This window comes from Esox lucius, chromosome 16 (assembly GCF_011004845.1).
Source record: "Esox lucius isolate fEsoLuc1 chromosome 16, fEsoLuc1.pri, whole genome shotgun sequence".
Classification (NCBI taxonomy): Eukaryota; Metazoa; Chordata; class Actinopteri; order Esociformes; family Esocidae; genus Esox; species Esox lucius.
In genome coordinates, this window is record NC_047584.1 from 19,926,459 (window position 1) to 19,982,071 (window position 55,613).

General features: G+C 39.7%; 1 protein-coding gene across 1 annotated transcript; it reads left to right on the forward strand.

Annotated features, from left to right (window-relative positions):
• The first annotated feature begins 483 nt into the window (after positions 1-483).
• On the forward strand, positions 484-22,204 carry wnt10a (wingless-type MMTV integration site family, member 10a). Its single transcript, XM_010902931.3, has 4 exons — positions 484-946; positions 2,243-2,508; positions 8,014-8,387; positions 18,443-22,204. Exons 1-4 carry the CDS (start codon positions 885-887, stop codon positions 18,911-18,913), a joined length of 1,173 nt encoding a protein of 390 aa, XP_010901233.1. The 5' UTR covers positions 484-884; the 3' UTR covers positions 18,914-22,204.
• The last annotated feature ends 33,409 nt before the right edge of the window (positions 22,205-55,613 follow it).

The following is a 55,613-nucleotide window of genomic DNA, read 5'->3' on the forward strand; positions in this document are numbered from 1 at the left end:
TTTGTGTATGAAGTAGTAATAGGAGAAAGAAAATGCAATAATTGTCGTACATAATAGTGGAATCAACTACAAGCCCCTAAGACACATAACAATTCTAGGAACTAGCCATGGTCTATACAAGACACTGTAAAACATACCATGTTTTAACTTAAACAACCAGATGAAACCAAATGCCTTGACTCCTTTGAATAATGCAACCACTTTTTTTGGTCAGGTCTGGTTGACTTGGAACAAAAAAATTTGTTCCAGCATGACTTCTGTGTCAACAGGCTCTGTGTGTGTTTGTGTCCTGATAACAGCTCCCCAGATGGAACAATATAATATAACTTGTTGGCTGTCATCATCATATGAAAAGAGAAAAAAAGATTTGACACTTGTCTTCTTCTTTACTCTGAGTGACGTAGAAGTGGGCTGGCAAAGTGCTAAGTGGTGTAGTTTAGGATATCAGTGTAAGCAAAACATCACAAGTAAACGAGACTCAAGTAAAGATAGTACGCTGTCCTACACTACTGCTTTCGGATGTATTCCAATGAAATATCTTGGCGGAGCTGTCGTACTATTGCGCAGATGTGAGACTGCATGCAAGAGTGTTCAGGCACCTATCTTCCAACTTATTATGATATGTCAAGTCACAAGACAGTGCAATGCAACTTGACGTTCTTTGAATTACTTTTCCTGCAGCGGTTACAGACATCCAGCACTTTGTCGGTCTTTTATCAAGTCTCAAATCAGATCTATACTTGAACTCAAGACCTGTCATCTTCAAAACGCGTCGCCCTGAACTCCGGAGTGGACAAATCTTTTCATTGAAAAAGCTGTCAGATTTAAGAGGAACTTGTAATAACTTGTCATACGCGTTTATTTTTTCAAAAACAAGCAACACTATGGATTTCTCATTCTGCCGCCTAATATGTCTTCAAATAGGTCTAACTCTGTTACATCAAAGGTGAGTTGAGAAGCGTTTGAATTACGACTGAATATTTAACTCGAACATTAAGTTGAGGTTTAAGAGTAATTGTAAGAATTTTAAGCGATTTTTACTGAAAGTAGTTATTCACTTTCTGAAGTGATTTGAAACATTGATTGTGGCAGTTTTAATCTAAAATATGTATATCGTCTATTCACTAATACAGCTGCTACATTATTCTACTATGTGTTATTAACATAATATAGTTGAACCTAGTCTAGTATGTTGGCACCATCACTAAACCAGCCGGGTTTATTGTAGGCATTTATTATTTTTGCAAATCATAATGTGCAGTTAGTACTATACAATAATTGAAAACAACTTTTATGCATGCAAATTGTATTCGTGCAAATCCGGTTCATCAAACATCATAGTAGTTCAGTTCGTTATTATTGCATAATAAGATATTGATGACTTGATAACTAACTTTACAATCATAAAGATCAGGCTATTTGTATGACAATGCACTGCATATTTCAATTATGTAGGGGATGTAATCAGATAAAACAGTCTTTGTTCCATGTTGGGACAGAATACTGTATTTAGCATATTTTTGGCGTTTGTAATGAGCCAACATCAGGAGCAAAAGCTTATTAAAAGTGGACATTAAGGCTTCTATTCGTCCAAGTACTTTTCTAGTCGGGTTCAAACTCAATTTTTTATTGACTGAGAAATTATTCCAAACTTCTGGATCATGTGTTTTTTAAATTCTTGCTAAAATCGTTTTCCATCTACTGTTGTGACATGCCCTTTCATTCAATATCAGATTATGAGATTTAAAGCTTGATGTCACAGAGTGCTTTGAGAAATAGTAAACGGAGTTGTAAAAATGCTGTTACTTTACCCGTGCCATTTCATAGAACTGTGCAAACAAGTGTGTTTCTTTGATACACAGTCTGATTATAGTAACTCTGAAAATATAAGTGAGTGCAGAAATGGAATTGGATTCATTAAAAGTTTTGACATTGATTAACTTGTTTGTGCACACAAGGCAATATATAAAAAAATGTGCTGGAGGCAATGTATTTAAAAATGCATGCAAAATAATCAGTACATTTTAATTTCCTCAATACAGTACCACTGTTTGACCTTCAAACACTGAATCAACACTGTCAGACTAATTCACAACCATAAACCCTCAAAAGAGTATGGCTTTAAAACACCTGACTTCTGTCATGTGAATGACAGTTGTTACACATGATTTACACACTGCAGAAGTATCAGTCATGTACCACAGTACAGGCCCCCTTTAACATCAAACCTTCTGTGTTCCAGGGTAGATTCCAATGAGATTCTAGGTCTGAAAATCCCCAATATTGATCCCATTCTCAATGCCAACACTGTATGCCTGACTCTGCCGGGTCTGAACCGCAGACAACTGGATGTGTGTATGAGAAACCCAGACGTCACTGCCTCGGCCATCCAAGGCATTCAGATCGCCATCCATGAGTGCCAGCACCAGTTCCGAGGGCATAGGTGGAACTGCTCTAGCCTGGAGACAAGGAACAAGATCCCATACGATAGTGTGGTTTTCAAACGAGGTGAGTCACCTAACAAACAGTATAGACTACAACAGACCCCTCATGAGTAAAGATAAAACCTCTGTGTCCCAAATGGCACCCTATTCCCTTTTTTGGATGCACTACGAGGTCCACCATCACCTTATACACAGACTCATTCAAAGCGTTTCGGCCTTATAATCAGAGGAACTTCTGCCATTTGAATATTGTTGTGTATGTTTTACCTAAAGCACAGAAACTTGACAGCTTTGTTTAAAAAAGGCTGTCAAATTAGGTTATACCTGTGAAGCTGATGTGAGTCATTAGATTTAGGAGTAGGTTTTACACATGAAGCATATTATGCATAGTATGCATGCCCTAGCTAATTGTTTGTTTGGATATCTAAGTTTACTACAGGAAACTGCTGTCCTATCCTTTAATACCTCTAATTTATTTGGACTACTTCATAGAGGTATATTTTTATGTTAAAATGAGGCCTAAAAGCCAGTCTGACACATAGTGAGCCTTCTCTGGGCCGGCTAATGCTTTTACTCTCTATAAGTGCAAGTGCTGTGAATTTGCTCTCAGCACTTTCTCAACTCTCAGTGGCAAAAGCATAAACCTGTTTAGTTGGTTTCTGTAACACAAAGTGACAGTTTTCTTTAATCTTTAATTCATTTTCCCACTTCCTCAGCCATCAGTTCAGTCGGGCGTGCCTCTCACTTTTAAATTATTTGTTAGATTGATTTGTTCCAGGTCTCTCGCCTCAGCCTGCTTGGGAGGAAATCTAAAACAGCATTTTCATGTTGGTTTCTCTGGGCTGAATCTAAAGTGCCATCCTCGGGCCCCTATGGAATCATGGGAGGGGAGGGAAACACTGTGTTTATGTGTGTGGAAGTGCGCATGTACGAATAGGGGTTGATCAATGGAACATCTCAATGTCTTATTTACCTACTGAACCCTTTGTGTTCATGGTAGCATTTCTCCTGAACATAATGTTTGTTTTGTGTAAGTTCTGGAGATTTGCAGACTCATAAATTATTTAACGGTGTACATTTTAAATCATGTGCTTTGTCTTTATCTAAGGTGGTCTTAGAAGAGACACAGGTGAGGTGATTTTAAGACAGAGGCAGATTTTAAAGATATAATGAGACAAGACCTAATCTGCATCAAACTGGAAGTTAGATCCTGGTCAGTTTAGGACTTGTTCAAACATGGGCACTTTCTATGATTCAAAATTGCTTTTTCAAATGTATATATGTAGCTAAACACGTTTTGTCCTAAAAGTTTTGATTGTGAAATTAGTTCACTGTTATTCTTAGAAAGTCATCAAATCTCTGTTGCAAATAACACTAAGCATTATCTCTAGAATATTTACAAATAGAGCACTTTCCCTTGGATAGTAATACCTTGCCTCTGTGAGCTCCATAGTCTTAAACTTAAAACATATTTTTAGAACACTTCAGGATGTGATTCTGAGAAGGGCTGGTTTCTCAGGATTACAGGCTCAGCTCTGAACACTAAGGAGAGAACTTGTGTCCCAAATGGCACTCTATTTTCACTTCTGGTCAGTATTGTCATTATGTTACTCTGTGACTCTCTTTTGGCGGCTCTAAAGTTAAATGACCTATTCCAAAACACCCAACCTGCACCACTGCACCGAATTTAACAATGCTGATTATGACAATTAGACCAAGCACTTGATGTTCCTATTCCACATCTCTTGTCAAGACCTGCTTAACTGCTCTGTTATATCTTTACATAAACCATCAACAAGTCACTCATTACTAGATTTGACACAGTCAGCCACAGATTCCTGCTGGACCGCATGGAGAATCTCAGAGACCTGTCAGACTCTGCCCTGGACTGGTTCAGTTCCTATCATATTGATCACTCCAAATTCATAGCTTTCCTCACAATTATTTCCACTGGAATACCCCAAGGCTTGGTGCTTGAGTCACTACTGTTTTGTACCTACATGCTAGAAACATCTTGACAAAAAACTGACTAGGCTTTCAGTTTGGCTGGTGAACCTAAGCTGTGTGTCTCCACAACCACTGCCAGTGTCACTAAAACATTCCAGTTTAGTTGTTTGCAGGACATCAAGTTGTGGATGCAGATACACTTTTTTCATACAGTGGGGAGAACAAGTATTTGATACACTGCCGATTTTGCAGGTTTTCCTACTTACAAAGCATGTAGAGGTCTGTCATTTTTATCATAGGTACACTTCAACTGTGAGAGACGGAATCTAAAACAAAAATCCAGAAAATCACATTGTATGATTTATAAATAATTAATTTTCATTTTATTCCATGACGTAAGTATTTGATCACCTACCAACCTGTAAGAATTCCGGCTCTCACAGACCTGTTAGTTTTTCTTTAAGAAGCCCTCCTGTTCTCCACTCATTACCTGAATAACTGCACCTGTTTGTACTTGTTACCTGTATAAAAGACACCTGTCCACACACTCAATCAAACAGACTCCAACCTCTCCACAATGGCCAAGACCAGAGAGCTGTGTAAGGACATCAGGGATAAAATTGTAGACCTGCACAAGGCTGGGATGGGCTACAGGACAAAAGGCAAGCAGCTTGGTGAGAAGGCAACAACTGTTGGCGCAATTATTATAAAATGGAAGAAGTTCAAGATGACGGTCAATCTCCCTTGGTCTGGGGCTCCATGCAAGATCTCACCTCGTGGGGCACCAATGATCAAGAGGGATCAGCCCAGAACTACACGGCAGGACCTGGTCAATGACCTGAAGTGAGCTGGGACCACAGTCTCAAAGAAAACCATTAGTAACATACTACACCGTCATGGATTAAAATCCTGCAGCGCACGCAAGGTCCCCCTGCTCAAGCCAACGCATGCCCGGCCCGTCTGAAGTTTGCCAATGACCATCTGGATGATCCAGAGGAGGAATGGGAGAAGGTCATGTGGTCTGATGAGACAAAAATAGAGCTTTTTGTTCAAAACTCCACTCGCCGTGTTTGGAGGAAGAAGAAGGATGAGTACAACCCCAAGAACACCATCCCAACCGTGAAGCATGGAGGTGGAAACATCATTCTTTGGGGATGCTTTTCTGTAAAGGGGACAGGACAACTGCACCGTATTGAGGGGAGGATGGATGGGGCTATGTATCGCGAGATCTTGGCCAACAACCTCCTTCCCTCAGTAAGAGCATTGAAGATGGGGCGTGGCTGGGTCTTCCAGCATGACAACGACCCGAAACACACAGCCAGGGCAACTAAGGAGTGGCTCCGTAAGAAGCATCTCAAGGTCCTGGAGTGGCCTAGCCAGTCTGCAGACCTGAACCCAATAGAAAATCTCTCGAGGGAGCTGAAAGTCTGTATTGCCCAGCCACAGCACCGAAACCTGAAGGATCTGGAGAAAGTCTGTATGGAGGAGTGTGCCAAAATCCCTGCTGCAGTGTGTGCAAACCTGGTCAAGAACTACAGGAAACGTATGATCTCTGTAATTGCAAACAAAGGTTTTTGTACCAAATATTAAGTTCTGCTTTTCTGATGTATCAAATACTTATGTCATGTAATAAAATGCAAATTAATTACTTAAAAGACAATGTGATTTTCTTGATTTATTTTTATTCCGTCACTCACAGTTGAAGAGTACCTATGATAAAAATGACAGACTTCTACATGCTTTGTAAGTGGAAAAACCTGCAAAATCGGCAGTGTATCAAATACTTGTTCTCGCCACTGTATGAACTGGAATAGACAGAAGTCATCCTAATTTGCCTTCATGCCATCATTATGAAAGTTAGCAGCTACAGCCTCCATATTTACAGTTGAACTCCTCTCCAGTGAAGTATCGCCGCCTTGTTGTGATATTTACAAACCTCTCTTGTTTGAGGTCCACATCAAGTATGACTAATGTAAAAGGTGCCTAATATATGGCTCACCTGCAGGTTATGACTTAAACTGTCACAACCTGCAGCTGAGCATCTTTCTCTTATTCCATCCCGTGAGCACATCAATCCAGTGCTATTTATCATTCCCTGGCTCGCCAAATACCCACACATTATTACCATGCACTACTACAGCCTGTTTCAAATATTTTTATTAAACACATAAAACCACTATGCAGTACAATAGTTCCAACCCAACATTATGACAGCCTCCTGGTTCAAACTCACTGAGCTCTAAGCTATCCACAACTTTGGACCCATCTGTCTGATGTCATTGTACCCTCCTACCCCACAAGCACCCTGCTCCACCAGGTCCACCTACCTTCATCAGCCTTACAAGAGAATAAAAAACATAGGTGACTGGGCATTCAGTTGCTCAGCTCTGACGCTGTAGAATGCACTTCCAGGGTGCCTCTTGTTTCATTTAAGGAACATGTCCTCTGAATCTAAGTTTTTTGTCTGGTTTGAATGTTCTGAGAAGTTTTTATGACTATAAATGCATATACAAATTTATTTCCTTTCCAAAAAAGTCGAAAAGGAAGGTTTTGAGTGAGGAAGAGAAGGATTAAAATTAAGAGACCACTGCAAATTGAACGCTTCAGTTCCTTACTCAAAACTTTATTTCTCAACTTTTTTGGAAAGGAAAGAAAAAGGTGTCGTGGTCTCTTAATTTTTTCCGGAGCTGTATATATATATATATATATATATATATATATATATATATATATATATATATACTGTATAATGCTTGTTCCTTGATTGTGAGAAAAAGGCTTTTGACAAATTGAGGAGCAATGAAAAGAGACACTCCAGGCCCATTATCTTGTTGTAACAATTGGGATTCTACTGGAGAAACACAATTTCAATCACCTTAGGCAGGCTTTCATAAAGAGCTATAAAATAAAATACTGGTTTAAAATTCGGAGCACATTAAACTTTCCAAGAATTTCCCAGATTTTTTTTTTTTTTATTATTATTTCTTTAAGCCAAGTACTGTCTACTTTTAGCTTCTGCTTCTTCTGCCTTGCTTGGGTACCCGTGACATGTGTGGCATGACAGAGTGGCCTGTGCTGGGCTGATTACAGCGGAGACGCCGTGCGGCTGCATTTCATTATGCAGGTAGATCAAACGTCTGCCAACAGTAGCCAGGTTAATTGTAAACATGCTGGAGAGCTCAGTGAAGGGAGACCTTGAAAGGGGATTACCGATACGGCGCTCATGTCGGCTGCTGCAGCACCACCAGCCACTTCCAGACCTGCTTATAATCCCTTGTCAGATCCTTGTGTTGAAAGGACAAAGCATGGTGGATGGTGGGGGTCTGTTCACTTTGAGGCCCTGTGCCCGGAGACAGGCGAGTGTTTGGAACTTTAATTGCTGTTTGTCCCAGATGTTGCTCAGCCTTGCCTCTGCTTTGTTGATTTCTGAGGCAGTCCTGGGGGTTTATACTGGTAGTGCAGTTTTTCAATCTCTGCACACATCAGGGCTCATTCGACTTCTCCTCAGCTCCACAGTGATGGATCTACTGAACTACGGGCAATGGGAATCAAAAGGTTTACAGTGGAATGGCATCCACACCTTAAACGTGTCCCCATTCTTTTTTTTTTTATCCCCTTGCAGGTTTCAGAGAGAGTGCCTTTGCGTACGCCATCGCGGCGGCGGGCGTGGTCCACGCCGTGTCCAATGCTTGCTCCATGGGGAAACTGAAAACGTGCGGCTGTGACGAGAAACGTCGAGGAGACGAGGAGGCTTTCCGCATCAAACTGAACCGCTTGCAGTTGGAGGCCATACACCGTGGGAAGGGCATGGTGCACGGAGTCATGGAGCACTTCCCCGCTGACCTGCATGGACCACAGGACTCGTGGGAGTGGGGAGGCTGCAGTCCCGACGTGGACTTTGGGGAGAAGTTCTCCAGAGACTTCCTGGACTCGCGCGAGACATACAAGGACATCCATGCCAGAATGAGGCTACACAACAACAGAGTAGGCAGGCAGGTGAGAGGAGGCTTTTCTGCTACTGATGGGAGCTGTTTTGGGCAGTTGTGGGTGTTGTTGGGGGCAAGGGGTTTACTGGTATAACGGTCTCCTTAGTGTGTGTCAGTGTGTGTGTGTGTGTGTGTGGGGGGGGGGGCAATAGGGCTATGGTTCGTAAAATTGTACTTTAAAGGGAATAGATTTCCATTTCAGAAATTCACAGTTGAGTTTTAATGGATTAGACACAATGCCCATGAAAGTAGATACAGACTGAGAAGATTACTACTCGAGTCCTTGCCTGATCACTGAGTTCAATAAATATTTCAGCCCGAGGCGCCGTCCACTGCAGTTGTTCAGCTGTTATCAAACTGACGGGTGTACAAAACAAAGATATCAGATATCTGTTGCCAATCAGAGTAGTAGTAGTAGTAGCCTAGCCAATGACAAATGTTCAAGATGGCACTATTCCCATGTGTTTTGTCATTGAGCCAACACGTTGGTTTCTGGGACCAGTCGGATAGTTTGGTTGTTTTTGCGATGGTTGGTGAGGTGTTCAGAACTTGACTCCTTGTGGGGAAGAAACTAAGGTCCGGGGAGTGGCATAGCGTTTGGCTGGAGTGAGACGTTTGGGTATCCTGGCAACTCAAGTCCTAACGATAACCTCATTAAAAGACACATGCACTGATTTTATTGGCTCAGAAGTCAGGTAGTGACATATCACTACAAATGACTCACTGAGTTCTCCACAATGCAATAGCCTTGCGTGTGTGGTCTTTGAGTCAGTCTTCCCCCTCCTTTATTCTGAGTAATGTAATCAGCCAGTTGTAGCCTACAATAATAACCATGGAAGCAGCTGTGTACGTTTTTTTTTAATGGGCTTGTAGTCGTAGTATGTTATTTTGAGACATCAACAAAGGAAATTGATAACTGTTTCATTTGAGATAGATGTCATAGCGGACTTTTAATAGTACATTTTGTCTAATTACCATACTGTACCACAACTACCATCACCACCAACACCAATACTACTAACATAACCACAACCACCAACATCAATACTACTCCCATCACTAAAGCCACCAACATCAATACTACTCCCATCACTAAAGCCACCAACATCAATACTACTCCCATCACTAAAGCCACCAACATCAATACTACTGCCATCACTAAAGCCACCAACATCAATACTACTGCCATCACTAAAGCCACCCACACCTAATACTACTCCCATCACCACAGCCACCCACACCAAATACTACTCCAATCACCACAGCCACCAACACCAAATACTGCTACCATCACCACAGCCACCCACACATAATACTACTACCATCACCACAGCCACCCACACCTAATAGTATGATCAGAACCACTGCTCCCACTATTGTTCCATATACCACCAACACTACTAGTGCCAACACCGCTACAACTTATTCTACCACCACTTCTCCTACCACCACCACTAGTACTACTACTACTACCAACAATACTACTTTTACCATCACCATCACTACTACTACTTCGACTGCTAGTACATATTACCACAACCGCCACTTCCACAACTAATACTACTGCGGTAACCATTACCACTAATATCACAAACACCACTATCAATACTACAACTACTGCTACGACTGCTGTTGCTGCTGCAGGTATTACTGGTATAGTAGTTTTCTACTACTGATATGACCACTACAGCTAATACCATTACTACTAACTCTTCTAGTATTACTGATAGTACTGCTGCTGCCATTACTGATACAGCAACTACTTGTACTCCTTCTGCTACTAATGTGCCACTGGCTGACAAGTGGCTGGGAAGGCCCATTGGTGATACAAATTGGCCAGCACAGATTGGGGAGGGGGAGGCATTGCCAGTAGGGCTTTCCTGGTCTCATTGCTCTCTAGCAACCCCCTGAGGCGGCTTGGGCGCCTGTGAAGTTAACTGAGGTCATGAGGCCAGTATGCACGCTCTCACAAATGTTGACCCACCTGTCTTTGAGGTTGGAACAGCAGTGTGACAAAAATTTGAAGAGCTTGGTTCAGGTGTGTATAAGGAAAGCTTACCGCATTCTTCAACTCTCCAGAATCCTTCAGATGTTTTTGCGATGATACTACTACTATAACTTGTACTACTGCTCGTACTAGTACTATTGCTACCAATACTAGTAGTTCTGCTACTATTACTACTATTCCTAATATGGTTGTTAGTAATACTACCGGTATAGTACTATTACCTATTGTTTCTGTGGATGCACTCAAAACTGGTTGTGCCTAAGCAGCGCTGTTAAAGCAGCAGTAAATTGCTCATTGTTTGACACTTCCTCCTGAGTAATTCGGTCTTGTATCTTTTCATCAGTTTACTTCTTGTTTCCTTGATTATTCAGACAAAACATACACGTGGAGTTAGTCAGAGAGGAGAAACAGAGACAGATAAAAACAGCGAGGGAAAAAGAGGGCAAGAGAGAGGAGCGATAGATGGCGAGAAAGAGAGATGATAGTCCTGCTTTTCACGTGCAGAATGTGCCTCGATAAAGCCTTCATTGGTGTCCCATGAGTGCGTCCATAGCATATGTGCAATGAGCCATATAATCATTAGCTTCTTGGGCAATTTACTAAGTTCAGTCACATCCTGAACAATCAGCACATTAAAATGTTTTTGCGGGTGAATCACTTCCAAATCAATACTCAACTGAATCCTTCTCAGTTTTTTGTTTAGTGGTATGAGGTAAATGCTCTTCTCAATTTAATGACAAGACCAGTGACACACTTTGTTTTAGGAAGTTGCAGTGTTATGACTAAAATATATCAACAGGGAAAATAGAGGCATAACAAGATGATCTATTTGACAATCAGGGTGCAAAGTTGGAGGGAAGATACATAGCTTGGGCACATTTAAGCATTGTTTTGCCAAGAAGCCTGTTTGGCAAGAATAGCTGATTGTCAGAGACATACCTGCTGCTACTGTGAAATGCTTTAAAAAAATCAAAACAGAATTTGGAATCAGGAGACTGGAACTATTAACACCATTTGAAACAAAAACATCAGATACAAGTTGATTACCAACAATCTAACAGTTCTACCCAATATTATCTTCATTTCATCTTATTGATGTTGATGTGTTGTATTTATTTGTCCCCAGTGGCTCAGTTTTTAGGAGCATGGCACTTGTACCTCCAGAGTTGTGGGCTTGATTCTGACAAAGTCCCTCATGAAAATGTATGCTCTCATTACAATTGCTCTAGATAACAGCGTCTGCTCTTTTTTTCTTTGTCAATGAGCTGAAAGTACAGTACCTGACCTGTGTTTCAAGACAGACTTTACCAGAGTTGCAGTCTATGTGCATTTGCTAGTGTCTCTCAGATCAGGTTGCATAATGCTCTGGGCGTTTGGAGTGCATATCTCTTAGCATACCTCATGTATAAACGCTTTAATGATTTTTAAGCTCAAAGAAAAAAAAATTAATGGAGGTGGAAATGTAATATAGTGAAGCGGAGTATAGTGACATCCGAGGTAGGCCTATGGAATCACTCAGCTCAGCAAGTGGCATATCATTAGAAAGAGGCAGCATCACGGCAGCCTTGATGACTTCAAACAGAGCAGAAAGCCCCCTCGAAATCAAAAAGGTCTCAAATAATGCCTCGCAACCTCCTCCACCTACCCCAACCCCTCCCCTCAAAAAAAGTTGTATTTTGTAGAGGAATGTGGCGGTTTTAGTGGGGTATACATGTCGCTTCATGCCCACCCTCTGGTTCTCACGACGTTCAGTCTTGTTAAAAGCTCTAATTAGTGGCTGCTGGCTGTTTGGAAACAGATGTTTAAACCCAGCAAAAGATTTTAGACATCAAACACGGCGGAAAGTAGAAAGAGATTCGCCCTTCCTTCCCCCCAAATACAGATTTCAGAGCAGTTTATCAGGGGAGAAAAATCATAGAAACGCTCTTTTTTTTCAGCAACACTCATTCCAACTATTTTCTCCGCATTTATTTTAAACAAATGTTTTGCTAAAGTTACTGTGCAGCGGTGTGTTGTGTATAATTATGTTGTGATTGATTGGGACATGGTTTGGAGGTTCCCGCTGCATGATTAAAGGTTTACAGTGGCTGTCGATAACATGGCAACATTTCAACGGGTAGTCAGTACTTTTCCCTAACATTTTCAGTGGAGCCGCACATATACAACAAATCCTTGCATCATTTAATATTGGAATAGAAAATTCACATCTATGCGTAATATTCTAGGACAGCAGATTGACACCTTTGAATGCAGGCCATTTCATGACAGCACAAACAAAGACTTTCTTCACCCTTTGTGATAGCTTGTAGAGTGCCTGGAGAGGGTGTCAATTAGCTTTCTGTTTTTATGTTCAATATTTACATTAAGGAGGAAGTTGTCATTCTCTCTTTCCCGATCACTCGGTCACTCTCTGTCTTTCACTTGTTCCCTGTTCTTTTCTCTAAGACTTAACAATTCTTATTATACATTTTTCTTATTCTTCTTTAGGCCGTTGTTGATTGTTCCTGGTAGGTTGTTGAACCTACATTAAGGCTTTAATTTGCCCACCATGGCCTTAGGTCTCAGAGGGGTACCAGCACAACAAATGTCGGTACCCCTCAACCTCTTTAAAGCACAGCAGGTGGAAGCTCTTACATGTAATAACATTTTATTAGAGGGCCCAAATTAGATCTGTGAATGTGTGTAATTAACTAAGAGTAACGTGCACATGATTGCAGTGTAGCAGAAAATTCTCATTGTGGTTGTTACTTGGAAATACAGTTATAGTTCAATTTCAGTTATGTCTAAACAGTTCTTTGATGGTTTGTGTTTGGTTTGCTTTACTGACTTAATTGATCCTGCAACTTAAAGAGGTGTAGATTTGTTTATGTTCATAGAAGGCTTGGCTTTTGTCCCTTGATGGTTGTCACATTTCACATCACTTTTACGTAAGTAATCAGACCCCCTTCACTGAGTACTTAGTTGAAATACATTTGGCAGTGATTACAGCCTTGAGTCTTTTTGGGTACGGCGCTACAATCTCGCTGACCTATATTTGGGGAGTTTCTCCCATTCTACTCTGTAGATCCTCTTAAGCTCTGTAATCCAGTTTCAAGTCACTCCAGAGTTGTTTGATTGGGTTCAAGTTTGGGCTCTGGCTGGGCCACTCAAGGTGGAAGGTGAACCTTTGCCCCAGTCTGAGGCCCTAAGAACTCTGGAACCGGTTCCTTCCAGGATCTGTCTGTACCTTGCACCGTTAATCATTGTCTCAATCCTGACTAGTCTCGGTTGTTGAAAAACATCCCCACAACAAAATACTGCCCTACTCTACTTCACCATGGGGATGATATTGCCTCCAGATATGACACATTCAGGCCAATGAGTTCCATCTTACTTTCATTAGACCAGAGAATCTTTGTCATCTGTGGAACCTGAAATAGGCAGGTGTGTGCCTTTCCAAATCATGTATAATCAATTTAATTTACCACAGGTGGACTCCAATCAAGTAGATACATCTCCAGGACAATTCATGGAAACAGGATGCACTGGAGCTACATTTTGAGTGTCGTATGGGATATAGTGTGTTGATTGGTTGATAGACCCAAGCTTCCTAACGAATAAACACCTTCTGCATGCTACGTAGTGTAAATACCATGGAAGACAACTATATGCCGGTAACAATTTACAAGGTACTTAACAGAAATTGAGGTCATAACATTTTAATGGACTGATAAATCCCATTTTATGACACAATAAGGAGAAGAAGAAAGGAATGAAGAATTATGACAATATTAAACGGACAAAACATTTAATAGAAGAAGGGGCATTGGCTACATCCCAAATACAACACTATCACCTATATAGTGCATTATTTTCAATCGGGGCCCAGGTCCAAATAAATGTAGTGCACAATGTCAAGAATAGAGGCCCTTTTGGGATGCAGCCATATGCTGTTTTTTTACTTTAACAGCAGGGCTATACTAATGCAATAAGGCATGAGGGGTTCTGGTATATGGCCAATTAACCATGTATTTGACTTTTTCTTATCCACGACAAGCCATGGAGTGTCTGGATAATGGAGTTAACCATTATTGTACACCCTCATTCACATGTAGCCATTGTTACTGTATGTTAATGCCGGCTTAACCTCGACTCTGTCAGCACAGGTCCATCAGAGACAGGGTCCATCAGAGACAGGGTCCATCAGAGCCAGGGTCCATCAGAGACAGGGTCCATCAGAGCCAGGGTCCATCAGAGACAGGGTCCATCAGAGACAGGATCCATCAGAGACAGGGTCCATCAGAGCCAGGGTCCATCAGAGACAGGGTCCATCAGAGACAGGGTCCATCAGAGACAGGATCCATCAGAGACAGGGTCCATCAGAGACAGGATCCATCAGAGACAGGGTCCATCAGAGACAGGATCCATCAGAGACAGGGTCCATCAGAGCCAGGGTCCATCAGAGACAGGATCCATCAGAGACAGGGTCCATCAGAGACAGGGTCCATCAGAGACAGGATCCATCAGAGACAGGGTCCATCAGAGACAGGATCCATCAGAGACAGGGTCCATCAGAGACAGGATCCATCAGAGACAGGATCCATCAGAGACAGGGTCCATCAGAGACAGGGTCCATCAGAGACAGGATCCATCAGAGACAGGGTCCATCAGAGACAGGATCCATCAGAGACAGGGTCCATCAGAGCCAGGATCCATCAGAGACAGGGTCCATCAGAGACAGGGTCCTGTGTGACACGGGTGCTGGCATTGATGGAAACAGAAACACTATTTAGGTAAAAAAAAAAAAAAAAGAGGTAAACCAACAGTAGAAATTCATTACAGTGAAGCATTGAGTGCTGGTATTGCCTGTGATCCTAATCTGCTACCAATATGCCTTATTTGATCTCTGGCTGGGGCTGGTTTATAGAAGAGTCTGTCTCACTCTTCCCCAATTAAAACAACCCAGATGTGTGGTTCTGAAAGCGGTCTCCCATTGAATTTGGGAGCAATTACTTTCAAGCAGGTTTTTCTTTCTTCCTTTAAATTAATACAGTGTACGTTTGTAAGACCAACATGCAGTACTTATGTAGCACACAGTTTCCAGTTGTTCTGACAGTGAAAGGCCTGAGATGGAGGCTTTTGGAGGATATCGTTTGTAATGCATAGGGACTACTATAAAAGTATTATATTAATATTGTAATTTTTAAGGACAATCCTGGAGCAATTAAAGATGACTGACTTGCTCAAGGCAGATTATTTTCATCTTGTCCAGTCAGGGATTCGATCCAGCAAACTTTCACTGGACCACCCCTCTAAATGCCAGGCTACATGGCATCCTGTACCTTATACAAAAATGTCCCATACTGCTCTGGTCAAATATATATATAAGCAGTAGGGCTCCATTTGGGATGCAGACTAAAAGTCAATGGATTGTTGACAGACATGGAGTAGTTCCTGGTGCCCATCAGCCCTTCTAGCCCCTGGGCCTAGGATCCTAAAACCCTGTCAGTCAGTTCCGCTTACAAAATGGGCATCATAAATCACTGTCATATCAGTGTCTGTCCTCAGTCACTCAGTTCCAGGACAGCTCAGATATTTGTCCTCCCAGTGCACACTCGTCGACAGAGCTCTTGCCCCCAGGTGCACCGTGGGACACAGCATAGAGGAAAGGCAACAATCAGACACTTCTGACTTCCTGATCTGATCATCATCGTCATCATCACCGCGCTCATGTCAGACAGGGACAGTCTTGGCAAGAGCAGGCAGATTCCATTTCCTGCACAGTGACATCTCTGAGGTTGAATACCCGTTTGGCTTTTAGTCGCCTCTAGTTTGAGCCTTTGTTGCTTTTGCCAACCATTCAGCATTCTTACAGTCTTTTTTGCTTATTCCAAGTGTTGTTCTAATTGCAAAAAAGAATCTGGTTTAACAAGGGGTATCAAAATCATTTGGCCATATTGGGGGGCCTGCAATGAAAATATCTCGCCATAAATATGTGTTAAATAATTCTTTGTTTTGGGAATTGTTGATGCTCCCTGATCCGTGTGACTGTGTTATCTGGGTGTTTTATACAAACTGGAGACTGTCGAAAAAATATGAATACACATCCATTATAATTTCTGCAGTTTTTTATTTGTTTTTATTATTGAATCTGCCTTTCCCTCGACCATTGGAACATTTATATTGAGAATTCAACAAAAAAAGAACTACATTAGACATAGGATGGGCCAGTGTTTAGCTAAAGTAACTTGTGTAATTACTGGGTGTATATAAAGCCAGAAGGTTGCTGTTTAGGGAGTTAATTCACCCTGATGTAAAAATAAAGCTTAAAAGACCAGAAATTGTTTCCCCAGGTTTGTGATGGTGGTCCCATTGGGCTTTGATCGATAGTTGTTAGCTTTGGCCCTAGCAAGATCAAGAGGGTTATTTCTCTTTGCTATCATTCCTAATGGATGACTCAAGTGGGTCCATCTATCACTCTCCCACTGCTCATTCACACAGAATAGCACTTTCTTTCTATTCAGTGGGAACACCTATTTGAGGCCCTCAAATGGAAACCCATCGCACGCAAACTTAAGCTTTAAAGAATTAATGCTCCTCCAGAAAGTATATCTGCTTTTGGCAAATGTTCAAAATGACCTTTAGTCTTTGAGTAGCCCATACACAGACGATCACTCCTTTATCATCTATTCACGATATGTAATTGGGCGGGGGAGTTTTCTTAAGACCTCAGGCGATCAGTCAGAACGTTAGCACGCATCACTTGCTGCTAAGTCTATGTCCTCGGCTCAAAGCTTCAGAACGCTCTGTTAAATGGATCAGAACACAGCTGAATAAAGGAGTGGGTTTCGACTCGTTTCTACCGAGGAAAACCCCGTTTCAGCATCGCCTCGTTCCTCATCAGATCTCAAAACAAAGGCAAAGACGACGGCTCTTGAAATTCAGCAGTTTCACCTTGGCTCGTTTCAGAAATGACTGTGACTCACTCAGATGCTGTAGTAGAAACATAATCCTTTGGCTTTTGACAGACTAAACTTGACTTATCTCTCTTAGTTTCAGAACATCTTGATATGTGTGTGTGTCCCAGTGTGGCCAGTGTAGAGGCCTTGGAGAGAGTAGAGTGTGGGAGTGCTAAAGGTGTGTGTTTGTGCTTGTGCTGTTGATAGGGGTGGGTGTAGGAGCATCTGTCAGGGCTGAGGGTGGCCCCTTTTCCTGTTGGTAATTGGATCTAAAAGTTTATAACTCAAGCTGACAGATGAGTGCATTGTTGAGAGAATGGGAGGTCTGGGAGTGTGGGAGGGACCTCCTCAGTCGGGATGTGAACTTGGCACTGTCATGAAAGAGTGCGACTACAGTGCAGCTTCTTTCCGCCACTTATTCCACTCTAAAACATTGAATGGTGGTTTAATACTACTGCACCAAGATATTTGGAATGTCTGTAATGATTGGGATTCTTTATGGGTTACTGACAAATATGAAGCAAACACACGCATGGACCCACAAACACAAGACCCCACTTCTTTGTCAGTATATTTGTGGGGACCAAAACAAATCTCTCTCTTCTCAAATCTCTCTTCTCAAGTCTTATTTCCTCTAACACCTAATCCTAACCTTAACTAATAATCTAACCCAGTACCCAAACCTCTAACTTTGCCCTTAAACCAAATAGTAAAACATAATATGATCCCTAACACGAAACCCTAAACTTAGTATAACCCTAATTTGAAATCTAGGCCCAATCTTTTGTTTTAATTGAACCCCATTAACCCCAAAGCCTAATATTTTCTTTATGGGGTCAAGCAAAATGTTCACAGCAAGTTGAATGTTCCTACTAATATCGTACATGTGGGGACTGGTGCTCAAAAGTATAGTCACACCATTAAAAAACAGGCAAATTTATAGAAATGCGTGCACAAACACACACACACACACACACAACTATAAGGGACAAGAGTTAGTAGCTTGAATGAGAAAGCAGCATAATCACATTGATTTGCCTCGGATTTTGTGAGCCATCATGTCCTACCACAGGATAACACAGAGGAGGATGTTAACATGCCCTGTTCCTCTCTGTGCAGGTGGTGGTGGACCACATGAGACGCAAATGCAAATGCCACGGTACATCGGGGAGCTGCCAGCTGAAGACCTGCTGGCAAGTAACTCCAGAATTCAGGGTGGTGGGCTCGCTGCTCAAGGAGCGTTTCCACATAGCCACCCTCATCAAAGCCCACAACAGGAACACGGGCCAGCTGGAACACCCGCATCACCCTACACACAGAAGGAGAGCCAACCTCAACGAGCTGGTCTACTTCGAGAAGTCGCCGGACTTCTGCGAGAGGGACCTCCGGTCCGACTCGGCCGGAACGCAAGGGAGGATCTGTAACAAGACGAGTCCGGAGATGGATAACTGTGAAAGCCTCTGCTGCGGGCGAGGCCACAACATCTTACAGCAGACGCGCAGCGAACGATGCAACTGCAAGTTCCACTGGTGCTGTTACGTGGTCTGCGAGGAGTGTCGAGTGACAGAGTGGGTCAGCGTCTGCAAATGAAGAAATGCAGAAAGAATAAGAATAGACCTTTTTCTTCTTACAACTGGGAAAGACTGCAATAGAACCCTTCCCTCAGCAATGGACTGCCATTTCCTTTAGTAGAATGGAACGCACAAAACAATACTGGAAAATAACCAGTTCAATGAGGTGCACAATCAGTGTCCACAGCATGTGTCCGGCCACCATAGTTCAGAGTGCCTGGATCTGCACTGCCTCTCATCTCCAAAAATGTTGTTGTTGTTAATAAATTAGATTAAAGACAGTTGAGAACTATGGAATAATAGTGATAACTGAGCACTCATTAATTTAAACTAGGATTTCGAAAAAGTAGAGCTGATTAGGTTATCTCCCGACATAAAACAACTGCATGGGATTCCGGTAATTTAAGAAGATTAAAAAAGCTGCAAATAAGGAAAAAGAATGTTTTAGAATGTTATATCTGCTATTGTTTTATGTTCAGAGCCACAAGTTAAACATGTTAACTCATTTGGATTGTTTTGTAATGTTTCAGGTTACAAAATGTGCCAAATCAGTGCAGGGCAAATTCCGACTTTGAAATGTACACCATTCCTATGCACTTATCAGTAGTTAATATTTACAGACATACCTTTGGCAGACATGTAACACACTCTACAGGTGTGGCTACCTTGCACGCACTGAATATATTTCATTCAAATGCTGAAGACCCTCCCACGTGCTGGCTTTCATTCAATCAGGATTTAAAAACATTTATCTGAAGCCATCTCATTAAATCTGGTGTAACTTTGAAGGGAAAATCTGCCACTAGACACTATTTTTTCATCTCCCTAGATAATTATGAGTGATTGGAGGTGTTTCAGAAATACTTTTGGACCACAGCAGTATTTTCAAATACCAGCAGAGTTCAACCTATGCTATTGGTTGGTTTAGCCTGCTGTCTGATCTAAAGATGAATGGAATCATGTTTTGTAGCAATTATTGTGGCCTTTGTGTTTTGCTGATTGCTCGATCACATTAGTGGCAGGTAGATATGGTTGTCCTTGTACAAGATAGCCATGTTCCTATCAGCCACGAAATTGCAGGATAGCTAGGTTGACTCATTTTCTTCCCTGTCAAATTGTGTTTCCACTCTGGTGTGTTTCCAAAGTGGGGGCAGTGCAAATTTCACAGATTCTCAGGGGCTTGATAGCTAACTAGTCTTTTTGAGATTACGAAAAAATGGCTACTTTTGATGATTTCCAATTGCAATGTAATTGCTATGAAATTCTTATATATAATTATTGTGGTTTGCTTACAACCTGCAAATGTCAACAGCCCGTTTCTATCAGTGAAAGTAGAAATGCTTGTATTTGCCTAATCAGTTGTGGAAATTCACAATTTTCATGGTTCAGTTCAGTTGTGAAATTTTACATGTTCTGTTCTTCAGCTCATGGCTATCTTGGTCTCCACACTGATGACAAGTATTACACCATGTATCAAGTAAGGTTCAGTTGGAACCGTTCCATATGGAAGTATTGTGGAAAGGTTTAAGGACAGTTTCTTCACATTTCTTCTGGCCATCTCACAAGATATCAATAACCTTTTGGACAACACAAGAAATTCATACTTTTTATTATGCTAATTGTTCATTTATATTGTAGTGTTTTTCAGAGCAAGGAAATAATGACACTTCTCATGTGTCTTCAAACTTTTGCACCCCAAAAATAATGCTACAGTATGGTATTTGTAAATATAGTATTTACAGTAAGGGAACTAACATAAAATTGACATTTAAATATGTGGTTGCTAGGCATACAGATTACCCATACTGATAGTAGCTATATTTAACATAGTAGAAATAGGAAATTGAAAGAAAGTCAAAGTATGTCATTAACATTTTGGAATAGCAACCAAAGATTAAATGTAGCGTAACTGTTATTGTGCAATGTTTTGCATCCATTTATCATCCTCCATTTGTCTTGTCTTTGGATGTCATCCCTTATAATTCTTACAAGACCATACAATTTGTAAATATGGCAATATGACACAATTTTTGATAAATATCCCTGATAAATATCAGTGTGGCCAAGATTATCTGTTGATATATTTCAGTTTGATTCAGATGTGTCTAACCTGTTTTACTGATAGTTCAGTTAGTAAATAATAGTGCATGGGGAATGGTGTTAATTCAGTTGGATAAGAAGAAAGTAGATGTTCCACCCGGAACCTTTAGGTTCCCTTATCATTTAATCGGGTATAAGAGGGTGAAATTATGAGGTGTATACAGTAGCCTATCTATATAATATGGTGTATACAGTAGCCTATCTTGCTCTATCACAACTGAGAGAAGTGCAAAAAACCTAAGCAAAGTTGATTTACGTGCATTTATCTCAGTTTGGAATTCCCCCTACTCTATATCCATCTGCCAAATTGTTACCATGTCACTCAAAGCATATTTGTCCATACAAAAAAACGAAAGGACTAGTGTAGACTGTTGCGGGTGTTCTCTTTCAAGGATGGAGTTGTTGTGAAGACATAGGATCAAGGGGTCAATTGAGACCTGACTCCTTCAACAGAATGGACAGAAGACAAAGCCAGAGGGCAATGGTGGATCCGAGAGTCATGTCTGGGAGGCTGAAACAATGAAAAAACTGGGCCAACTGGTCTGTGCTGCTTTTGGTGCAGTTAGTAGTTGCGAACTCTGGTCATCAATAGTCATGCCTTCACACTACTGTTATAGTCAATGAAATAAAGCACTACCATTGCCTCAAAGGTTTTATGCAATTACGTTTAAACGTTATACAATTATTTAAAAAAAACACCACTTGAGTTTGTACTGACAACTGGTTCATGTAAGTACAAACCTAAAACTCAGCGCAAATACTGGTATATGGTTGTTGTCTATATTCTTGTTTGCCAGTAAGTCTATTGTTTGTGTTGTGTCTTATGAAAATGAAATCTCCCCATAGAATATATCCATATACATTTCATCAAAGATCTTGTCAGTCAGTGTAATTTATTATCATGAGCAAAGCTACAGTACATTGTGTCTGTTCAAAAAAACTGAAAATGTGTTACTAGTATATTAGCACAGATTATTTTTTGATGCAGATTAGTAGTTTGCACTTGCATTTTTTCCAGAGAACTTGTATTTAGGGGATGAAACAGCAATATGCATTTTGTTATAAAGTTATTAATTTACTTGTTTGATGGTCATGTTTATTTTCTAAGTTATTTTATTTTTGTGGATAACTTAATATTTGCAAAACAATAAAGAACTAAAGTATAAAAGGGACTTTAATGTGATGAAAAATTTCATTTGTTTTTTAAATAAAGTGTAATAATAAACATTGTCATGACTCAGCAACTTTATGGGTGATGTGCATCATAGCTAATTGCTCACCTTCCAAATGTTCTTTGCGTGCAGCAGCAGAAACCAGCCAGCGTGCATCAGGGCTTTATGCATGTGGAGCATTTTCACTTCCCTAGTATGGGTTGAAGTTACCAAGTCAAGTGTAGCAATCTGAGACACATGCTCTCCAAGTAAATTTATGTAAACCATGAATGTGCAAAAGCTATACAGACCTATTCATATCTGAACAGGCAAACCAGTCTATTAATAGTAGCTTGGAATCAAGTAGAAGTTTCAGTGCATTTTTGGTATCGGCTGTTGGAACTGTGAGAACATGTTGTTCCGCATAAACCTTAGGTTGGCATTTGACATGAAGCTTTTGCAATCTCCACACAGATATCCCCAGGCATTAGTTGACAGTGAGCTTTATCAGCAGCCAAATTGGAGCGAGCTGATCATTACTGCCTTGTATAAACAGATAGCACAGTAAATTAGTTGTACAATGTTTTAACCTTCTGTCTGATAAATCATTTTGTCTCTTGTTCTTAAAAAACCCCATCTGATATTAACATTTCAATCATGAATTTAAAATGACAAAGAAATGGATTGTAGTGGACCTAACTGTTGCAAGCAACCAGGTCTGGACTGCAATTTTATCCCAATGTTATTTTCAACCTTTTCTAACATTAGGTTTGGAATTTTTTAAGCTGTTGCATGAAGTGCATGTATTGTATAGGTCTTACACTGAACAACATTGTGTTACTTCAGTAATACTCTGAGGACACACAACACCAATGCTAGGCTCAGACTGTTGATGGCGCATAATCAGTGTCCAATAATTAGTGCATCCTTTCCAGTCTTGTCATATCAAATAGGGCATCTATTCAATAGCATTTGAAATCCTTTTTGTTTGTATCAGAAAGCTCTGCTCGATATCTGACCTTAGTCTAGGCATGCATTAAAAACTCTGAGTTGTATCACCAGCCATATATTTAGAGTTGGGCACATTTTAGGTGACCAAAAATGTAAGCAACCGAAAAAGCCAGAACTTTACTTTCTACAAACAACCGTGGCTTTTTGTGGTATAAACTGCAAGAAAAGCCAGTAGCCATAAAGAACAGCAGAGCTAGCTGATGGAAAACAGGCAATGCCTTGCCAAGGCCTGATTTGAAGTAAATTCTCTCTGTGTATTTTTCCCCCAGGGTGGATCGCATGAAGTAGATCATAGGAACCAGTCCATACAAGCAAGGTACCAAAATGAGAGAGTAGACTGTACACAGCACTTGAATCTGAATGACAATGTTTTTATTGAGAAAATAAATAACTATTGGGTCTTTCTTTGTTGAACACAAAACATACAGTGAAACCTGCAGGTAATAAATATAGTCCATGTCCATTGAAAGAGTTAAATGATTCATGTATGCTTGTGTAACAATGCACTAATGAGGAATTGTTGTAATAACAGGCCCATTTCAAACTTGTTCTTCTAATTAAATGTCCACAAACAGAGATGAACAGCATGAAGACCACACGTGCTGTTACAGGTGTAGGATAACTGGTATGTTTTACATGCATGAAATAAGCAAGCTCAGCTGAAGGCGGACTATCTAATATAGACTTGCATTATTGGTTTATTGGAATCCTGCAGAAAAGCAAACCACTTCATACTTTTTATTTGTGATGTTTTGTGTACAATTACAAAAGTCTAACACATTTATTTTCTAAAGCTGTTTTTACTAGAGCAGTTGTCAAAAAGTGCTTACACAGACACCCAGTCAAGTGTTTCTGTGAATGCCAGTCTGGTCCACAATGCATGTTCCTGCCATCTTAGCCAATCACCAATGAATCATACTGTAATCGCTACCAATTTATACGATTGTGAGTTAGCATTTAGCAGGTTGGACAGCTTGCAGTGATTATATATGCCCCCAGTCATCTTATCCTGCTGCTGGTGTTGCTGTGTGGCTGTAATGGTACACAAATTCGTACTGTATGTGAAACCAAATGAATACATTTGGAAGATAAGTAGCTACCTACACTGTAGAAGTATTTTGTTACATTTCTCTTGAATAAACCTGAGCTGAGAAGGCTATTTTGTTCAAACAGCAAATCAAACTGAAATTCTAATACCTGGTGCTTTTCCAACTTCAGTTTTGTGAGCCAAACTCGAGAAGGAACAGCTGCAATGGTGATAGGCCATTGATAAACTGACATTGTAGAATCCTCCAGCTTAATTTTTATTAATTTTTATTAATTTTTATTAAGCAGCATTTTGGCATAACAGTAAACTACAACAGTGATGAGTGGGAATGATCATCAGGTCTTTTAGAGTGACCCACTATATCATCTTTATCTTTGGTTGATGTGGCTAACCAAACATGGCAGCTCACCTGTGATATGGTAAGTTTTATACTAGTCACTATAATAATTTGCATGTCTCAGCTATATAATGTTTATTTTAGCCAAATATGACCACATGAACAGTATTGGCTGCAGTCAGAGCATCTAAATCATGAAAGGAGCTGCTCACATCAAGGACATAAAAGTTGTTGAGACTGTTTTTAATCTAAAGGTTTTTGGGTGAATAACAGACAGACCAGTTATTGTTGCATCATTCACACCTACATATTCTAATGGTACCTTTTCATCATAAATAGGTGTAATGAAATCAACTTTTGAAGTCATATTTCATGGACAAATGTGTAGTGCTGATGTTGAGATTAAGGCTGTTGCTGAGACTGAGGAGGTCCTAATATGGATACCATATTCTTGAAGGTTCTTAGGCTACTGTGAAGGCTAAGATCACAAGGCAGTAGTGTTCTCTCTGATTCTTGCTATCAGTCCTGTTCATCTGCAGAAGGGCTTGGTGATTATCATACCCATTGTACTGACTCATGCCTCATATACTTAACAGACCACATAAGGAATGAGATTGATACTGGTAACTTATGTGGAATGGTGCTGCTTGATCTCCAGAATGCTTTTGATACAGTTACTGTAATCACTGCCTTCTAATGTTTTTGCCAAGATAGAGGCTCTGGGATTATGCAGCACCACTCTTGAATGACTTAAGTCTGGCTTGTCAGGGAGGGAACAAGTGGTTGAGGTAAATGGTTTGCAATCCGAAACAAAATTCATAAGGTGTGACGTGGCACAGGGGAGCGTGCTAGGACCTTTCTTTATCTTGCAGTACATTGTTTTCAATGATGCTTGCTCATGTCACCAGTTTCTTTGTCCCGATGACTGCACTCCTGGTGTTTTATAAAAAAACAAACCACACTTGAGAATATACTAAGTAGAGAGCTTGAAAATGAAAAAAACATCAGGAAACACGTCCCCCTTTACGGATCCATTATAATAGCGGCCTTGATTTGCTACATAATCTGGGAATTTTAACAAAAACTTTGTGGTTGGAATTCAGAATTGTTTTAATTTTGGGGTCTCCCTGAAGGACCACTTTTTTTAAATAGAAAATAAGTACAGTTAACAGTAAATCTGCATAGTTCTAAATTCTGGTACAAAAGATTCAGATTGCTGAGGCATTTTTATTAAGCACAAATACTATAAAAATATAAAAATGTATATGTTCAACAGAAGTGGGGAAGAAAAACTTTTAAGATATTTAGTTTCTTAGCAGACAGATATATATATATATATATATATCTGTCTGCTAAGAAACTAAATATCTTTAAAAATATATATATATTTATATATATATATATTATATATATATTTCAACGAAAAGGTAAGTGGCACTAATCAAAAACATCATTTTAAATGGTTGGAGCAAAGCCATTTTACAATAAAAATACTTTCTATAAGCAGTTAAATCAAAAATTAAGAATCTGGTCATGGTTTTGCTCTATGATGCCTACAAGTGGGGCAAAGATAATGGTAATCACAGTACACGAGTGTGTTTCATTAGGGAGGAGAAACCACATTGGATTTTGTTTAACTGTTAAGATTTGTGTTATACTTTGAGTTAACCCTGTTCAGTTTGATTGAAAGGAATTAAGTAACTTCTTGTTTTCAAAACATTTGGTTTTGCATCCCTTTTCTATTCACCCACGCTGCAGAGGACCCCACTAAGAATTACCAGCCTCCTGTAACATCACAACCTTGAAACTCTAAAATTTCACTGCAATCTCAAACCATGTTTATTTATTTCTTTGGGAAAGTTACATGGGTCCTACAACTTCATATCACATTGCTACATGATCTATGAAAAATGTATCTTAAATATCTATGCTAACTTTGCACTAACTAGGAAGTAATGGAGAATGAATGACATAGAATGACATAGACATCAGAGTGTTTTAATTGCACTTCATTAGATTCTAACTTCCTCATTACAGTATGACACTATTGGCACTATTTCATAGAACTGACAAAAGAGAATGTTTTACCTTGTGCCCACTGATCAACGCAGAGACTCCAATTGAAGTCTGCCAACTTTTAACCACTTCACAGGAAATTAATCATTTGTATGGATAGGCCAGATCTCGCCCTATGCAAATGAGTTTCAGATTTCATAAACTCTCTATCAGTTCCTCTCGTAAAAAAACAACAAATGAGGATGTCAGTTCCCTCAGTTTAACAAATCAGTTTATATATCAATAAACTAAATTTTAAAAAAAATACTCCTGGCAAAACTAATTGAAAACTCCTGGCAGTGAGTTTTGAATAATTTCCTTCTGCTTGATGAAGCGCCATGCATTCAGTTTAGCAGCATTTGGTTGTACGAAAACAGACAATGTTTCTCTGCACTTCAGAATTAATCCTGCTGCTCCAATCAGGAGTCACATCATCAATGAAGACCAGTTCCAGTAACAGCCATAATTGCCCCAAATATAATACACCCTCTACAATTTTTCATCATTATGGTTGTATGCCACATTCTTTGCTCTTTTGCCACCATTCTGGTACATGTTTACATTTTTCACATCTGCTTTTTTCGAGAAACCTCTTTTCAAACTAAGATCTTTGCTCCTTAGAATTAATAATCTGTAGTTCAGATGATGAATAGTTCTGTTAAGGGTACCGCAGAACATGCTTACCCCCTGGAAAGTTATTGGTCTGCCAGTAGTTTTTTTTCCTCATTATGTTGAGCATTTTAAAATCATAGAGTAAGATGGGGTAACTTGCCTCCATGTAATTCACAAAAATCCCACGAGGTGTGGCAAACATGTTTGCCCAACACTTTCCATGGCTGCCACTGATCTTGCTTAACTAAAAATGTTCACAACTTTAGGACATATTTCCACAAAACGATTCTGACGTAAGTTTAACTTTTTTTTTTTCCAGATATGTTTAAATTAAGTTAGATACAGCTGTGCTCAAAGCTGTGCGCACACCCTCTCAAAACTGGGGATGTGGCAGTGTTCAGAATTAACCAATCACATTCAAACTCATTACACACCTGCCATCATTTAAAGTGACTCTGATTAATCACAAATAAAGTTCAGCTGTTCTAGTAGGATTTTCCTGACATTTTCTCAGTTGCATCTCAGAGCAAAAGCAATGGTCTGCAGAGAGCTTCCAAAGCATCAGAGGGATCTCATTGTTGAAAGATATCAGTCAGGAAAAGGGTACAAAATAATTTCCAAAGCATTAGATATACCATGGAAGACAGTGAAGACAGTCATCATCAAGTGGAGAAAATATGGCACAACAGAGTCATTACCACAAACTGGACATCCCTCTAAAATGTATGAAAAGACGAAAAGAAAACTGGCCAGGGAGGCTTCCAAGAGGCCTACAGCAACATTAAAGGAACTGCAGGAACTGCAGCAAGTACTGGCTGTGTGCTACATGTGACAACAATCTCCCATATTCTTCACATGAATGGGCTATGGGGTAGGTTGGCAAGACGGAAGCCTTTTTTTACAAAGAAAAACAAACATCAAGTCCCCCAAAAGCAAGTGGGAAAATGTGTTATGGTCTGATGAAACCAAGGATGAACTTTTTGGCTATTATTCCAAAATATATGTTTTGCGCAAAAACAACACTTCACATCACCCCAAAGAACACCATACCCACTGTGAAGCATGGTGGTGGCAGCATCATGCTTTGGGGCTGTTTTTCTTCAGCTGGAATCGGGGTCCTAGTCAGGGTGGAGGGAATTATGAACAGTTCCAAATACCAGGAAATCTTGGCACAAAACCATCAGGTGTCTGTTAGAAGAGGAAGTTCACCTTTCAGCACAACAATGACCCAAAGCACACATCCAAATCCACAAAAGCATGGCTTCACCAGAAGAAGATTAAAGTTTTGGAATGGCCCAGCCAGAGTCTAGACCTGAATCCAATTGAACATCTGTGGATTGATCTGAAGAGGGCTGTGCACAGGAGATTGCCATGTCAAGATGTGCCATGCTAATAGACTTCTACCCAAAAAGACTGAGTGCTGTAATAAAATCAAAAGGTGCTTCAACAAGTATTAGTTTAAGGGTGTGCACACTTATGGAACCAGGTTATTGTGAGTTTTTTTATTTTTTATTATTCCCCCTCAAAGATTTCAGTTTGTTTTTCAATTGAATTGTTCATGTTATAGGTCACATTAAAGGTGGAAAAGGTTCTGACATGATTGTCTCATTCTTTTACATCACAAGAACCTGGCATTTTAACAGGGGTGGCACAATCATAAAACAAAACATGGCAACAAAGAAAAAAAATTACTGACCCCTGTTCAAAAGTCTGTATACCCTTAGTTCTTAATATTGTGTATTGCCCCCTTTAGCATCAATGACAGCGTGCAGTCTTTTGTAATAGTGGTCTATGAGGCCCTGAATACTTGCAGGTGGTATAGCTGCCCATTCGTCTTGGCAAAAGGTATCCAGGTCATGCAAAGTCTTTGGTCGCCTTGCATGAACCGCACATTTGAGATCTCCCCAGAGTGGTTCGATGATATTAAGGTCAGGAGACTGTGATGGCCACTCCAGAACCTTCACATTTTTCTGCTGTAACCACTAGAGGGTCAACTTGGCCTTGTGCTTAGGGTCATTGTTGTGCTGGAAAGTCCAAGTACGTTCCATGCTCAGCTTTCGAGCATGGGATGCAAATTGTCTGCCAGTATTTTCTGATAACATGCTGCATTCATCTTGCCATCAATTTTCACAAGATTGCCCATGCCTTTACAGCTCACACACCCCCAAAACATCAGTGCACCACCACCATGCTTCACTGTGGGGATGGTGTTCTGTTCACTATAGGCCTTGTTGACCCCTCTCCAAACATAGCGCTTATGGTTGTGACTCCAACTTATAGTGTGCCAGAAGCTTTGAGGTGTGTCAAAGTGCTGTTGGACATATTGTAACAGGGCTTTTTTGCAGCATTGGCGCAGTAAAGGCTTCTTTCTGGCAACTCGACCATGGAGCACATTTCTTTTCAATTATCATCATATTGTACTCCTTGAAACAATCTTAATTGTATAATAACAACCGTAAAATATAATACTTGTAAATGTTCTGCCCTCACCTATTTACCTTAATTGCACATTTATTATTGCCATTTGCACTGCATTCACCGTTACTGCACATCTATAGATTCCACTTGTATTATACATATACTTATTACTTGTAAATACTGGTACATTTTCTACCCTCTTCTATTTGCACTTCTGGTTAGATGCTAACTGCATTTCATTGTTCTGTGCTTGTACTGTTCAATGACAAAAAAGTTGAGTCTAATCTTATCTAATAATGGGTAACAGGGCTGGTTGTGTAGGTAAGTGGGTGGTTCAGGAAATGAAACAACAAAAATTTTCCCAATAGACATTTCGACAACATTGCAGTTTAATGTGGAAACTAATCATAAGCTGTTTACTATATTACTTTATATGCTATGTATTGGGCATTTTCTTATAAGGGCAGGTTGCCATTGTCTGAGGTTGGTAAAGATGCCAGAGATGTGAATCATGTCATGTTGGCCTGCTGAGGGCTGTTAGCGTGCATCTGGTTTGGGAGTAGACGCCTAAAATGCAAATCACCATTTAGGCTGCAATCTCCACTCCCGGTTGACGGTAAGACTTTTCAGCTAAAGACGTTTCACCAGAGGGAAATAGCTTATGTTAGAACACCTGTGTATATAGCAATTGCATAACTTTTTTAATGTCAATGCAAATATTTTAAATTAATTGAACGCCACTGAGATATTTGCATGCAATTAACATTTAGCAGAATTTACATCAACCAATATTGTGGACCTACGTGGGACAAAATACACTTTTCTTGAAGTGCTCTCATGGTATGATATACAAATTCTATTACTTAACTGAATTACAGAATGATAGACATCTTTATGGAGGAACAGGCTGGATCGAGAAATTTATAATTTATTCAGAACGAAGACCTTGGTCGGAGTAACCAAGTAAGCAAACAAGGAGGTGTGTGCAGGTTGGCACAAACCTGATAGCTATATCCTTAACTAGCATTGAAAATGTCAATTTGAAACTTAGAAATATTTGTCCATATCTGAATCACATGTAACATTAATGAACTATTGGTTATTCTTTTGAGGGGAGGGTTAGATAGCTAACAAGTTGAGATAGACAGGGGATTTCGTAAGATTACATGCAGTAAAATAACGTTAGAGTCGGAATGGAGAAAAACAACCAGCAATCATGGTTGGAACCAGAGAACGTCCGCATCCTAGACATGCGCGCTACCCACTGCTCCAGTGAGGAAAGTGGAGTTGTCACAACATAAATATGTTTGAAGTAATTTTCTTTGTAATCCTAACCCAAACCATAACCCTAACTTTAACCCCAGTGCTGTGATACCTAACCTTAACCCAAACCCTAACCTGAACCCCAGAGCTGTGAGACATAACCCAAACCTTAACCTAACCTTTTTGGTTTCCTAAACGTAGCCCAAACCTTAACCCTAACCTTAACCCCGGTGCTGTGAGATCTAACCTTAACTCTAACTCCAGTGCTGTGATGCCTAACATTGACGATAAAATGCTTTTATAACATATTCTAGTGACCTTGCTATTGCTGTTACTCATCTTAAATCCTCATGTTTAGTGTGGGGCAGTGGGAAGGCGACTGCCTTCTCATGCAAATGTTTGTTTGCTTGTTCGAAACACTGGTCATAGGTTTAGTAAAAAAATCGTCTTTCATAGCGTTAGTAAATATCATATGTTTGTCTGGCATTCGTATGTCATTTTACGTTTCAATAGCACTCGTAACATTTGATACGTTGTAATAGTGTTCGTAAGATATGTTACGTTTTCATAATTTCGTTATGAATCATACGTTTTGGTGGCGAATTGTAATGTAACGTGACGTCACATATCATACAAAATCGAGTGCACATATTTTCGTAAAATAGTTTACATATGTTCCTGAGACAAGGTTGCAACAGAGGAAGATTTGATTATTTTTATGGACAAACAAATCGAAGTTTGAGGTGTTCGGATTTGAGGTGTCACGATATACCGATATTGACGATAACCGTGATATTAATAAAATTAAATATTGATATAATATTAATAATATACATATGACAATATCGTATTCACTAGGCAAAAATAAGAATGTATTTTTCCAAAAACTCTGGGTTTTTCAATAGCTTTTTCATGTCACCTACAGACAAACGATGCATGTGCATAAACTATGAGTGTGGACCTATACAGTGGTGTTTTAATTTACCCCATCAAAACTCCTGGGACAGACCGACAAAGATGTGCCATTTTTGTTGCCTAGTCATTAGTCGTCAAAAATTGGCAATTTCATTTTCTTTTATTTATCCGTTCATCTTGTTGCCTTTTCACTATCCATTAAATGTAACAGTTCTTTTTCCATGCTTTTAATTTGTACAGTTATGGCTACATACTCTCCACCTCCCTACACTCGTATTTTGAGTGTAATAAATTTGCCAAAAAAGCGACTAAACAGAAAATAAAAATTTTAAATATGAATTTGATGGCCCGCGTTATTATATTTTTTACATTTTCTATAGATATCGCAATACAATCATTACCATTCATTCTTTTGGCCACAATAATCGATTAGTGAAAATCTGATATTGTGACAGCCCTTGTTCGGATCACAAAGAAGAACATTTGTGTTACACAGACCAAATGAAAAGATGCTGGAATAGTGCTTGATGCCATCTGTCAAGCATGGTGCAGGCAATGGGATGGTCTGGGGGTTTAGAATAGTACAAAGGTTTGTTTTTTCATACCCAAAGTGTACAATATCATGTACTACGTCTTTCACCCAATCTGCATTGAGGGAACGAACTACCCAGTTTCTAAAACTTTATATAGTTGTTACACTTGCGCGGGTGATGTTCAAAGACATGAATGGGATGGACAGTTGAGTGAATCCACCTGATGTACTTGTAGGTGATCATGGACTAGAGCCTGCTGTAGCTGACCAGTGGTTTAAGAAGTGCCACAGTCAATAAATCAGCAGAGATGTAACAGCTTAGGTCAGATCAGACGAGAACTCACACATAGACGCTTAATCCCATCAAGGTCCTAGTCCCCCACAGATTATACTTTGATGCACCACTTTGATGCACCGTCATTATTTGATTTGTTCTATGGTTAATGTGATAATACTCTGGACTATCATCCTGCTTTGGTGAAAACATCATAATCCTCAACTCTTTTTGATACTACAGCGCTTTTAAGGTTTTGTTTCCAAGTAATTCAGCTCGAGCATCGAGAAATGTCTCCCCCCAGGTTCTTGACTCTCATTGACAATGATGTTCATTGACTTTTAAAACAGATTTTACATTACAGTTTGATTGTTTAAAACGTATTTGTGCAAAGAACCCAAGTGTTAGTATTAATAACTATTGTTGAGTGTGCCAGGGTACACCTGTCATATCCTGGCAGTCAGACCCAACCTCCTCTCTCCCTCAGAGACACGTGTTAATTGTCATTAAAACCCTCAGCTGTGTTCCTGATTTCCTGCCTTGGGTGTTTGACACTGCTGAGACCTCTGTCATGATCTGCTCCTGAGGCATGACAAAGATTTACTGTCAGGTGCATTGTTTATGTGCTGAAGCAATGAGTCCCATGGCCCACCAATATTAAGTCATTTCTAATATCAGGTCATGAACCTGACTGAGAGAATGCAAAGAGCATGAAAATCTGTCATCAAGGCAAATGGTGGCTTTGAAGAATCTACAATGTGGCATTTATTTTGAACTGTTTAACACTATTTTGGTTGATACATGATTCCATGTGTTATTTCATAGTTTTGTCATAGTTATGTCTTCACTATTATTCTATATTGTGGAAAATAGCAAAAATAAAGAAATACCTTTGAATGAGTAGGTGTCTAAACCTTTGACTGGTACATAACATAGTCTGGTCACTAAACCAGAGCAGGTGATGGTCCCAGCTTTCACTGTCCTCTTAAACTCTATGTTAATTAAAATCACATTCTGCTTTTTGGGTTGTTTGTTTAATTTGGAATATTAGCCAGTTCATGTATAATAATTTATTTATAATCTTCCCTAATTCTTTTATCCAATTGTTCCCCAAATTTCATGCTGTCTAATTGATAATTATGGCCTAGCCGCAATGTTTGTATTACACAGCAGGTGCAGTAGGTTTGAAGATTTTAACATGTTCTCTCCGATGCAGACAGCATATCTTCTGGGGCAGCCCTTTTCAACATCCACCCTATAATGAAGTACCACAGGCACGGAAGCTGGTTTCATGCACAGTGCCTCAGCAGGTTTATTGAAATGACTGTATAACTGGGTATGCTTGAAGACGTGGTCAAAAAGGCAAAACAAGGTCCAAGCACTTGAGATCGCATAGAGAGGCAAAGGTACAAAAGTGAAATCTAGAATCTAGGTCGAAAATGTCAAAAGCGAAAACCCTAGTCGTATGTAATAATATGTACTAAAGAACTGCAAGAAAAGGATTAGTACTGTGCACATAGACACAAAACTACCTCACCGGGTAAAGGGGAATCTGAACTGAATGAAATGGGAGGAAATGGGGTGATGGGGACAGGTGTGCAAAGAAACAGGTGAAACAAATCATGGTGATGATGGATGGTGACGAAACTGTGTAAAGATACACAATCAACTAGAACAGTAAAAACATAGAAATACCCCAAACTAGGTCAGAACAACATCAACATACAGAACTGTAACTTAAGACAACATCCCACTATAAATGGAATGACACAACAGACCCTTACACACCCGCCCACCTCAAACAGTGCTGAGCCAATTTGTACAAACTCCAGATAGGACAATATAGCCATTCGCTGATATGGTTATAATTCTAAATTCACCTGCGCTCAGTAGCCTGGTATTTCCTGGCTACCTGGACCTACAGGGACCACTGGCTATCATGCTTTATTTCTGCTAAGACATCATGAAAGGGTTGTGCTCTGTGCAGTGCACCCTGATACAGAAAACTGTAAGCAGTTTAGCAAGGGAAACTGACAGATCAGAACATGGCTATACAGATTCTGATAAAACTAATTGTGCTGAAAACATGACTGTTGTTGTTGAGTCATTAGTCCGATGGTTTTATCTTCATTTGTTGGTTGAATGACTAATTTGAGAAAGCCAAAAAGAATAGTTTGGAAGCTAAATAGCTAGTTAAGATTTGACTTGTTCTCTCTGGGTGAACTACTGTTGAAGCTAGCTGTGAAAGTTTATTTAGTTCTGTTGAAAAAGGACTAAACAGAGACTATAAAGTCTGTGGTAGCTACTAAAACTAAACAGCAGTTATCTAGCCAGCTAGCCCAGCCAAAGTAAGAGTCGCCAGCTGCTCTAGTTGTAATTGTGCAACACTGGAAAAAGAGTGCAACACTTACTGACAGCAGCTGTCTAAAATCTCCCATTGTTAGAACCTTCCCCAGGCTATTGCGAACAGTGCATGTAAGTTTGGTTCCACATCCATTCCAATTGACCATTTCTTTCTGTGGGAATGACTTTGGTGAGTAAATTATCTGTCATCTATGGATTCTTTTCAAATCATAATATTGCATTGTTAGGTTCCAAACAGAGCAGCATATCTGAGTAAAAAACAGCAACTTGTCATTCTGTCTAGCCTGGGCCAGCCACTTCAGATTACAAAAGTGAACCTAACCAGCTAGTGACATAAGCTCGGGAAAAAAGACCACTGCACCTTTTTCTTTCCTTTCCAAAAAAGTTGAAAAGGAAAGTTTTGAGTGACGAACAGAAGCATTCAATTTGCAGTGGTCTTTTAATTTTAATCCATCTGCTCCTCACTCAAAACCTTCCTTTTCGACTTTTTGGGAAAGGAAAGAAAAAGGTGCAGTGGTCTCTTAATTGTTCCCAGAGCTGTATAACACTAAAAACAATGTTAACCTAACTTTGACTTGGTTCTAATAGGATGTGCACATTACTCTGCAAGCCTGCATAATGTGACTTTCAGATTACTGAAGAAGGGAAGGAATTAACAGGAAATATACACTGCTCAAAAAAATAAGGGAACACGTAATCATCACAGTATAACACCAAGTCAATTAAACTTCAGGGATAATAATCTGCCCACTTAGGAAGCTTAAGCAATTGTGAATCAATGCCACCTGTTTCGAGAGTGACAACAGATGAAAGTGACAACAAACGCACTGGAGACAACCCCCAAAAAGGGAATGGTTTTGCAGGTGGTGGTCACAAACTATTGCTCTCTCCTATTCCTTCCTGACTGATTCCTGACAGATTGTTTTGCTAGTGTCACTATGGGAACAGTAGGATGAGGCGGTACCTGCCGCCCATTCTGGTTGCACGGGTAGTCCAGCTCCTCCAGGATGGCACGTCGCAATATGTGCCGTCGCAAGGTTTGCTGTGTCACCCATTGCAGTATCAAGAGCATGGAAGAGATACCAGAGGAGAGCTGGTATCGGCCGTAGAAGGGCATCAACCCAGCTGCAGGACCAGTATTTCCTCCTTTTTGCGAGGAGGAACAGGAGGAGCACTGCCATAGCCCTACAAAATGACCTCCAGCGGGCTTCTGGTGTACATGTTTCTGACCAAACTCTCAGAAACAGACTCCATGAGGGTGGCATGAGGGCTCCAGGATCATTTGCTTTGAAAATACACTTTATCTCATATGGCATTGTGCTCATTCTGTCAGCTTCTTTACAAATACTTGATCTGGGCGAACACTGCAGTTTGATCCTGATTACTTTTTAATGATCTGGACTGCATGAATACTATGGAGGAGGACAGAAGAATAATATGTGGGTTGTAATCATAAAATATTGAAGGAAGGCCATCAAGTACATGCTTTTAACAACATTCGCAACATGTTCCGGGCGACCTAAGCCGACACCACAAGTGGATTTGATTCCATTTTCTTGAAGGCTTTGCGAAAAGGGAGTTATGAAGCCCGCTCACCCTAGTGACTGTTCCTATTTTACACTAGCTTAGGCTCTATGGCCATGTCTTCAGAAGGCAGGAGATGGGAATGACACAAGGAGCAATCCACTAAAATATTGATCAGCGGGGTTAAATATTTCCTCTCCAAGAGTGCTAAAAATAGATAGGAGCAAGAAGCCCTTCGTCCAGCTAGGTCCCCATGAGGGAGAGCCTTCGACTTACTGTCGACCCACTCCACCTCCAGCAGGTCCCCCATCTGTCATTAGATCAAATCTGTTCTCTATTTAAGTGCGCCCTCTCTATTGTGACTTCCTAAATACTTAATGAGTTCTGTTTAAAAATGCTCCTTAAGTTACTTGTTGCATCTTTCATAGAACATTATGTCCTTAGGCCCCACTGCGTGGGGGCTGAAGATGATCTAATGGACGTCGTGCAAAGTTTTGGGAACACTTTGTTAGTTAAAGAGTTATTTATTTAAAGAGAGCATGTTTGAAACTTACCTAATGTCTTGGAACTCTGGAGTGAATTGGGAAAGTCTAAAGATTTACCCAACTAACTGATAGAGTCAGGAAAAATGAAATAATGTCATAGCTCTTATATATAGTAGCACTCAGGTCCAATCCAACTTAATTTAGCAAAGAATGGGCAAATATTGTTCTGTCCAGATGTACAAAGCTGTTAGAGTCTCTATCTAAATTGACTCATGAGTGTAATTGTTGCCAAAGGTGTTTCTAATATTCACTTAACTGGGTAAATTCTTATGAAATCAATTATTTTCATTTTTGAACTATTTGTAGATTTTATTTTATCAGTTTGACATATATGATCTTTGTGTTAACCAGTGGAAATGAAACATTTTGATTTAATTTTGTAAAAATAAAATGTGGAACTGTCTTAGGAGAGTAAATACTTTTGCAAGCTACTGTGTCAGTGTGATCATTTTATTTATTACTGTATATACACACTGTATCATTGGCATCTAGTTGAGGGCTAATTGTTTTAGGTTCATTTTGGGAGAATTCTATCCATGATAAGCATTGAACATGTACTTGAAATGCCATTTAAAAAAACTAATTCTATCTGTGCGAGGATGCCTCTTTTGGTAATCTCTCTTGCATTCGCCTGAACACACACAACTGTGACCTTTGGTGTATCAGCCCCCTTCACCTCCTAAGAATCCTCCCAGAGAATTTTAGATATGGCATTTGAAAATGTTTACAGTTTGTCATCATGGAAATCAAATGTTCCTCCCTTTGCCCCTGGAATGACCTCCTAAGCCCTGGCACTCTCCCCCCGCTGACCCTGGGCTCTACAGCTTTCATCAAAGTTATCTACCCTAAATGAGTTAAATTGCTGCATCATCAACCAACCCTTCAAAAGTTCTAAAGAGTATAATTAGCAATTTCAGCATTAATAACATAAAACGTACAAGCAAAGTTACCCTTTAATCTTTCGCTCTTCGGCATTTTCTTTCTTCCCTTTTTGAGCTTTTTTTTTTGCAGTTGCTGACCCACACCAACCCACAAGCAACGGTTTATGGTCACCTAATATTTAATCACAGAGCTGCAGATAGTAAAGTGGTTTTATTGACCCATCTGAGGGGCGATAATTGAAAAGCGACAGAGCCAAGCACATTGAGGACTTTAGAGGCATTTTATAGACCTGATTTGTCAAAGTGAAAAAAAGTGTACATGGTAAAACAGTCATTTTAAGATCATACAGAAGATTCCAGAGGTAGAGCTGGGTGCATGTATCACGGCAACAGAAATGCGTCAAGTTACAATACAAATCTTTACCCTCAATTTCATTGCATAGCTATGATAATGCATATTATCTTGGGTTTTTACAAGTACAGAGTGGTGGCTCATTAGATTCCCTTTTACAAAGGCTATTAAAGACCTATGTAATGGACCCTTCTCGGCTGCAAATAAGTACTTTAGACTACATTTTTTAGATTACTTTTTTACTAGGGTCACACTTTAAAAAGGACTAACCCATTCTGAATTAAGAAAAACAAATAATCAAATATGCCATTGCATATTTAATATGACATTAATATTCCATTGCATATTTTAGAATTGATGGACCATTTAGGCTGAGGGTGAATCATGTATACCTGGGAGCTATGTCTGGCAGTCAGCTAGCTATGTCTGACAGTGGGCTAGCTATGTCTGGCAGTTGGCTAGAGGAAGGAGGTAGAGGACAGTGGGTGGGAAAGAGGGTGACTATTAGACTTTAAAGACAAACAGTATGAATATATTCATATTTACCCTGAAAACACATCAATGTATTCATAATACATATCATTAAAACATAGATGGCTAGATCAATCTGTTACAACTCTTTGTTCAAGAAAAGACAAAGCCCTGGGCCATTTCAAATATCTTAAACAAAAGTTCAATATGCGCTGCACAGACCTGTAGATCTGTGCTCAGAGATCATTCCAGAAATGTTTCCCTCCTGCCCTGCGGATTCTGCCCGGGAAAAATGTCTAGTACTGCTTATGGTACACTATAAAAGTATGCTGAGAACAAGTTGAATCACCTGCGTACATTAGCTGTCCCTGTAGTTAACCATCAAGGGCCTGAATAGGAATGTGCTCCACTTTCAGTGTCCACGTCTCACATGTAACAGGTGCCCCCGTGGACAAATGGCACCGTGTCAATGCTAGCCTGTCCTGTCCTACAAAACACCTTCACACTTTCGTTTTTATTCGATATGCCAGTATAGTAATCAGATAAGATTAAGCAGTGCTAGAAATGACTTTGGGGACGGATTGAAACATGTTGGAAAGCGAGTGCCAAGGGTTCATTGTTTCAAAAATGTTGAAACCTGTCCGCTGTGTGTGTGTGTGTGTGTCAGACATTACTTGAAACAAACACGACACGGATAATATAGCCTTTGACCTGACATCGGGATCCTACGATGCCTTGTTAGCAGCAATCCATTTGAACCCAGTAATTCTTTTAAATCCTTGACAATGTACCTTTTGGAGGAAGGCTGGTGGGAGGTGGGCCGGGGTGGAGATATAAGGAGTATTTCTTTGATGTGTCATTTTTCTTGTGTGATCTGCCAAGATAGTGACTCGCCTTCTTGAAACAATGCAGGGGGGACATCTGGAAGGGACAGCTTTTATAAGGTTGGCGACGTCAGGGTGCTCCCTTACACAGCTAAACAGAGCAAAAGAGGCAATAAAGAGATACCTTGCAGGCACTGTGACCAGTTTGTGTCATGTTGATACTCTTCATCTTGATGTGAAAACCACAACTAAGCACCTTGGAGGCTTCTTAGTCATCTGACTGATGGAATACACATAGCTTCAACTGACATTCAACACAGAGGAGCTATGGAGTCAGCTGCCTTATGTAATAACATTGAAGTACGTGAAGCAAGAAAAACCCCTGTTCTTGAATTTACCCTGGCTTACTGTGCAGTTGTTGGCAATTGACATAGAAGTGAAACTTTCTCTAGGCACTTCCGTAAAGAAAGGATTGTGTGTTCCATTGAAAACTATTACAGAGCAAATGTCTGCCAGAGAATCCTAATTGTCCAATCTTCTCAGATAATCCACCACCTTCTCCCTTCCTGTGGTATTGTTGCCAGGTTGGTGGTTTCAAATGAAGACGAATGTCACTCACTGCACATTCTTTCAGAGTTCAGTAAGAAAGTGGCAGTAATGACATGCTGCGTGCATCAAACCAAAACAAGAGAGAGAAAAAGCCCTGTGCCAATGAAAAAGAGCCCTCTGTGTAATGCGATGTGGAGCCTAAACACGATCATACCTTTGATGATTTTAATCAGCAGCAATGCTGATGAGTTGTGTGGGAATCCCATAAGAAACACTTGCCCTGCTGGTGTGCTTGTCTTCTGTCTTCCCTTCAACAGTCAATGTTTGCTCATTCTGCTGCAGGTGATGTGCAACATGCTATCAGGTGAAATACTGTGTACAGGTATATGAAAAGGAACCACAGTGGAACCATGAAACATGTTGTCATTCTACCATGGAGATACCAAAGGCCAACTAGAAAATACACCATGCAAACAATACTGCAGATTTTGTAACTTTTTTAAAGTGCATTCATAAAAGGAAAACGACTGCAAAAAGGAAATCAAAACCTATGTTTATGTCGAGTCAGCAGGTAAAACTAAAATTAAATATGCCGCCTCAGACTTTTGTGATTAACAACATTGTGTGCATTATGATGTTTATACTTGTATAAAGTGGAATCATTAGCATGCCTGGAGCCATTAACTTCTAAGTTTGAGAGGGGATGGCTTTGATGAAAACATGGCACAATTCAGTGCATATATGTCATAATACACCATTTTCAGGTACAGTTTTTGGGTCAACAGCGGCACTTGTTTTGGCTTGACAGCGGCACCAATGGCCAAAGATTTAAGACTATTAAGTCTGTCCTTTTATCGTGAACTCCAGTAGAACAACATAATAATATAGCTCCAAATATAGCTTTCAAAAGGTTATTTTAGTCACAATTTCATAAACAAATCAAATTTACTTTTTGATCAATTAGCATCCAAGATTAGGGTCTCTGAACTGGCATCCACTTACAGCAAGAATTTGCATCTTGGTTGTGTTACTTACAGTTGTGCCGTCAGGGATTCCAGGGGGGGCACATACTGGCTCAGCACAGCCCTGGGTGTGGGAAGGGATCGTCGGTAAAGACTTCCTATACGCATCGCACTCTGGGTGATCCCTCAAGCATTTATCGTTATCATCACAATCCAATTCCATTTATTCCATTCAAAGGCTGGTCGGCTAAAAGGTTTCGACTTTCCATCAGCGTGAATGAAATATGTGGCCTACAGTGGTCCATGGTTCTGAGCTACTGCCTCTGGTGCACATGTACTGCTACAACATGGGTTCAAATCCACCCTACTGGTCTTTCAGACAAAAAAAAACATGTTAGAATGCAAGTATTTGCCTTAACCAAAGCAAAGCTCTGGAATGCAATGTCACACTATTGGAGACAATGACTCAGGAGTAACCCACTGTTGCTTAGAAGTTTTCTTCTAATGAAAACAATTGTGTTTAAGCTCTGTAAATGGTCAAAGATAAGATACAAATAAAAGAAATGGACATAACATAATGCAAATGTACATTACACATTTATTGTGCTTTTAACTTCAATGCTTGTTCACAACTGACCGCTGAGAATAATAGCAATATGGTGTCCATATTAGGACAGCCTCATGAGAAAGGTGAAAGGTGTGCAGCAAGAGACATCCATTTAGGGTCTTACTGGGAGTGGCTCTTCAATAAGTGGCCAGCCGGGCCAACTATCCAGCCAGCCAACTATCCAGCCAGTCGGCATGCGGACACAGGGCAGAGAGAGGTACCCAGCATGGAGCAGAGTGGAGCGGCAGTGCCAAGCACATCAGTTAGACGAGCAATAAAGGCAGGTCTTTAATCTGTCTGGAGCAGCTGGTCGCGGCTGACAGCACTGAGGTTCTCATTATCTCCTTATTTCTCCAGTGAGCTCTCTCATGTGGTCGTGCAGCTGCAAGTGGCGTGCCTCTACTCCATCGCTCCCGAACAGAGGGACTTTCCAAATACAGAGACACAGAGAGAGAGAGAGAGAGAGAGGGAGAGAGAGGGAGAGAGAGGGAAGGAGGGCGAAAGAGATGGGGAGGGCTGGAAATAGAGTGAGGGGAGGGCTAGAAAGAGAGTAATCCTATCCTAGGAGTTACAGTACACAGTTTGCAGAGTCCCGCTGCTTTAACCTTCAGCTCTGCAAATCAGAAGACACCATCTTTAAGATGTGTCATTGTTTCTTGCCTTTCATTTCGAACCTGCTTATGTCATGGCACTTAGCTATCAACATGTCAATGAGAAGTTCCTTAAGGTAATGTTTTAGAGTTACTGTCAGCGTCAGAGTTTGTGCATCGATAGTTTACACAGAGGTTGAGACAAAGCTACAGGGCTGCATTCAAATAGGGACTCCATAGAAAATGTGCCCCAGGTGATAGCTAGCTGCAGGAATAGGTCTAAGCAGAGCAGTTTACCTCTGAGGAATGCAACCAAATAAGCAAATCAGTTGAGCTGTATATCAAAGTTAATGAGACACACTCAGACACCGACCACATTTTCAACCATCGTGTATTATGAGATAGTAGAAGACAATGACAGGGTTATCTAATAATACATTATTACATTTTTGTATAGAGTTCAGGCACAGTGGTGAAGACTAGCCTGGTAGTTGGTCTGGTAAATGAAGGGAAAGTGGACTGGGGGAAAGTGGACATTTTAAATGGTTGGTAAGTCAGGGTCTGTGTGATATATACATATATATATATATATATATGTATATATAATTCGGTCTGAATCTATAGGAAGAAATTTGATGAGCTGTAAGTAGATTAAAATAAAGAGACATGTAAATATAAATGCGTATATAAAATAAAAATTGTCATTACATTCATTACGTTCATTTCCAGAGAATCATCATTTTCAGTTTTTCATGTTAAACCCATGCATGAATCATTCTTCTTACTGTTTTTAATGTTTTATCACTTGCGGCAAAACGTGAGTCGTATCCCATGATACAGATCTTTTTCTCATTAAACCAGTCAGCAAAGTGATCTTTATCGGGACCTCCATGACTAATGGAGAGATTTTCTAATCGCTAAATAGATCTAGGTTCATAAATCAACATAATATAAAGTGTTGGCCTGTGACTCAAGTTAATCGGTTAATATGATGAGTAATAGTTAATCAGAAGGTGATTATGTCTCCAAAAGAACAAAATAAATGTTCTGGTGTTAGGAAATATTTTGTGACAGGCCTCAAGTAAAATCATCAAATACATCACATAATATTATTCAAGTATTATTAAACAAACTTATTAATTCAGATTAACTCTTTAAATCATATAATTTGGCAAGACACACACACTAATGCTGTTTCAATGCTAACCCTTAGCTAATAATGTACGGTGTCCTCATCTCTGTCCTCATCTGTGGCTTCCTTTGGGCTGCAAGCCCTGAGCTCTGCCTGGCTGCAGGCACATCTGGCCCTGAGGTCAGGGATCTCCTCATATTTGGTAACATAAGGATGATGGATGCAATCGGCTCATAGGGCTCTGCGGTTTCTCCAAGAGTTCAGATGCTCTCAGGTTTGAGGCCAGCGCTGCTAAATTAAGAAGAAGGGCTATAATATCTATCACATGTTCAGATGTTCTTCAGTGGGAGCCAGGTCATTGGAAAGAAAAAAAATTGTCAATTACTTTGATACGTGCAAAAACGTTTTCATTGAATTATAAAACTAGGAAGGTCCCAAGTAGCTCACTTGGTAAGTGCAGGGAGCTTCCAACACCAGAATTGGGTGTTCGATTGCTATGTGACACAAACATCACTGTGTATACGTACACTGAGGTCAAAATAACTTCTGCTTGAGAGATCTGAAGTAAGGCTTCATGTTCGGGAGTGTTTCAGAGTAATAACACATTAGCCTTGTCTTACATGTTACAAGGGGTTGGCATGATGCCCCAAACAGATCTGGGATTAGGGAAATTAAACGTCTGTATCAACTGAAGACTTTGTTGAGTGATTAATGTGTCTGTTAGGTGTTGCAAACACTGTAAAGCATCAACATGTGCAATGACATTCATATCAACCACACGGTGGTGCTAAGGCACGTGTTTATATCCTTCTGTCTGACTTAAAGTAATACATTTTGGCACACATGCTCAGGGAAAATAGTATCCAGGATTTACACCAGTACACTATTGGCCCAGGTGGGCGGTGCTTCATTTGTGGGGATGGCACGTTTATTGTTGCTCTGTTTCTTCCCTGTTTCACGTTATTGTTGCTATAGCATGGTGGTAACACCTGTACATTCAGTGGAAATGTACTGGAAAATGTACATATGTCCTGGAACACTTTTCGTGATTTGCAATAGGTAGGCTTTACTTTTTTGGCATTAGACCTGCCTAATTTCGAACTTACAAGTTTAATAAAATAAATGACACATTTGTGTTAAAAATGTACTATAAAATGTTCTGTTCTTGCAATGTGTAGTTGATAATTTTTTTACAAAGTGGTTTGTATTGAGCAACTTTTGCAAAGTAACTATTTAAGTAAGCTATATTTTTCTACAGTAGCTCTGGCTTTAGATTCTTTCAGTTTGACTTAATTGGTAGGTTGGTACATTTTCTTTTCAAGGTAGGTTCCTCAACCTAGTTTTTTTTTTCTTACTTTTCATGTAGCTATTCAAATCAATAAGTAGTGATATCCCTGAATTTTCGACATTCCAAAGAGCTTTCATGGTGCTTATGATTGAGTTTAAAATACGACCTAAAGAGACCTCAGCTTCTGATGGTAAAGACGGGTGTGACACAGCATGTGTATTCATATACTAGCATTGTTGTTCATCTTTGACTTCTTGGAGGATTATAATGGTTTTCAACATAATTTTAAAGCCCTAGTTATATTTGTTATCATTGCAGAGTAATCTCTGAACATTATTACCTGTTTTGTGTGATTTATTTATGTCTGTGCTTTCTTTTAAAGTCAATACAGCCACATAAACTGATCTCTTTAAGATTTTTGAAATAAAATATTTATTTCAAAAGAAACTTTCAACATCTTTGTAAAAGCAGGTGAAGTGGTTCTACTATTTTTGGACATTTTCTGGTGTTTGCTGGTGGAAACAGAGAGTTGAGCATAACACATCAACTGTGTTACCCAAATAGACTGGTTATAAATGTTTTAGAAATAAACAATGGTGGGGTGAAACCTGTTTTTGTAAATGTAAACATGTTCTCTGTATGACAGTATATTAAAATAGGGGAAATCAAAAGTTACCAAGATACCCTTTTCAAAACCCATTGTATTGATGGAACAACCCACAGCATGTGAAAGACTAAACAAAAGCTGTCTTTGGAACAATTGCCTTGGGAACAATTAGCAAACAACTGATGGACTTAAGACATTTAGCACGTCACACTGTGTATACATGTTTATCCAAATATTTGCCAATAGTGGGAGTGGCTTTCTAATTAATTAGGCATTACAGTACACATGTCAACACAAAGGAAAACCGGAGTGGCTGGGTAACCAGTTGTAAGTTGTCCATAGTAGGATTTCTTCAGTCCCAGTAAATATTGTTACAATTGACACCATACAACTGTTAGCATTCACAGGATGTGATATCAACAGCAAAACACTGGAGGATGTTATTAATCACACAGCAGGACAGCTACTGGAAGTGGAATGGAAGGAAAGAAAACAATACAGTCCTCCTCAAAGCACTGGCAAGGTACAAATTAAACCTAGTCTGTGCAATTGCCACTAGTTAGTGAGGGTGCCAGCTATAAGTTTGACATGGGAGTGAATTTTCATTCCTGTCTTGTCTTGTCTTGTAACTTTTTGTTCACGTTCTGTTAAGATCCCGTAATTTAACCACTGAATTTTCCTGGCCCTATAAAAATCACTCTGGTCCCATTCTGGTTATATGTGTCAGGGATGTAAATGTAAACAGTGAGATTACTTTTGAAAAAATATATTTTTTCTTCACAAATTAATATCATGGTACAATTTTTACAAAATTACAACTAACAGGTCCTAGTAATCATACAAAGTTACAAATACCTAGCTAATGCAAAAATGCTGTAAGAGAAAAGAAAACCTGTTTTAGCAGCTGTAGCCTGTACATTACAGAGGAGGGGTTAGTAACCCGGAGGAAAAGAAGAAGACAGCAATCAGTCCAATGGTTTGGTAAACTGATGTTTACGTTATTTATCATCTCTTCTGATGACCGTAGCTGCCTTTAGGGCTTTAAACCAATAGAAGATTAAGCTTAGCTAATGCTACGGCCACATGTGAATACAAAATGTGGTGTTTTCAAACCTCCAACTCCATGAATGTTTACGTGAGTTAAATGTGAATTTATGTCTAGATCCGCTTTGATTGTGTGATTGGACGAGAACAACAAGCAACATTTGTCATAAAAGTATGATTTCTTTCTTGTTTTAAAACGGAAAAGCTAAATAAAGGCAATTTCCTGAAATGGTCTGATTGTTACCTCCCTAATATTAATAAAAAGGTTGCTAGTCAGGCTGCCGTTTCAGTCAGCCAATCATGTTTTCTGATAAAATGACAGAAACAACTGGTGCCAGCTCGAGTGGGAGATCGCAATCCAACAAAATATTACCAGATAAATAATTAACAATTTGTTTATTTTTTATTCTTATGTATGAAAATAATATTTATAATAGATTTTTTTAAGTTCACTATCCCTGTACTGCGCCTTCCCATGGGCTGTTGATCCTGTCCTGACACCTGACTCTAATTTCACTCCACTTGCTGACAAAACCCTGCAGGACCTGCAAGACCCACAGGAGTCCTTTTCCTGTGTCAACATCAAGTGCCAGCACTACAATCTGGATCAGCCTGGAACAGCTTTGTGGCAGGTTGACATTGTTGGTTTTGGGAAATAGGCTATCCAAACACCGTAATCAACATGTTTTTCTTTTGCTGATCCATTCTGATTGATATTTTTTAATATGGTGAGATCAAAACTTTGGAAATGGATGGGAAGTTAGTTTCACAAACTTTCTGATCAGGCACCTGCAGGCCACACTGATAGAATCAGACCACACAATTAGCTCCGGTCTTGCACAATGTTTTGATTTGTTCCCATCCATCAAGACATCCCCTCCAATTTGCATATCTAGATTACAGAGTAACATGACAGAGGTAAATTGTAAACTCAGACAATTACTGGTTGAGCCCTTCTCAGAGGTAAAATGTCAAAGACCATGCAGAGGAGTCAATTAGTTTGCGTGCAGTTAGCCTTTGATTTCAGGCTAAATTATGACCACAAGCTAAGGTTTAATAAGGGTGACTTGGACCTGTCCTGTGTGAGGTTGAGGGATGAGACAACTTGAAGCTAAATAACAGGGTGATGTTAATCCCAGGGTCAAAGGATGTACGCTTGTCACCTCAGTGGATGAAGAGAAAAGTGGTTTATTGAGTCACTAAAGGCAGGATATATAATATCCTTTAGGGGGAAATGACAGAGACCTCAAGTTTTTTGTGATGAGGTAATGACAACTTAACTCAGTTCTCAGGTGTGACTTAAAACCTCAAGACAGATTGGGTTTAAACAATCCACAAGGTGGTTAAAAGAAAAGAGTGATGTCTACAACAAAAAAAAAATAAAGAAATGTATTGGCTCATCATTATTTTGGATAAATAATTGAAGACGTATTCAATTATCTTTTGAGTAAATTGCAGGCTTTTTAAGGCAAGTAGATAGGTCTCGTTACAGTGGGGAATCTTCTAAATACATAAAGGCTGGGGAAGAATTTGGAGAACAACATTTGTCTGATGTATTAATCGAATGGCAAGTAGACACACATGGACTCTTCTGACTTTTCTAGTGATCCCTGAGTTTGCAAGGACTTAATGTTGTTAAAAGTGGATGACTGTTTTTCCAATTAAAACCTTACGGGAAAGCCTGTGCTGAGTTACAGTAACTGTTTGTGTGCCCCCGCATTAGTCACTACTCCTGAAACAATCAAAGACAGGTCAGAGGTCAAAGTAGGTCCAGCTTGGAAGGGGACCACATTTCCTGGAGTCTCAACTTGTGTGGCTTCTGTGATTGGTTTGAGTTTGGGGGTGGGAGTATTTCAGTCGCTATCGGCTGGGTATTTACCGTCCCCACGCAACAGACAGTAAGTAAGCTGTAATGACACAATTGTATCCAGATGATAATCCATCCAGCCACACTCTGCATACACTCTGGTGCCAATTTGCAAGTGAAGCATGTAAACCTGACAGACCTGCTTGAACCACATCACTGAGATATGAATCACGAAATACAGACTTTTATCTTCAGGTCTTCGCTCCGCCACTGGTGGCAGAATCAGGGTTGGACACTAAATAGACATGCTTGGACAAAGCATTGGCGTCCTCGATCTCCAGGTGTTCCCAATCCGGATATACATTTTAAATTGTTGGCGCTAAGGGGTTCACAAATTTAATACAACACATAGAAAAAGCTGCCCAGAAAAGCTGGAGGGGCTACTGAAGTCTTGGGCCTTTGGTCTTATATATGATCATCCAGGCCTGGGCTGAAGCAGGAAGCAGCTGAAACATTGCTAGTGGTGGCTTTTGCAAGTGTTGGGTGCAGTAAACATATTTTTCATGATAATGACTAACACAATGGAGAACGTATTCATTTTTAAATTATATTAAAATGATCAAAGATCTTTCTACATGAGTGCGTGTAATAAGCATGCATGTTTTGTTGATGCTAGCTATTTATCTAGTCGCATAGCAAAATATTTGAGAAAGTAAAATCCTAACTCTCCAATGCAGAGCTGAAAAAAATTAAAATTAATTGATACCAGTAAGGTATGTTCTTACATTCCCATGATATGAACCAGACAAAGTTCATTGAGGGATTACAACTATTTGGATCAATGTCTGTTGCAAGATGTCAAGCCATTCTACACATTCTACATTTTAATTATCAAGTCTTATGTCTTTTTTTCACTTAATTTGTACTGCTTTTATTTTTATTAATGCATTTCTGATGTGAATCCCTGTGCATTGCATTTATGCATGAAATATGTAAATTAAGCTTGCTTTATTGATTGCCTGTCATCCTAGACACTCAATAAAGTGACAAATCCATGATTATTGGCAAATGTTTTTGTCTCCTAAATGTATTTATAACATAATCTACAAGATATGTGTATATGTACAGCATATGTTTAAAAATATAACTTTATTGTTAATTGCAGATTGATCGACCAGTCAAAGAGGTAATAAGAAGGGGTGTCAGAAAACATATCACCTGGAATTCATTTAAGTTGGTTTTATTTTGAATATCTGACCCCAAATGTACCCACTAATAAAACAAAAACAATATTTGATCATGTCCTAGTGTAATGCATTTTAGTTCTTTCCCCCCAAAAAATCTATTTCTGTCTTAGATGTGGTCCATTTGCAGTGTACAAATTACTTTTTGTAATTACTATAATTATGTTCTTGCCCCATGACCATACACCAACATATATCAGCCTGAGGCTGAATCTAGATGCGTAGCCACTAGTTTACTGACATCAGTGCATCATCTTGTATTAATTCTTGCAACCAGATACCAAAGAAAGCACCTGCATGTTTTTGCCTCATAAAGGCTCTATTAACACCCTGTTACAATAATTAAAGTAATTTACTACTTTTATTATGGGCAGCAAAACTGTCAGAGATAGTTTACAACCAGCATAGTTCTTCATGGTGAATGAAAGGGTAACTAGGGTACAGTATTATTCAAAATGATATAATTTGTGTGGCTGTTTTTATCTGTTAGTGTATTTTCTGTAATGTCTTCTTTATAAAGAAAATGTTTTTGTCAACGCTTAATGGGATTTATAGATAATGAATTTCTGTCATTTTATTCCCATTTGACAGACTCTAGACCACCCCCCCCCCCCCCCCCCCCACAGTTCACTCAATAAACTATATTTATAAAAAAATATATATAGCAACACCCTCCTGTATTACCACCGGAGGTTCTTCATTTATCAAAATTGCCCATGAAAGATGTGTTTTTGGTTTTTTGGGGACAACCATCAAAAGGGCTGGGTTCCATCCTCCACTAAAAACCAATTGGTTAAAAACAACCATATCCTTAACATAACACTGGGTCAGTGTGGCACCTTTAGTTTAGATTAACTCATACAGTTTTTTAGCATTGCATGTTGGATTATAATTATCCTATACTTCCCAGAGTGCCTTGCATTTCAAGTGAATGTCAGAAATACCTCTCTCTAAGTATTTGTCCATTAAAATATATGGTTGTTGCATTCATCCATTTTCATTCCTTCACCAAGTGGAATGCTAAGATAAAATTGTCACACAAAGATTAAGTCGAGTCCAGGATAAAAAATTATATTTTCCAATCTTTTGTTGCCCCTGTCCCAGCTTTTTTTAAACGTGTCACTGGCATCAAATCCAAAATGGGCATGTATTTTTCCATTTTTCTCAACATTTTATATTTTGTCTTTGTACTACTTTCAATTAAATATAGGGATAAATGATTTCCAAATCATCGCATTGTGCTTTTATTTGCATTTTACGCAGCGTCCCAACTCTTTTGGAAACATGGTTGTAATAATGCCTTATTTTTAGACTGCTTCAGTGTTGTTGTCACACACTCTTGGTTTTCTGGTCTGCTTGTCTTTATGATGGCTGTCAAAGTAATGCAACATTCCAGCCAGAGTGGGGGTAGAACAGTTTGGATATGTATTTACACACCTTGCCCCATGGGAACATCAAACTAAAACAACATTTATGTCATGGGTATATAAAGTCCCAGTAAAAGATTGGATTAGTTTAGAAAGATGTAGAATTAACATTGATTAATAAAAGTAGAGCACATATATTTCACACAGTATTTAACATCCATTTATATTCATTTCATGTACATAGATCTACATTATATTGAAAAAGTATATCTAAGCATATTATATACATTGTGGATGTTTTTAATGACCTGCAACAAAACATGCTGGGAAATATAATAATGAGGGGTGTGATTTTGGTTTAATGCTGGATAGGAATATCAACACTGCAGTTATTTTACACCAAAGTTGTTAAAAATGACACCTACAGAGTTAATTTAGCACCTGACAAAATGATAAATTATACACAGAAAAAACAATCAGTATTAACTTTTGCTTTGTATCATTATTATATAGCATGTGCCCATTCAGTTCTAATTAAAATGCCCGTCGCACAAGGCATTGACTGGTACCCAATAGCTTGAGTTACTGCTCAAGCAACCCAACAAGCAGAAAATAACCCAACAAAACAACTCAACAGCTGTAACCCATTTACTGGGTAGGGGAAGCAACCCAACGATTTTTGCAGCGCTGTCTCTGTATGGAAGGGTTTAACACAGCGTGGCTCTAGGATAGACCACAGCAACACTAATGATCGTCACAGAGAGACAAACACTGTGTCACATTGTTGGGATGGAAGGGTGTCTATGCCACTGAAAAAACACCCTATTCTCCATACAGCTCAGTGCTTTTTACCAGGCCCAGAGTAGTGCTCTAAATAAGAAAGAGGGATGCAATTGACCGGGTCAGAATTAACAGCATTAGATAATAATGTTGTCATTTTGTATGCAAATGTGTTGTTTCACACCACAACAGCACCAGCGACAGCACACAATTGACTGTGTTTCACATGTTTTTATTTTGAATGTGCTGGAAACATCTTTCAGCACACACATTAATGACAATACTTCAGAGGGACTGCATTAGACCATACTGCATGATATGGTATTACCACCCTCTCCTTAATGACGGAATATGCTTTCCCATGCTTAAACATTTTCCCACCAGCGTACACCACAATCACAACATGATTCAGAAAATCTGTTCTGAACAAATCCAATGTGACTGTCCTGCACGGTTCCACATTTCAGGCCAGTCTCTGTGTACTTAATGGTTGCCGCTGCTAAGGAGGGGCCTGTTGGATTCCTATCTGGTGTGTGACTAGGAGCTGCGGGTTAACTGGGCGGGCCGGTCCGTGATGTGGTTCCCCTTTCCTACTTCACACATGGCAGTGGTGCGATGTGCATCAGGATGACTGGATGGGAATGTCAGGGCCTAGTCCACCGCCATCAGTGAAAACTCTGCTGTGGTCGGACACGCGGATGATTACACTTCCCCAAATACGCAGATGGGCAAAGCACCTTGCCAGTACCGCCACCATATGATTCCCTCTTCGAGGTAGCGACTGATATATCGAACATGTGATTGCATCTTCTTTTCAGAGTTGATTCCTTGTAACCCAGGGCCGATTGATGGTGATTTTCGCTGTACAACCTAATTGCTCACATTGTCTATGTTTTGTTATTTTCTCATGGTGCATGCACGAACTAGCACCCTATTTCCTTCTACTGTTTCCTAAATAGGGCTCATTTTCACCCTAGTCAAAACCAGTGCACTAAACAAAGAATAGGCTCTGATTGGGAGCCTGCCTTGGTTTGTCCTTTTTCTCACTGTCATAAAAAGTAATAGGGCCATTACATTTTCCAGCTTAATGTTTTCTGTTTCCTTTTGTTTTCTAAACCTCTGTAATTCCTTCCACCATTGTTTTGTTCTGCTTTATTTTCTCATTGGAACCATTAAGATCATAGCAACAGAACAGACCCTCGGCAGCTTGACTTCATTTGGATGGTGGGGTGACTAAAAAGATGTTTATTCTTTTCATGTCACGCACAGAGTCAATCTCCAAAACCTAACCTCACTATTGACCCTTGAAAATAATCTGAGGCAATACCAAAGCCTGTTGACCACACCCTCTTTGTTTTTTAAAAGCTATCATTCACCTTTTCCCATCTATGGCACAAGAGAGACATTCCCAACGGCAGCAGGCCCAGAACTTCTTAGCATTTCCAAAATAACTTTGTAAGTACTATGGTATCGTATATCTGTTTCACAACACAGCACTCGGTAAATTGTGGCTATGACACATGTCGAGGTTCCCGAGCGGTTCCTGAGCAGTTCCTGAGCGGTTCCTGAGGGGTAGAGCAGTGTGCAGCTGAGGAGAATCAGGGCCAGTCCGCTGCTGACTTGACTGTAATGTTTCCAGCAGACGACCCGGAGCATCTCAACCCTCTGGGGAACAGAACGTTCAGCGTTTCCAGGGAATACGGCTCTGGGATCAAACAATCTATAGACTTCAGCCACCACTACTGGGCTTCAACGGGAACACCCTCTCTGTGGCTTCCTTCACAAATATTAAAGACCTATACTTTGGTTTGGACATTTCTGCTCTTTATTTGTGTGCCATGTTGCGGTTGCATAAATAAAAACTGCCATGCACTCATTCATTTGTGCATTTAATATCTGAGAATCTAGTGAAATCCCAAAATACACTAGAAAACATGCACATGTTCAGTTCACCATCTGCAGAAATACTTCCAAAAGCCACTGCTGTGTTTTTTTTTTCTTCCAAAAGTCAAAATATGGAGGAGCATTTTTGTATGAGGTTGTGATGGAATTCAATACTTATGTTGATCACAGAAGTGTGTGAATTTCCGATTTGGATTTCCAGTGTAATACTATAATGTATGCTTCCTCTGTATACATTTCAATCCTCTCTCCCCCTATCTCTTTCAGTCCTTCTGAAGTTTCTATTATTCTCCCTCTCTTTCAACCCCCCTCTCTTTTTGTCTCTTACCTCTCTTTCCACTCTTGCTGCACTCTCTGTCCCTTGCTTTTTAATTAAAATTCAATATGCTTTATGGCATGAATAACAAGGTCAATGTTGCCAAAGCAATACACACAATTATGAAAACAATAGAAAAATAATTTTAGCTATACTAAAAAGTAAATAAAACAATAACATACGCAGTTTTATACAATATTATTGTCAATCTTCAGAACTGAATAAATAAAAAACATTCAATCTCTCTCTCTCTTTTTATCTCTAGCTCTCTCTCTCTCTCTCTCTCTCTCTCTCTCTCGCTTGCTCTCTCTCTCTCTCTCTCTCTCTCTCTCTCTCTCTCCAGCTGACAGGTTGGGAATTAGCGGGCCTGCCTTCAAAGCAAGTTCTATGTGCGAGTAGATTTATTCAGAACACAAGGGATAATTGAGGCTCTGCTTCACATTGCAACCAACTAGAACCAAAACACGCTTTACCTGCAGAAAGACATGATTGAAGGCATCACATTGTTACCCAAGGCATTTGATTGTTAAAGCTTCTCAGGATCGAAGAGGAAATAGTGTGTAGTTTCACTTGCAAGTCAGAACTCAAAAGTTATGTTGTTTTTGACCTCTGAATCACTAATGAAGGCTACATTAGATGAAATGGAGCACATCCCATCCAGTCCACACAAAATCAAAACTTACAATACTTACAACATGTCACAGCATGCATGTATGTGCAGAAGCATATAAAAAACTTTTTAAATCAAATCTTTCATCCCAAAACAAAGTTTGGTATGGCGCAACCATGCTGCCGAAGGAATGGATGATATGGTCGGGATTCTCCAATGCCTTCTGCTGTCAGGTGGAGCTTTCCTTTTTCCCTCACCTGATTCTGCATTAATCTGTGCTTGTTTAAACATGCTTTGGCGGAGGAAACATAAATAATGTCACTGGTCAGCATAAGAAAAGAAAGTTCCAAGAAAACTATTAACGTCAAGCAAGCTCATTTTCTCCTCTCGCTAAGACATCTGGCTAACAGGTGGGTAACCAGCTGTGGTGGCAGTGTTTGCAGAGACTGGGGATCTACTCCCCCCACAGGCCACAACGGAAAACACACTCTCAGGAGAAGCACGGCTGAATCACGCAGACAACAAGATATCAGATATCTGAGTAAGTCTAATAACATTGTTAACTCTTTCTCTGGCTTATTGATCGAGAGATCATGTACAAAAGAGGTCTCTAAGTGAAAACCAAAATAGCTATCTGTTGAGATGAGAATGAAAGGTCTGCAGAAAAGGTCAGCATGATTCCAGAGGAGGCTTTTTTTCCCACTAGAATGTAATTTCTTCTCAGTAGCTTGAACTAGCACCAAGGGTTTTGTCCCAAATGGCACATTATTCCCTCCTATTGCACTACATTTGATTTGGACCCATTAACAGGGTAATATAATTAGGGAATAAGCCATTTGGGACTCCCTGCCAATCTGTCACAGAGGATGTTGCATGATATATAGAATGCCCTGTAGTTTTTCTAATCAAAATACTTTAAATGTGAGTTATGTTGTGTGTTTCTATGGAGGGAATGTAGTTTAAAATAGTAATGTTCATAAAACCATTGAACCATTTTTATGAGCTCTTTGTAAAGCACCATTGCCAAATGACAGTAGGACCTAATGCTTTGGAAAATGCTATGAACCCTTGTGGTCAATACAGTGACATAATAATTTATTTTTAAAGCTATTCCATTCCATTAACACCTAACGGTATGTTGCTCTGGCAGCCACTGTCCAACGTATGTCACCTTGATGCCTCTGTAAATGGTCATCCACAGGCTGTGCAATGCAGAGAACATTTCTCAGCTTCAAGT

What these genes read in the sequence shown, in the direction of transcription:
- wnt10a (XM_010902931.3), top strand. Translation starts at nt 885, where the DNA reads ATGGATTTCTCATTCTGCCGCCTAATATGTCTTCAAATAGGTCTAACT. An exon ending in TAGTGTGGTTTTCAAACGAG is followed by an intron (nt 2,509 to 8,013) that starts GTGAGTCACCTA and finishes ATCCCCTTGCAG; the next exon opens with GTTTCAGAGAGAGTGCCTTT. An exon ending in ACAACAGAGTAGGCAGGCAG is followed by an intron (nt 8,388 to 18,442) that starts GTGAGAGGAGGC and finishes CTCTCTGTGCAG; the next exon opens with GTGGTGGTGGACCACATGAG.